This window comes from Rhinoraja longicauda, unplaced genomic scaffold (assembly GCF_053455715.1).
Source record: "Rhinoraja longicauda isolate Sanriku21f unplaced genomic scaffold, sRhiLon1.1 Scf000517, whole genome shotgun sequence".
Classification (NCBI taxonomy): domain Eukaryota; kingdom Metazoa; phylum Chordata; class Chondrichthyes; order Rajiformes; family Arhynchobatidae; genus Rhinoraja; species Rhinoraja longicauda.
The window spans coordinates 3,119-75,207 of NW_027601734.1; the positions used below are offsets into that span (position 1 = coordinate 3,119).

Consider the following 72,089-nt stretch of genomic DNA (forward strand, 5'->3'; position numbering starts at 1 on the left):
ATAATGGAAAGGATAACTTTTGCTTTAAGATTGCAACAGGGAATATTTTTGAAAAGGTGGGAAAAATGGATGTTGTACATTATGCCCGTACGGCCATCATTTGTTTAAAGCGGATCTTTGTATCCTACTTCCGTGTCCTATCTCATTTTCCTTGATTTCATACCGCTCCAGAAGTAGTGATGAAATATTATAGAGGTATACCCCAAATGTTGGTTTTAGTTGTTTTTGTTTTTGTTTGTATATGTAGTTAAGTTTTGGATATGATCAAATGTCCAGTAAGTCATTACCCATCCTTGTAGTGCTTCCAATACCTGTGGTATGATTTATTTTGGGATATGCAGTATTTGTTAACTACGGAGGGTTTAAGGTGAATGAGAATGTGTATCATTGTGGAATGTATGGAACTGGAAAATCAAAATCAAAATAGAATTATAAAAAAAATAAAAAAATAAAAATAAAAATGTAAACCTCCAGATTCAGGGGCAGTTTCTTCCCCACTGTTATCAAGCAACTGAACCATTCTCTCACCAGCTAGAGAGCGGTCCTGACCTCCCATCCACCTCATTGGAGACCTTCGAATTACCTTTAATCGGACTTTATGAGACTTTATCTTGCATTAAACGTTATTCGATTTACCCTGTATCTGTATACTGTGAAGGGCTTGATGGTAATCATGTATAGTCTTTCCATTGACTGAATAGCACGCAACAAAACCCTTTTCACTGTACCGCATTACACGTAAAAATAATTAAAATAAACTAAAGGACAGGGAGTATGGGGAGAAGGCAGGAACGGGGTACTGATTGAGAATGATCAGCCATGATCACATTGAATGGCGGTGTTGTATCGAAGGGCCGAATGGCCTTCTCCTGCACCTATTTTCTATTGTCTATTATCTATAAACTTAGAAAAAAAGCTTGCAAAACACAATCGGAAAAAACCCAGGTCCAAGTTAGTGCAAGAGGCAGTCATGGTGACCTATTGTCGAGGGGAGGATTAGGATTGTGTGGGTTGGTTCAAGAATGACAGTTGTTGGAAAGTAGCTGTTCGTGAAGCTGGTGGTGTGGTCTGCCAAGTTTCTGTATCTCCTGCCCGGTGGTAGCCGTGAGATGAAGCCATGGCCCAGATGATGGGGATCCTTGATGATAGTTCATGTTCATAAATTCATAAGTGATAGGAGCAGAATTAGGCCATTCGGCCCATGAAAGTCTACCCCGCCATTCAATCATGGCTGAACTATCTCTCCTTCCTAACCCCATTCTCCCGCCTTCTCCCCATAACCCCTGACACCCGCACTAATCAGGAATCTATGTATCTCTGCCTTAAAAGTAACCATTAGCTTGGCCTCCACAGCCGTCTGTGCCAATGAATTCCACAGATTGACCACCCTCTGACTTAGATAAATTCCTCCTCATCTCCTTCCTAGAGGAACGTCCTTTAATTCTGAGGCTTTGACCACTCTCCCACTAGTGGAAACATCCTCTCCACATGATGGATGCCACCTTCTAGAGAGAGCGCCTCATGTCGATGCCTTAGATAGTGGGGAGGGCCGTTGGGGAGTGCTGTGCTGGTGATGGACATGGAGCAATCTCTGACCAGTGACTGCCCCATAGCAACAGCTGCCGTTGTGGCTATTTTATCTTGTATCAGAGATTGTGATCAGCTGATGGAATCACTCGGTTCCTACACTGCACATCAATCTTGGCTGAAACATCACCAGCATTTATTGCATCGTATGGAAGTCACATTCCCAATCTCGTACCCCCGTACAATGACAATAAAGATATATTGTATATTGTATTGTATTGTATTGTATAAATCAATGGACACCCATTGCATCGGGTCCCTGCCTCCAGACAACAGTGAGATTGTAGTAATGACCAGCAATAACAAGTATTGTCTTAACACCAGTGATCCATCGGATTCTGTGCAGGACTATTTCCTGTGCATTCACGTGGTCAGTCTAATAATGTTAAAACATTAGATTTCAATGGTTCAAAGTTGTTTTGTTCCACCTGCACATCTGCACCTGCACAATGAAATTATTTTTGCATATTTACGCGTGTTGGTGCCGTCATCTTTCGGCGGCATTTCCCGGTCCGTTTTCCAAAGTCCGGTTTCCCGCACGCTTGATTTATTGGAGTGGCTCCCGATCCCCTCCGTTTCAGTTGTAGTTTATTGTATCGAGGTACAGTGAAAAGCCTTTGTTGCGTGCTAACCAGTCCGTCGCCCTCGAATGGCTCTGCCGGCAAACCCACGTCCCTCCTCTCCTCGTCCGGCCAACTTGGTGTCGTGGGGTGCCGACCTTGAAGGCACTGGAGGCATTACCCCGGTTCACCCTCCAACCGGCCCTTGTTCTTGATATCCGATGTCTCCAGTGGCTCCCTCCCGGTAACGCTGACTAAAGAGCCTCTGGGCAGGGTCAGCCATTGAACTCTGAACTCCATGCATTCTAACAAATAGTTTTGACATCACCCTCAGCGTAACCAATTGGGGACGGGGAGATAGGTTTTTACAAATGGCTGCTTTCACAGAGATTCTCTAGAACAATGTAAATAGACAATAGACAATAGGTGCAGGAGGAGGCCTTTCAGCCCTTCGAGCCAGCACCGCCATTCAATGTGATCATGGCTGATCATTCTCAATCAGTACCCCGTTCCTGTCTTCTCCCCATAACCCCTGACTCCGCTATCCTTAAGAGCTCTATCTAGCTCTCTCTTGAATGCATTCAGAGAATTGGCCTCCACTGCCTTCTGAGGCAGAGAATTCCACAGATTCACAACTCTCTGACTGAAAAAGGTTTTCCTCATCTCAGTTCTAAATGGCCTACCCCTTATTCTTAAACTGTGGCCTCTTGTTCTGGACTTCCCCCAACATTGGGAACATGTTTCTTGCCTCTAACGTGTCCAACCCCTTAATAATCTTAAACGTTTCGATAAGATCTCCTCTCATCCTTCTAAATTCCAGTGTATACAAGCAAATCCACTCAGGTGACCGAGAAATTGTCTGAAATTGTGTATACAATCATGGGAGGAATAGACCGGGTAGCTACACAGAGTCTCTTGCCCAGAGGAGGTGAACCGAGGACCAGAGGACATATGTTTAAGTTGAAAGGGGAAAGATTTAATTGAAATCTGAGGGGTAACCTTTTCACACAAAGGGTGGTGGGTGTATGGATCGAGCTGCAAGAAGAGGTAGTAGAGGCAGGGACTATCGCAACGTTTAAGAAACAGTTAGACAGGTACATGGACAGGACAGGTTTGGAGGAATATGGGCCAAACGCAGGTAGGTGGGACTTGTCTAGATGGGACGTGTGGACAAGATGGGCCGAAGGGTCTATTTCCACGCAGTAGGACTCTAAATTATGTTTGCAACACAATGATCCCAGTAAGTTACCTTCTCCCCCCTTAGGATCCCAGAGATTTAACTCTTGAGTCAAGAAAGTTCTTCTCATTGCAGTCCTGAATAGCTGACCGTTTAGTTCACTGTGACCCCTTCAGTCCACAATGCCTTTGCCAACCCCAGCACCAATTTAAACTGATCCCAGCTGCCTGTCTATAATCTCCTCACCCTATCTGTTCAATGGTCTGTCCAAATGCTTCTTAAACTTTGCTAATTTAATTTAATTTAGTTTATCGTCATATGTACCAAGGTAGAGCAAAAAGCTTTTGCTGTGTGCTAACCAGTCAGCAGAAAGACAATACATGATTCCAATCGAACCATTTACAGTGTACAGATACACGATAAGGGAATAACATTTAATGCAAGGTCAAGCCAGTAAAGTCCGATCAAGGATACACCCAGGGTCACCAAAGAGGTAGATAGGGGTTTATCAGTGCTCTCTGGTTGTGAAGTATATAACATTATGAGAGGCATAGGTAGGATAAATAGACAGAACATTTTTCCCAGCATGGAAATATCCAACACAGGAAGCCATCGCTATAGGCTGAGAGGAGGGGGGGGGGAATGATGAGGAAGAATTTATTTTGTCAGAGGGTGGTGCATCTGTGGAATTCATTGCCACAGACGGCTGTGGAGGCCAAGTCAATGGGTATTTTTAAGGTGGAGATTGACAGATACTTGATTAATACGGGTGTCAGGGGTTATGGGGAGAAGGCAGGAGAATCGTGTTGAGAAGGAAAGATAGATCAGCCATGATTGAATGGTGGAGTAGACTTGATGGGCCAAATGGCCCAATTCTGCTCCTAGAGCTCTGTGTAAGAAACCTGCCCTGTAATTCTACTTTAAAGTTTCCTCCGCTCAACTTAAATCCATGCACTCTAGCATTTGACCTTCCCATCCTGGGAAAAAGATTCTGACTATCTAACCAATCTATGCTTTTCATTATTGTACATATTTTTTATCCTCAGCCTTCAATGCTCCAGAGAAAACAATCCAAGCTTGTCCAACACGATACACTGTAAATGGATCGATTGTGACCATGTATAGTCTTTCTGCTGACTGGTTAGCACGCAACAAAAAGCTTTTCACTGTACCTCGGTACAGTGACAATAAACTGAACTGAACTGAACAACCTTTCTTTCTAAATAATACTCGGTAATCCAGGCAGCATCCTGGTGAACCTATTCGCACTGTCTCTCAAACCACCCCACCACCCTCCTTGAATGTGACAACCGGAACTGCACATGACTGCTAATTTGTTTTGTTCAGTCCGTGTAGTGTCCCTAGTGTGTACGATAGAACTAGCGTACAGGTGATTGTTGGTCCCGGCAATAGACAATAGACAATAAGTGCAGGAGTAGGCCATTCGGCCCTTCGAGCCAGCACCACCATTCAATGTGATCATGGCTGATCATTCTCAATCAGTACCCCGTTCCTGCTTTCTCCCCATACCCCCTGACTCCGCTTTCCTTAAGAGCTCTATCTAGCTCTCTCTTGAATGTATTCAGAGAATTGGCCTCCACTGCCCTCTGAGGCAGAGAATTCCACAGATTCACAACTCTCTGATTGAAAAAGTTTTTCCTCATCTCTGTTCTAAATGGCCTACCCCTTATTCTTAAATTGTGGCCCCTGGTTCTGGACTCCCCCAACATTGGGAACATGTTTCCTGCCTCTAACATGTCCAACCCCTTAATAATCTTATACGTTTCGATAAGATCCCCTCTCATCCTTCTAAATTCCAACGTATACAAACCTAGTAGCCCCAGTCTTTCAACATATGACAGTCCCGCCATTCAGTGAATTAACATAGTAAACCTACGCTGCACGCCCTCAATAGCAATGGACTTAGTGGGCCGAAGGGCATGTTTCCACACAGTAGCGGGGGAGGAGAAGGGGGGGGGGGGGGAAGAACAAAGGCTGACTTTGTCAGCGCCCTTTATGTGGTGACCATTTGCATACCTTAGGTAAACAAGCAAAGAATTTCACTGTGCCTTGTCGCATGTGACAATAAAGTAGTCTGTTCCATTCCATTCCATATCTCCTCTAAACTAAACTCTAAACTAAACCTTGCTCTTTCTATTTCACAGTCTAAACTTCCCCTCGCCAATGTTCTCACTTCGACTACTTAATGTAAAGCTAGCAAACAGTTCTTCATACAAAGGGTGGGAAAAGGTTGGAATTTTCGTTTGCAGCTGGCATTTTGTTTCTAGGGCGTTTTTCAATTTTATACCTGATATAAGAGTGTTTTTATGCTGCCAGCTGTGTTTTAGTGTAACCCATTGGTTGACACTCCTACGTTACATAATTTCTGAGTCGGCTGACAGCAACTTGTTTACCTGATGAGATAGGAGAACAATAGTCTAACTTGTTTCATCATATCATATCATATCATATATCTACAGCCGGAAACAGGCCTTTTCGGCCCTCCAAGTCCGTGCCGCCCAGTGATCCCCGTACATTAACACTATCCTACACCCACTAGGGACAATTTTTACATTTACCCAGCCAATTAACCTACATACCTGTACGTCTTTGGAGTGTGGGAGGAAACCGAAGATCTCGGAGAAAACCCACGCAGGTCACGGGGAGAACGTACAAACTCCTTACAGTGCAGCACCCGTAGTCAGGATCGAACCTGAGTCTCCGGCGCTGCATTCGCTGTAAAGCAGCAACTCTACCGCTGCGCTACCGTGATCATAAAACACATGACTTGTTTCGGCTTGCTTTCCGCAATGTCCATATGTCACAGGCACTGATACATGTAACTTACTGCTTCTCTCTTTTATGGTTGTTCCAGAAACTTATTCCCTGCCTGTAAATTCAACTTTAGTTGAACGAGATTGAGATTTCTTGATCATAAAACACATCATTTGTTCGTAAATGTTCATAAAACAGATTTATTTGGAGTATTACATGCAGTTCTGATCGCCCCATTACAGGAACGATTTTTGTTTAGTGTTTAGAGATACAGCGTGGAAACAGATCCTTCGGCCCACCTAGTCCGTGCGACCAACAATCACCCGTACACTAGTTCTATTGTTATCCCAGTTTCACATCCCACACACGATGGGCAATTTACAGAAGCCGATGAACCTACAAACTCGCCCGTCTTTGAAATGTGGGAGGAAACGAGCACCCGGAGAAAACCCACGCGGTCACAGGGAGAACGTGCAAACTCCGTTCAGACAGCACCCGTAGTCAGGATACCGCTGCACCACCATGCCACCCTAAGCATGTGGCTATAGCCCCAAGCTATGTCCTTAGGCTTGCTTCCATATCTCTTCAGCCATATCTCTTATAACCCTATTCTTTCGGTGTCTTGTTTTAATTGCTAACAGTGGGAGTGCATTACACGTTTGGAAAAATCTCTGTATAAATCCCACCTTTACATTTAAATGTGTTCACTTTGTGAACTTGAGAATACGTGCAGGCTGGAACGTGTGACACCTTATGATAGATTCATAACTTATCTGTTTAAGTTGTGAGACCAAGACTGAAGCTGGGGCAACTTTTAAACTTTATCTGAACTCAGATAAGTGAATTGATTTGAAATGTGATGTTACCTTTGCTGTCCGGTGCTGTTGAAGGACTGTTTTTCCAAGTTAACAAAAATAAATGCCTTGTGGTTCTTTTCCAATTGTAGCCAATGCTTTGCAGTTGCCCTGAGCTGCAACGATGTATAAGAAACGGGGACAAGAGTGGGTCATCAATTAAGATCATGCTTGATCCAGTCTTAGCTTTGGCACTACTTGACCTCTGCATACCATTTAATTGACCTGAAATTTAAATGCCCATCAATCTCCACATTGAACATAAAACAACTCCATTGCCTCAACTTTACAGTGGAGACTTGGTCACAACTCTCTTTTAGAGAAGAAATGTATTCTATTTTACATCTTGAATGGGTGACTACTTATTCTAAGACCATGCCCCCCAGTTTTAGATCCTGGCGAATTAGGAACACATCATTTCAGCATCTATTCTGTCAATCTCCTCAGAGTCATCGATTCTTCAATAACATCACCTCTTATTCTTCGATGTACCAAAGATACTGTAGAGAGCATCCTGTCCGGCAACATCACAGTCTGGTTTGGGAACAGCTCTGCCCAGGACAGGATGGCCCTGTAGAGAGTAGTTCGTTCGGCAGAACGCACCAAGGGAACTACACTCGTCCCCCTGCAGGACCTATACATCAGGAGGTGCAGATCCAGAGCAAGTAAGATTATGAGGGACCCCTGCCACCCCAGCAACGGACTGTTCCAGATGCTACGGTCAGGCAAGCGCCTCAGCTGTCACCTGTGCTGTCTTTGTGGAGTTTGCACGTTGTACCCTGTGGCCGCGTGGGTTTCCCCCGGGTGCTCCGGTTTCCTCCCACGTTTCAAAGATGTGCGGCTTTGTAGGTTAATTGGCCTCTGTGAATTGCTGTGACCTATATAAAAATCAGGAGGGTGAACGAATCCTGTGATTATGGTTTTTTGTGAAAAGAACAAATAAAGCTGAAGAGGGGATAGAGAGGATATTAGTTGAAGAATTCAATGCTGATACCTTTGGGTTAGATTCATAGAGTCATAGAGTGATACAGTTGTGGAAACAGGCCCTGCAGCCCAACTTGCCCACACCGGCCAACATGTCCCAGCTACACTAGTCCCATCCGCCCGCATTTGGCCCTTATCACTCCAAACCTGTGCTATCCATGTACCTGTGCCACTCTTTCTTATAGGTTGGGATAGTCCCAGTCTCAGCTACCTCCTCTGGCAGCTTGTTCCCCACACCCACCACACTTTGTGTGAAAAAGTTACCCCTCAGATTCCTATTAAATCTTTTCCCCTCACCTTAAACCTATGTCCTCTGGTCCTCGATTCACCTACTCTGGGCAAGATCTACCCGATCTAATCCTCTCATGATTTTATACACCTCTATGAAATCACCCCTCATCCTCCTGCACTCCAAGGATTTGAGTCCCAGCCCACTCAACCTCACCCTATAACTCAGACCCTCTAGTCCTGGCAACATCCTCGTAAATCTTCTCTGTAGCCTTTCCTGCTTGAGGTAAATCTTCTCTGTAGCCTTTCCAGCTTGACAGCTACCCAAGCAGCATATGAGTAATGTAAAGTCTATATTACTGTTAATGCCAGTGACCTGGTTACATTGTTCGATGGTTGCACCCAGGAACGAAGAAGATTGCAACAAAATGATGAACACTGCCCTGCCCGTCACAGATAATGACCTCCCCACCAAACAAGGGAACCTAGAGTAATCTAGAACAGTCGCTGCCTCAAAAAGCCAGCCACCACCATTTTACGCCTGCAATCAGGAAGAAGGTATATGTGCATGAAAACTGTAATGTCCAGGTTCAGGAGTAGCTTCTTCCCAGCAACCATCAGGCTATAGAACATTACAAACTCACAAGATCATAATTGATAGGAGTAGAATTAGGCCATTTGGCCCATCAAGTCTACTCCGCCATTCAATCATGGCTGATCTATCTCTCCCTCCTAACCCCATTCTCCTGCCTTCTCCCCATAATCTCTGTCACCTGTACTAATCAAGAATCTATCTATCTCTGCCTTTAAAATATCCACTTAAAATATCCACTTGCCTCCACAACCTTCTGTGGCCAAGAATTCCACAGATTCACCACCCTCTGATTAAACTCCAAACTACAAACTGCTTTGATTGCACTTGGGATTTGGAAGCATTACCTTTGTCTTTACACAATATTGTTTTTTTTTTGTTATTTATTGAACTTCTTTATGTTGTTTAGTATGGTGTCCATGGATTGCCATGTTTCATATCTGTTGTGCGTTTGCAAGGACTTCATTGTTCCATTTTGTGACATATTGGAATAAAACACTCTTGACTTGACTCCTTTGTTACTCAATCCTGAGTCTCCATTTCAGGGAAGCCTACACTAAAGTATTGGTTAATATCTCCTCCAATAATCCATTTGACCCTGGATCACACCCTATCTCCGACATCTCCTTCCTTGGTCCCACCATTCCTCCTGTCACATTCCCTGCCACTATTTATGTCTTTTTCCGAATTGTGATTCATTCTCTTGCATTTCAGGGTCTGAAGAAGGGTCTCGGCCCGAAACATCACCTATTCCTTTCCCCCAGAGATGCTGCCTGACCTGCAGATATACTCCAGTTTTTTGTGTCTATCTTCGGTTTTAGATTTTAGATTTTTTAGGTTTAGAGATACAGCGCGGAAACAGGCCCTTCGGCCCACCGAGTCCGCGCCGCCCAGCGATCCCCGTACATTAACACTATGCTACACACACTACGGACAATTTTTACATTTACCCAGTGAATTAACCTACAAACCTGTACGTCGTTGGAGTGTGGGAGGAAACCGAAGATCTCGGAGAAAACCCACGCAGGTCATGGGGAGAACGTACAAACTCCGTACAGACGGTTTAAACCGGCATCTGCTGGGCGGTGCAGCGGTAGAGTTGCTGCCTCACAGTGCCAGAGACCAGGGTTCAATCCTGACTATGGATGCTTGTCTGTACAGAGTTTGTACATTCTCCCCATGACCTGCGTGGGTTTTCTCCGAGATCTTCGGTTTCTTCCCACTCTCCAAAGATATACAGGTTTCTAGGTTAATTGGCTAGGTATGAATGTGAAAAAAAATTGCCCCTCGTGTGTGTAGAGTAGTGTGTCTGAAGAAGGCCCACATGAACTGCCGGTTGCTAAACACTTTAAATCCCTCTCCCATTCCCACACCGACCTTTCTGTCCTGGGTCTCCACCACTGTCAGTAGGGTTGCCAACTATCTCACTTCCCAAATGCGGGACAAGGTGATGTCACCACCCCACGCCCCACGTGACCTCACCCAGCCAGTGGCCACGTGCTCCCACTCCCCACCGCGGGCAGCTTCTCCTCCTTCAGCGGCTGTTTCCACCAATGGTGACGTCGCCGAAGGCCGCTGCCAACGACGGACGGTCGCGACTTCACAAAGATGGGGGCCTCCTCCCGCAGCGCCTCTCTCCTCTCTTCTCTCCCCTCCCCTTCTTCAAGAGTAGCCGCCGCCCGCCTCGAGTAGTCCCATCTCCGCTGCCCGACTGAGTATTCTGGAGCTCCCTCCTCCTCCCTGCACGCGCGGTAAGTGCCTTTCGCCGCCAACGGCTCCACGGAGGGGAGTGGACGTGGGGGCCGAGTGGGTGGAGGGAAGGGTGGGGGTAGGAGGGGGGTGAGGGTGGGGGAGGAGAGAGTGGGGGGGAGGGGGCGGTGGGGAAAGTGAGAGTGGGTGAGGAGAGAGTAGGGGGAGAGTGGGACTGGGGAGGGGGACAGCAGGGGTGGGGGGTGGTTGGGGGAAGAGAGAGGGGGTGGGGGGAAGGGGAACAGTGTGGGTCAGAGAAGAGGGGAGAGTGGGGTGGGGAGGGGAGGGGAGTGTGGGAGCAGAGAGGGTTGGAGGGAGAGTGGGACGGGAAGGGGGTGGTGGTGGGGGGAAGAGAGGGTGGGGGAAGGGGACTGGGGGTCAGGGAAGAGTGGGGGGGGAGGAAAGGGGGAGAAGGTGGGTGGGGGGAAGGGGACAGTGAGAGTGAAAGGGGGAGGAGAGAGGGGGTGTGGGGGGGAAGGTGGTGGGGGAAGGGGGACAGTGGGGGTGGGGAAGAGGGGCCGTGGGGGTGGGGAGGGGCAGTGAGAATGGGGGTGGGGCGAGTGTGTGGTGGGGAGGGTGGGGGTAGGAGGGGGGTGAGGGGAGGAGAGGAGTGGGAGAGAGTGGGGCTGGAGAGGGGAGAGTGGTGGAAAGGGGGATGGTGGGGAAAGGTGTGGGGGAGAGTGCGAGTGCAGGTGGGAGGGAGAGTGGGACTGGGGAGGAGGGCAGAGTGCAGGTGGGGAGGAGGAGGGGTGGGGGGAAGGGGACAGCAGGGGAGGGGGGGTGGTGGTGGGGGGTTGAGAGAGTGGAGGAGGGGGACAGTGGGGGTCAGGGGAGAGTGGCGGGAGGGAGGAAAAGGTGGGGGAAGGAGACAGTGAGAGTGAAAGGAGGGTGTGGGTGGGGGAGGAGAGGAAGTGTGGGGGGCAGGGGGGTGGTGGAGGGGGGAAGTTAGTGGGGGGGAGAGATACGGGGAGAATGCAGGTGGGTGGAGGAGAAGGTAGGGGTGGGAGGGGGGTGAGGGGAGGAGAGAGTGGGGGAGGCGGGGGTGGGTGAGGAGGGGTGGAGGAGAGTGTGGGGCTGGGTGAGAGTGGGGCTGGGGGAGAAGAGAATGTGGGGGATGGGGAGAGAGGGGGGGGGAAAAGGGGCCAGTTACAACCGGCCCTTTGAGGGCAACCATAATGCTGATGTGGCCCGGGGTGAAAATGAGTTTGACACCCCTGATGTACATGATTAGCACGGGTGTCAGGGAAATATAGAGAGTCATGAGTGATACAATGTGGAAACAGGCCCTATGGCCCAACTTGCCCACAAATGCCCCAGCCGCACTAGTCCCACTTGCCTGCGCTTGGTCTATATCCCTCCAAACCTGTCCTATCCATGTACCTGTCCAACTGTTTCTTAAACGTTGGGATAGTCCCAGCCTCCACTACCTCCTCTGGCAGCTCGTTCCATACACCCACCACCCTTTGTGTGAAAAAGATACCCCTCAGATTCCTATTAAATCTTTTCCCCTTCACCTTGAACCCGTGGCCTCTGGTCCTTGATTCCCCTGCTCTGGGCAAGAGATTCTGCGCATCTACCCGTTCTATTCCTCTCATGACCAGATCAGCCATAATTGAATGGCGGAGTAGACTTGATGGGCCGAATGGCTTAATTCTGCTCCTAGAACTTTTGAAGGACAAACCCGCACTGCACGTCTTTAAGACATGGGAGAAAGGCTGGAGCACCCGGAGGAAACCCACACTGTCACAGGGAGAAGGCTCAAACTCCACACAGACAGCACCCGAGGACAGGATTGAACCCTGGCTTCTAACGTTGCGAGGGGCCAACTCTACCAGTTGTTATTTAGAAAGTACAATATCAGATAGTCTAATAGTTAGCCATCTCTGCCGTCAGTAATGGAGATGGTTTCTCTTTTGTTTTCAAATCAGTTTATTGCCGGTGTGAAACACAAAGGCAGGTGAATTACGGGCGCAACCAATGGACTATAGGTGCAGGAGTAGGCCATTCGGCCCTTCGAGCCAGCACCACCATTCAATGTGATCATGGCTGATCATTCTCAGTCAGTACCCCGTTCCTGCCTTCTCCCTATACCCCCTGACTCCGCTATCCTTAAAAGCTCTATCTAGCTCTCTCTTGAATGCATTCAGAGAACTGGTCTCCACTGCCTTCTGAGGCAGAGAATTCCACAGATTTACAACTCTCTGACTGAAAAAGTTTTTCCTCATCTCCGTTCTCAATGGCCTACCCCTTATTCTTAAACTGTGGCCCCTTGTTCTGGACTCCCCCAACATTGGGAACATGTTTCCTGCCTCTAACGTGTCCAACCCCTTAATAATCTTATACGTTTCGATAAGGTCTCCTCTCATCCTTCTAAATTCCAGTGTATACAAGCCTAGTCGCTCCAGTCTTTCAACATATGACAGTCCCGCCATTCGGGGAATTAACCTAGTAAACCGTGGTGTCATCTATCTGCCTGTGGGTTGTTGCTGAAGCAACACGGATGGGAATCTAACGCAGGAGCAACAGTGATGACACTGCCCAATCCGACTGCCCTCAGTGTTTTCATCAGGGAGACTGTTTATGGCAACCATTAGTGAAACTCCTGCAGTTCAAACTCTCCACACATTGCACAACTGAAGATAGACACAAAATGCCGGAGTAACTCAGCGGGTCAGGCAGCATCTCTGGAGAGAAGGAATGGGTGACATTTCAGGCCGAGACCCTGCGTCAAACAATAGACAATAGGTGCAGGAGTAGGCCATTCGGCCCTTGGAGCCAGCACCACCATTCAATGTGATCATGGCTAATCATTCTCAATCAGTACCCCGTTCCTGCCTTCTCCCCATACCCTCTGATTCCGCTATCCTTAAGAGCTCTATCTAGCTCTCTTGAATGCATTCAGAGAACTGGCTTCCACTGTCTTCTGAGGCAGAGAATTCCACAGATTCACAACTCTCTGACTGAAAAAGTTTTTCCTCATCTCAGTTCTAAATGGCATCCCCCAACATTGGGAACATGTTTCCTGCCTCTAACGTGTCCAACCCCTTAATAATCTTATATGTGACCTAGAGTCAGTGGTTACAACTGAAAACAACTGAGTTAAAGACGACATAAATATTATAAAACAAGCAGTGGGGCAGCACGGTGGCGCAGTGGCAGTTATTGCCTTACAGCACCAGAGACCCGGGTTCAATCCTGACCACAGGTGCTTGTTTGTACGGAGTTTGTACATTCTCCCTGTGACCAGAGTGGGTTTCCTCAGGGTGCTCTGGTTTTCTCCCATGCTCCAAAGACGTAGGTTAATTGGCTTTGGTATAATTATCTTGAATTATATTTGAAGGCGCTCGACATCGATGCGGTGTCCTGGGAGAGCCTTGCAGCTGACCATACGAGGTGGAGAGGTACCCTGAACCAACATCTCAAAACGGGGGAAGAGAAACTGATGAAGACAGCGGCAGACAAGCGGGCACGCAGAAAGGAGTGCGGCAACTTAAACAGACCAGAGACCACATACAAATGTGACCTTTGCGACAGAGAATGTCGCTCCCGCATTGGTCTCTTCAGCCACAAGCGACGTTGCTCTAGCCGAGGTTTGGAGCCAGCAGCCAACTAGGATGCATCATCAGCCATGACCAAGGGGGCCTAAGAATGATCAATTGTCCCTACTGTGTGCGGGATACTGCTAATGTGTGGCGATCGCTGGTCGGCGCAGACTCGGTGTGTAGAAGGACGGGCCTGTTTCCACGCTGTATCTCTAAACTAAACTAAACAGCACAATTATAGAATTGATTTGGCCAAAGGTAGCTGTGATCCAGTGGAGAAATGTAGAAAAGGGGGAAGACGGCGGGTGAAGAGAAATGACATTCTGGCCTTCCATCACAGTGAGGAGGGGACTGGAGGGGACTCACTGTGATGGATGTTTCTTTTTTTTGTTTTTTTGTTTTGTGTTGGTTTGTGGTTGTGTAAATTGCTTATTTTATTGCTCTTACTGTTGGACTGTGGGTGACGAAACCTCGTCCAAAAGACTTGTTTTTTGGATAGTAGTCAATAGTCAATTTATTTGTCACATACACATAAATGTGCAGTGAAATGAAAAATTACCCGCAATTCAACAATAAGACCAATAAGAATAATCAATAAAAATGCAATAACACATACCATCATAACCAACACCAAACAAAAGAAACATCCATCACAGTGAGTCTCCTCCAGTCACCTCCTCACTGTGATGGAAGGCCAGAATGTCTTTATGATAATAAAGGTAATTCTGATTCTGAAGAGTACAAAATAATTTGATCGCAGTTAGCTAGGTCCCAGAGTTTTCTAGAATGCTGTTGTATTTAATAAGATCACCAGAACAAAAATCTTAGGATGTATTTAACATGATTGCAGCAGCAAGCAGCAGCAGTAGCAGCAGCAGCAGCAGCAGCAGCAGCAGCAGCAGCAGCAGCAGCAGCAGCAGCAGCAGCAAGCAGCACCAAGCTGTGTTGCTTGGGAAGTAGTGTGTGGGGATTGTGTGGGGATTGTGTGGGGATTGTGTGGGGATTGTAAGGAGTAAGACCTGTGTGATCTCCCGGACTAGTTTCGATCGCCTAGCTTGGGGTCGGAGAGGAATTTCCCGGATTTTTTCCCAAATTGGCCTGGGTTTTTTATCCGGTTTTTCGCCTCTCCCAGGAGATCACTCAGTTCTTTTGGGTGGGCGGTTGGAGCGGTTGGAGTAGCGGCCGGGCGGTAGGTTTAGTAACCGAGCGCGGGGCTTTGTTTGGAGAGTATGACTGCCAGGGCAGTTTTTTGTTCTGGGTGTCAGATGTGGGGAATCTGGGAGTCTGATAGTCTTCCAGACATCCACATCTGCGCCAGGTGTGACGAGATGGGGCTCCTAAGGGACCGTATTAGGAACCTGGAGCGGCAGATTGATGACCTCCGTCTGATCAGGGAGAGTGAGGAGGTTATAGATAGGAGTTACAGGGAGGTGGTCACTCCTAGACCACGGGAGGTAGACAAGTGGGTCACTGTTAGGGGGGGCAAGGAACAGAGGCAGGGACTAGGGAGTACCCCGGTGGCTGTACCCCTTGGAAATAAGTACTCCTGTTTAAGTACTGTAGATGGTTTATATGCAACCAATAACATAGTTACCTCAGTACCATTAACCCCGCCTAGTTAACATCAATCATAACGCCTTCCCTTCCTGGGTACAGTTCAGTAGAGGAACGTAGCCAGTGCTTGAAGATGTATGTAATACGCTGTGCTATCATTAAAAGATGTTGTACGCTTTAAGAGTTTGTGAAGTATTGATCGACATGGTGTCGGAAGTGGAAGACACTTGCGTCTCCTGTCTGTCGGGTTTTATTTCTTTCTTTTGATTTGTGCCTTTTTGTGCTTAATCTCTCTGACCATGGCGTCCTCTTGCAGAAAGCCCGCGCAGCTTGTCTTTGATGCTGACATTTCTGAGCGCTGGGACACGTTTGAGTTTGATTTCACCCACTTTGTCAACGTCGCACATCGCGCTGATCCTGACTCCCTTAAAGCCTCCCTCCTACTCAACCTTGTCGGACCTGATGCCATGAAGAGAGCCAGAACTTTCACCTATGCTCCAGCGGTCCTGGGCGACGACGACGTGGAGATTACCCCTGCAGAATCTGCCAGTGACCCCGCTTGCCTGCTACGTAAGTTCAGGGAGATTTGTGACCTGCCCTCGAACCGCATTCTGCAGAGGGCACGGTTCTTTACAAGAAAACAGTTGCCGGATGAACCTGTTGAATGTTTTATTGCTGATTTGCGTTATCTCGCCCAGCGGTGCCGTTTTGGTGACATGACGGAGCAGCTCACTAGAGACATTTTAGTAACTGGCATGCGTGACCAGCAGCTACGATGTGAGCTTCTAAGGGATCCGGATCTAACGTTGGAAAAAGCTATGCATGCCTGCAGATTGTCTGAGGTCGTTGTATTGCCAGATGACCACCGAGACTCGGCCAATAAGTCTATCAACCTGGCTGGGTGTAGGAGACCCCAGCCTCGGATGGTAAACAATGCTTTTCTGCCGCGTGCCAACCCAGGTCCTGGTGAAGTGCCCCAAAAAAGGTGCCCAAACTGTAACTACATGCACCATAGACTGTCTACCTGCCCTGCTTATGGCAAATTTTGTAACTTTTGTAAAAAGTTAAACCACTTCTCTGCGGCCTGTCGCTCGATCCGTTCCCGTGGGAGACAGGCACAGATTTCCAGACCCAGTCTAAACATGCTGAGGCAATCTGATGGCTGTTACGATTTACAGCCCAGCCTGGTCGACTCCTACGAGGCAGATCCAATTAATCCTCCTGAGAATTCGAATGTGTTTACCCTCCTACACACAACCGCCCAACGCTCTGATCCCTCTGTAGCTCTGACTGTCAATGGTGTGTCCTTCCTTGCAAAGCTGGATACAGGTGCGAAGGTCAACGTATTGTCAATAAATCTTTTCAATAAGATAAGGAATAATGAGCCCCTGGTTGTTGACAACGCTACGTTGCATGCCTATGGTGGAGAAATTCTAAGGCCTGTGGGGAGGGCTGCTTTAACTTGTGTGCTGCAAAAGGCAACGAGAAACCTCGTTTTCTATGTTTTGAACTCTGACTGTGTAACCCTGCTGGGCAACCGTGCGTGCCAAGATCTTGGCCTGGTGTCCTTCGACCGCACGGTCCACAAAGTGCAACTGTCGTTCAACCCTGTTGTGGAATACCAGGACCTGTTCAACGATGACCTGGGAAAGTTACCACTCACATATCGTATTTCCGTTGACCCAAACGTACAACCTGTAGCCCGCGCAGCTCACAGGGTGTCTCACGCCATGAAAGACAGGGTCGAGGCGATGCTGAATAACATGGTCGAAAAGGGGGTGCTAGAAGCGGTTAGCGATCCCACCGCTTGGGTCTCCACTATGGTTGCCACGATAAAGAAAGACAAGAATGAAATACGTGTGTGTATCAATCCGAAGGACTTGAACCTTGCAATCAGGCGACCACACCACCCCATGCGGTCTGTTGAGGACGTGGCGGCTCAGGTCGGGCAGGCCACCATCTTTTCGGTCCTAGACGCTAAGAACTCGTTTTGGCAGATCCCGTTGGACAAAGAGTCTTCTGACCTAACGACCTTCGCCACACCGTTTGGCAGATTCAAGTTCCTGCGAATGCCATTCGGCATTAATTCCGCTAGCGAGGTGTTCCAGCGAACTATGGAGCAGATATTCTCGGGCCTGCCATGTGCCATCATCGTGGATGATATCCTGGTTTATGGGAAAGACATTGCGGAGCACGACCTGAACCTCCGCAGCATCCTGGATCGGGCGCGGAAGGTCAATCTGAAGCTGAATCCCAAGAAATGCCGGTTCCGCGTCCCAGAAGTCACGTATGTGGGACACGTCTTCACCTCTAACGGACTAAAACCCGACCCCTTGAAGGCAGCTGCCATCTCCGAGATGGCAGCCCCCACCGACGTGCCAGGTCTACAACGATTCTTAGGCATGGTGAACTACCTGGGGAAGTTTATACAAAACCTCAGTGAGCTGAGTGCTCCCCTGCGGCAATTGACAAAAAAGGATATTGCCTGGGCCTGGCTCCAACATCACCAGCAGGCCTTTGACTGCCTCAAGTCGAAATTGATTGACACCCCGACGTTGCGGTACTTCGATGTAAGTCGCCCCATCACCGTCACCTGTGACGCTTCCAAGTTCGGTCTGGGTGCGGCTTGCCTTCAGTCTGTCGATGGATCGTTACATCCTGTCTCCTATGCCTCCCGCACCATGACGGACACCGAGCAGCGGTACGCTCAGATCGAGAAAGAGCTGCTCGCGGTGGTGTTCGCCTGCTCCAAGTTCAGAGATTTCCTGTTCGGCAGCAGATTTACGGTCGAAACCGACCACCAGCCACTGGTGACCATCCTAAACAAGCCAATTCACGCTGCCCCCGCCAGGCTGCAGCGTATGATGCTACAGCTCCAGCGTTTCGAATTCGACATCATCTACAAGAAGGGCACCGAGATGCACATTGCGGACACCCTATCGCGCGCCCCGCGGACCTCCTGTGATCGCCACCCCTACGAAACAGAGGACTTGCTTGTACTGGGCGTTAATTTCATTCCCACCAAGCAGCTACAGGTGTTGGCCGAGCACACCGCTGCCGATCCAGTTTTGCAGCGGCTTGCCACGGTGATTAAAGCAGGGTGGCCAACAAAGCGCTCCGCTGCGCCATCTGAAACACAGCCTTTCTTCCTGGTCCGCGACGAATTGGTGCTCCAGAATGGCGTCATCGTCAAGGGACATAAAGTTGTGGTCCCGTCCTCCCTGTTTGACTCTTACTATTGCGCAGCCCATAGCGGACACCCTGGGGTCGATGCAACACTCGCCCACGCTCAGTGCCAATTCTACTGGCCCGGAATGGCCAAATATATCCGAGACCGAGTTTCTGCCTGCTCCACGTGCAACAGTCTTGCTCCACACCAGCAGCGACAGCCCCTGCTGCAACAGCCTGCCCCTGCCTTGGCCTGGTCCTCGTTGGCTGCTGACATCTTCGAGTGGCGTGGTAACCACTACCTTGTCCTGGTCGACTCATACTCAAACTGGTTCGAGGTGGATTTACTGACATCCCTCACGTCGGAGATGGTGATCCGAAAGCTGCGGAAACACTTCTCCACTTTTGGGTCCCCTGTCAGGCTGCAGACTGACAACGGCAGGCAGTTTACCAGCCGAGAATTCAAAAGTTTTGCGGACAAGTGGAATTTTGTGCATTTCACCAGCAGCCCTGAGTACCCACAGAGCAACGGACTTGCAGAACGGGCCGTCCGCAGCGCCAAGCATCTGATGGAACAGGCGAGACTTTCCAACACTGATTTGTACTTGGATCTCCTAAACCTCAGGAATGTTTCCAGGGATCCGGCCATGGGGTCACCTGCTCAGCGTCTGATGTCAAGGAATACCAGATCTACTATCCCGATTGCCCAGCGCCAGCTGCAACCTCGGGTGCTGGAGCCTGCCTCCGTGCAGAGGCGTATTCAAGAGAAGCATGACAGCCAGCGGCGTTCCCACGATCGGTCGTGCAGACCACTCGATCCTCTTTTGCCTGGACAGGTTGTTCGGTTGCAGACCGCCGGCGGTCACTCCCGTCTGGCCACCGTGGTTGGGGTGGCCGACTCACCTCGTTCGTACCTGGTGGACCATGAGGGCACCATCTACCGAAGAAGCCGACAACACCTGCTTGCGGTTAATGAGCCAAAGCCGCAGCCCCCGGGACCCTATGCCCCGCCGCTCTCATACCAGCAGCCGGCTGCCGTCCCGGCCAGCGTTCCTTGTATGCTTCGGTCCCCATATCGCGCGCCCGGTTCCCCTCTGCGCGGGTCCCCTGTTGCCGGTTCCCACTCTCCCGGTTCTACCACCGCACCTCCCTTCCCTGGTTCCCCTGCTGCCTCGTGTCCTCCGGTTTCTTCTGCTCTTTCGGGGGGAGGGGGAGACATTCGTACGCGCTCGGGCCGGATTAGTAAGCCACCTGTGCGCTATGGCGATTTTGCTTAATTCTGTTATTAATCCTGTTGTTGTGACAACAATCTGTTTAATTTTCTAGGGGGAAGGATGTAGATGGTTTATATGCAACCAATAACATAGTTACCTCAGTACCATTAACCCCGCCTAGTTAACATCAATCATAACGCCTTCCCTTCCTGGGTACAGTTCAGTAGAGGAACGTAGCCAGTGCTTGAAGATGTATGTAATACGCTGTGCTATCATTAAAAGATGTTGTACGCTTTAAGAGTTTGTGAAGTATTGATCGACAAGTACTGTTGGGGGGGACAGCCTACCAGGGGGCAACGACGGTGCCCGGGCCTCTGGCAAGGAGTCCGGCCCTGTTGCTCAGAAGGGTAGGGAAAGGAAGAGGAGAGCAGTAGTAATAGGGGACTCTATAGTGAGGGGGTCAGATAGGCGTTTCTGTGGACGCAGTCGGGAGACCCGGATGGTGGTTTGCCTCCCTGGTGCCGGTGTCCGGGATGTGTCTGAGCGTGTCCAGGATATCCTGAAAGGGGAGGGAGAGGAGCCAGAGGTCGTGGTACATATAGGTACCAACAATATAGGTAGGATAAGGGAAGAGGTCCTGAAAGGAGAATTCAGGGGGCTAGGAAGAGAGTTAAAAAAAAGGACTTCCAAAGTAATAATCTCAGGCTTACTGCCTGTGCCACGCGATAGTGAGAATAGGAATGGAGTGAGGTGGAGGATAAATACGTGGCTGCGGAACTGGTGCAGGGATTCAAGTTTCTGGATCATTGGGACCTCTTCTGGGGGAAGTATGACCTGTACAAAAAGAACGGGTTGCATCTGAACCCGAGGGGAACCAATATCCTGGCGGGGAGATTTGCTAAAATAACTGCGGAGACTTTAAACTAGTAAGGTTGGGGGGAGGGACTCAAACACAGATAGCTAATAGGCAGTGTGTGAGGCAGGAGGCAGAAAAGGGAAACACTCAGACCCAATATGTAGGAGAGAAAGAAGGGAAAAGAAATAAACTGAGAATAAGAAATGATGGGTCCCTTAAATGTGTATATTTTAATGCTAGGAGCATTGTAAGAAAGGTGGATGAGCTTAGAGCCTGGATTGACATCTGGAAGTATGATGTTGTGGCGATCAGTGAAACATGGTTGCAGGAGGGTTGCGATTGGCAATTAAATATTCCAGGATTTCATTGTTTCAGATGTGATAGAATCGGAGGGGCAAGAGGTGGGGGTGTTGCATTGCTTGTCAGGGAGGATATCACAGCAGTGCTTTGGTAGGACAGACTAGAAGGCTCGATTAAGGAGGCTGTTTGGGTGGAACCCAGAAATGAGAAAGGTTTAGCAACACTTATAGGGGTGTATTATAGACCGCCAAATAGGGAACGAGAATTGGAAGAGCAAATATGTAAGGAGATAGCAGATATTAGTAGTAAGCACAGAGTGGTGATTGTGGGTGATTTCAATTTTCCGTATATAGACTGGGAATCACATTCTGTTAAAGGGCTGGATGGTTTGGAGTTTGTAAAATGTGTGCAGGATAGTTTTTTGCAGCAATACGTAGAGGTGCCTACCAGAGAAGGGGCAGTGTTGGACCTCCTGTTAGGAAATGAGATGGGTCAGGTGACGGAGGTATGTGTTGAGGAGCACTTTGGGTCTAGTGATCATAATGCCATTAGTTTCAATATCATTATGGAAAAGGTCAAATCTGGACCAAGGGTTGAGATTTTGGATTGGAGAAAGGCTAATTTTGAGGAGATGAGAAAGGATTTAAAAGGAGTGAAATGGAAATTGTTGTTTTATGAAAAGGATATAATAGAGAAATGGAGGATATTTAAAGGTGAAATTTTGAGAGTACAGAGTCTTTATGTCCCTGTTCGGTGGAAAGGAAAGAATAATAATTTGAAAGAGCCGTGGTTTTCCAGGGAAATTGGACACTTGGTTCGGAAAAAGAGGGAGATATACAATAAATATAAGCGGCAGGGAGTAAATGAGGTTCTTGAGGAATATAAAGAATGTAAAAGGAATCTTAAAACGGAAATTAGAAAAGCGAAAAAAAGATATGAGGCTGCTTTGGCAAGTAATGTAAAAGTAAACCCCAAGGGGTTCTACAGATATGTCAATAGCAAAAGGATAGTGAGGGATAAAATTGGTCCATTAGAGAGTCAGAGTGGACAGCTATGTGCTGAGCCGGAAGAAATGGGGGAGATATTAAACAATTTCTTTTCTTCGGTATTTATCGAGGAGAAGGATATTGAATTATGTGAGGTAAGCGAAACAAGTAGAGTAGTGATGGAAATTAGGAGGATTAAAGAAGAGGAGGTACGGACACTTTTGAAGAATATAAAAGTGGATAAGTCTCCAGGTCCTGATAGGATATTCCCTAGGACATTGAGGGAAGTTAGTGCAGAAATAGCAGGGGCTATGACGGAAATATTTCAAACGTCATTAGAAACAGGGATGGTGCCGGAAGATTGGCGCATTGCGCATGTTGTGCCTTTGTTTAAAAAAGGTTCTAAAAGTAAACCTAGCAATTATAGACCTATTAGTTTGACGTCTGTGGTGGGAAAATTAATGGAAAAGATACTTAGGGACAATATATATAATTATTTGGATAATCAAGGCCTGATTAGAAACAGTCAACATGGATTTGTGCCTGGAAGGTCATGTTTGACTAATCTTCTTGAATTTTTTGAAGAGGTTACCAGGGAAATTGATAAGGGCAAGGCTGTGGATGTTGTCTATATGGACTTCAGTAAGGCATTTGACAAGGTTCCACATGGAAGGTTGATTAAGAAGGTTAAATCGTTGGGTATTAATAGTGAGGTTGCAAGATGGATTCAACAATGGCTGAATGGGAGATACCAGAGGGTAACGGTTGACAATTGTATGTCAGGTTGGAGGCCAGTGTCTAGTGGAGTGCCCCAAGGATCTGTGTTGGGTCCACTGTTGTTTGTCATTTACATTAATGATCTGGATGATGGTGTGGCAAATTGGATTAGTAAATATGCAGATGATACTAAGATAGGTGGAGTAGTTGAAAGTGAGGTAGATTTTCAAAGTCTACAGAGAGACTTGGGCCTTTTGGAAGGGTGGGCTGAAAGATGGCAGATGGAGTTTAATGCTGATAAATGTGAGGTGCTGCATTTTGGTAGGACAAATCAAAATAGGACGTACAGGGTAAATGGTAGGGAATTGAGGAATGCAGTGGAACAGAGGGATCTGGGAATAACTGTGCATTGTTCCCTGAAGGTGGAATCTCATGTGGATAGGGTGGTGAAGAAGGCGTTTGGTATGCTTGCCTTTATAAATCAGAGCATCGAGTATAGAAGTTGGGATGTAATGTTGAAATTGTACAGGGCATTGGTGAGGCCGAATCTGGAGTATGGTGTGCAGTTCTGGTCGCCAAATTATAGGAAGGATGTCGACAAAATGGAGAGGGTACAGAGGAGATTTACTAGAATGTTGCCTGGGTTTCAGCACTTAGGCTACAGAGAGAGGTTGAACAGGTTGGGTCTTTATTCTTTGGAGCGTAGAAGGTTGAGGGGGGACTTGATAGAGGTTTTTAAAATTATGAGAGGGACGGACAGAGTTGACGTGGGTAGGCTTTTCCCTTTGAGAGTGGGGAAGATTCCAACAAGGGGACATAGCTTCAGAATTGAGGGACAAAGGTTTAGGGGTAACATGAGGGGGAACTTCTTTACTCAGAGGGTTGTGGCTGTATGGAATGGGCTTCCGGTGGAAATGGTGGAGGCTGGCTCGATTTTATTATTTAAGAGTAAATTGGATAGGTATATGGATAGGAGGGGATTGGAGGGTTATGGTCTGAGTGCAGGTAGATGAGACTAGGTCAGGGAGAATGGTCGGCGTGGACTGGTAGGGCCGGACAGGCCTGTTTCCATGCTGTAGTTGTTATATGTTATATGTTATATGTGATTGCCTCAACACCATTCTGCTGATTGCGCTGATGGGGGGTGGAAGTTCCCACTTTATTAATCCGTTCTTTTACCTGAATCATTTTGTTCTGCCCAGAACGCAGAAGGTGATGTAGCTGGTTTTGGAAGGAGGACGATGCGTAATAATAAATCAATGGATCAAGACAGCAGCTCACACTACCCAGGCACAGGGAGAGCTGGTAGGCAGAATAAAGTGAACTCCCTTTCCCGTGAATAAGATGCAGGATGTGTAACACCAAGATGATGTTAGTGGGTGTAAAACAGACAATGAACACACAGAGTACAATGATCGCCAGGACGATGGCATGTCTCTTCCCCTGCGGGTTGACCGCACTGGCCGAGTGCAGCGTTGAGATTATCTTCGCGTAGCAGACTGTGTTGACGACCAGGGGAACGAGAAAGCAAACGACCAAGAGGCAGGGTAGACAGTAGAAGATAAGGCCGTACGGGTCGTAGGAATACTGCGTGTCGTAGCAGATGGTGATGTCCAGGTAGGGGAAGTACACGGCCTGCTCTGTGAGTAAGAAGGGCAGAGTGCCGCAGATGGGGAGGAGCCAGGAGGCGAGGCAGAGACAGGCTGCTCGCCGGCGGCTCCGCCAGATGGTCCACCTGATAGGGTAGACCACGGCCAGGCAGCGGTCCACACTGAAGCAGGTCATCAGCAGCACAGAGCTGCACATGTAGGTGTAGAAGCTGCCCGTCACCAGGCGGCACAGGAACCAGCCGAGCCGCCAGTCGTTGCCGGAGAAGTGGTAGGAGATCTTGAGCGGCAGAAGCAGCGCGAACAGCAGGTCGGCAGCCGCCAGGTTGGTCATGTACATCACCGCCGTGTTGTTGGCTGCGCCCACCTTGAAGAGGAACACCAGGATCGCCAGCAGGTTGAGCGGCAGGCTGGCGGCAAACACCAAGGTGTAGAGGAGAGGAATGACCACCGTCGTGCCCGGGCCCGTCAGGCGTCTCCTCTCCGATCCCCACGCTGCGGGCATTTCATTTCCCCACGAGCCGAGGGAGTGACTCCCATTCAACACCCGTCTCAACGCCGGCACTGGCACCGGCACTGTTCCCCTCCTCTGGGAACCGCTGCTGTCAGAGATTTTGCGATACCGGCTCCCTCCAAAGGTTTTGGGAGAAAGGTTAATTCGGGAACTCGAGTTCCTCTCTGAAAATACAAGAGCAATAAAAAAATGATAATAATTTAAACACGTTTATAGACAATATTGCCCTTCGAGCCAGCACCGCCATTCAATGTGATCATGGCTGATCATTCTCAATCACTACCCCGTTCCTGCCTTCTCCCCATACCCCCTGACTCCGCTATCCTTAAGAGCTCTATCTAGCTCCCTCTTGAATGCATTCAGAGAATTGACCTCCACTGCCTTCTGAGGCAGAGAATTCCACAGATTTACAACTCTCTGACAAAACGTTTTTCCTCATCTCCGTTCTAAATGGCTTACCCCTCATTTTTAAACTGTGGCCCCTGGCATAGCCTATTTTCTAAATGGGAAGAATATTCTGAGATCGGAGGTGCAAAGGAACTTGGGAGTGCTGGTACAGGATTCCCAAAAAGTTAGTATGCAAGTCGAATCGTTAGTAAGGAAGGCAAATCCAATGCTTGGATTTATTTCGGTAGTTGATGTGGAAAGGATATTTTCACTAGTGGGAGACTCCAGGACCAGAGGCCATAGCCTCAGAATACAAGGACGTACCTTTAGAAAGGAGATGAGGAGGAATTCTTTTAGTCAGAGGGTGGTGAATCTGTGGAATTCATTGCCACTGACGGCTGTGGAGGCCAAGTCAATTGATATTTTTAAGGTGGTGATTGACAGATTCTTGATTAGTACAGGTGTCAGTGGTTATGGGGAGAAGGCAGGAAAATGGGGTTGAGAGGGAAAGAAAGATCAGCCATGATTGAATGGCGGAGTAGACTTGATGGACTGAATGGCCTAATTCTGCTCCTATAACTTATGAAATATCTCGTTATCTCAGTCCTACTTGCTGAACCCCAGTCCTGTGACCATGAGCTAGGTTACTGCCCAATTCACTTCGGCCCCACTGCGGACATTGGACTTTGTCTCTGGAACTGTGTGCTGCAATGCTGAGAACTATATTCTGCACTCTGTATCTTTCCATTTGCATTACCTATTGTTCTAGAGTTTGGCCTGATTGTATGATTTGTACACCATTGTCAAGTTTGCAGTCGACACAATGGTGATTGGGCTGATCACCAACGGTGATGAAACAAAATACAGAGCGGAGGTGCAGAACCTGGCGGACTGGTGCTCTAATAACAACCTGTCCCTAAATATCACCAAGACCAAGGAGCTGATCATCAACTTCCGTAGGTCACATAACGGGGAATACGCCCCGATCTTTATCAACGGGGACAGTGTGGAGAGAGTGGCCAGCTTCAAGTTTCTGGGCACTCACATTTCGGAGGACCTCACATGGTTCAATAACACTGCTGCGCTGGTCAAGAAGGCACAGCAACGACTGTTCTACCTAAGAACACTGAAGAAGTCAGGTCTACCCCAACAGCTGCTGACGACCTTCTACCGCTGCACCATAGAGAGAATCCTAACACATGGCATCCCTTTGTGGTACCTCAGCTGCACGGTGACAGAGAGGAAAGCTCTTCAGCGGGTAGTCCATAGAGCTTAGAGGACCATCGGAATACAGCTACCAGCCTTGGTGGGCATCTACAACACACGATGCCTCAGAAAGGCCACCAGCATCCACAAAGACGGTAGCGCAGCGGTAGAGTTGCTGCTTTACAGCGAATGCAGCGCCGGAGACTCAGGTTCGATCCTGACTACGGGTGCTGCACTGTAAGGAGTTTGTACGTTCTCCCCGTGACCTGCGTGGGTTTTCTCCGAGATCTTCGGTTTCCTCCCACACTCCAAAGACGTACAGGTATGTAGGTTAATTGGCTGGGTAAATGTAAAAATTGTCCCTAGTGGGTGTAGGATAATGTTAATGTGCGGGGATCGCTGGGCGGCACGGACTTGGAGGGCCGAAAAGGCCTGTTTCCGGCTGTATATATATGATATGATATGATATGATATGATATGAAAGACTCTTCACACCCCTGCAACAGTCTGTTTGAACTTCTACCATCGGGCAGATGATACAAGGCCTCCCCGTGACCTCGTGGATTTTCTCGTAGATTAATTGACTTGGTGTATGTGTAGGATAGTGTTAATGTGTTAAGCGCTGGTTGGTGCGGACTCTGTGGGCTGAAGGGCTTGTTACCACGCTGTATCTCTAAACTAAACTAAATCAATCCCATCCCTGGCCTGGCCTGAAGTTGATGGAGAGTGATAGAATCACAATGCAAGTGATTCTATGAATTATTCCAGCACAACAATGAAAATATATTTTCATGGATAATTAAGGGTTGGTTGGTGAAATTAACTCACTATGTTTGTTCTTCATATGGATTTAAAATAGCCCAAAATGACAAACTTCATTAAAAGTCTCCACTAGATTTTTCTCCATATCTTTAGACTTTAGAGATACAGTGTGGAAACAGCCCCTTCGACCCACCGAGTCAGTGCCGACCAGTGATCCCCGCACACTAATACTATCCTACACGCAAGGGACAATTTACAATGTTACTGAAGCCAAATTACCTACAAACCTGTACATTTTTGGAGTGTGGGTGGAAACCAGAGCACTCACAGAGAACCCACGCGGTCATAGGGAGAACATCGAAATTCTGTACAGACAGCACCCATAATCAGGATCAAACCAGGGTCTCTGGGGCTGCAAGGCAGCAACTCTACGACTGTGCCACTGCACCACCACCAGATAGATCTGTTTCTATCTATCACCCAGGAGCCTCGGCATCAACCCCCCCCCCCCCCCCCCCCCCACCTCCTCCTCACCCACCTAGTTTAGATTTTAGATTTAGAGATACAGCGCAGAAACAGGACCTTCGGCCCATCGGAGCCGCGCCGCCCAGCGATCCCCGCACACTAACATTCTCCTACACCCACTAGGGACAATTTCTTGCTTTGCTCTCATCTTTAGTATATGTTTGAAGCGCCTCACTCCGACCTCAACTACCACCCCTCCCTACCCTCTCTCCCCAGTTCACCAAACCGTTTCAGCTTATGCCACAAAATCTCTGAACAACAGCTGTCCAAAAAGCACTTTCCACTCTTCCCCCTCCCCCCCCTTCGCCTCCTCCCACTCCATGCCTTATCTTGACTTCAGCTTTCTATCCTTGTCTCAATAAATGCAGTGGTTTTTACCCCAATTATCCTTCACGTCACGTCAAAGCATTTCCTGCACTGATTATTCTTCACAGAAAACTATTTCTTCTAATCACCTTTTAAGTAATTGTGAGCAATGATAGCTCTTCATCATTGACATCCCAAGCAAATTCTTTCCCCAATTGCCTTCAAAGTTTTTCATTATCTATCTTCTGTTATTATATTACTAAAACTCTCATATATATTGCATTTAGTGCGTGCCCGAAATACAGCCAAAACGGTACACAATAGCGTGACAATTTTAGCAAGTTTCGTTACACTTTAAAAACAATTAACTTAATAAACTTTAATAAACGCTCCCCCCCCCCCCCCCCCCCCCCCCCACCAGGAGGACCGGTGCCCGTCCCGGCATGTCCTGCACCTGACCTTCCTCCCGTGGTGCAGCGCGTTGGCAGAGGGTCAAACAAGATGGCCGTCGCTGCCGCTGCAGGAGAGGTTTCCACCCAATGGGTCCACGGCTCTCTCTGGCTGACGCGATGGCTGCCCGGGGCGAATTGAGTGGCTCCCTCTCCTGTCCTCCCTCGCCCGCCCACAACCCCAGGGGACACTCCCCGGCTGCCAACGGGTCCACGGATCATCAGTTGGGGGGGGGGGGTAGCCAGGCCCGCGGGAGAGATTTAAAAATCACTTTTTAAACTTTAATACTTACGTAAGATGGCTGCAGCATCCGCTTGCACAGTTGGGGGAGGGTTGACGCTCGGAGGGGTGGGTGGGACAAGCTTGACACTTGTCGGTGTGGATAAGTTGGGCTGAAGGGCCTGTTTCTACGCTGTATGACTAATTTAATTAATACTAGACCAAGTGGACCCGTTGGGCCCATTCCTCGTGGGGGGGGGGGGGGGGGGTGGGGGGGCAGGGAAAGGGAGAGGGTATGATTGAGTGAGGCCTGGACCCAAAGCCTCTCTTGTATTGTAGCACCCTCAACCCCCCACTCATCCCCCCCTCCTCCCCCTACTAACCCACTCCATCCCCCCTAGCCACCCCCACTTGCTCCTCCCCTGCCCCCACCCGGGAACGCGGGGGGATGGAGTGGCTGAATGTTAGACCAATGCAGTAGAGGTTTGGGGGAGTTTCAAAGGGGGTTCAGGGGGGATTAATTGGGTGAATGGAGGGTGGAAGAGAGGGGGGGATAATGGGGCTGGGGATGGAGTGGGTGAGATGAGGATAAGGGGGTGGGTTGAGGAGGGGAAGATAAGGAGTTGAGGGGGGGTGGATGTGTGGTGCTCTTAAAAAAAAAAACCTGAAACCAATTTAAGTTAATGCAGCACAGGTTTGGAGGAGTTTTAAGGGGGATTAAGGGGGGAATGGAGTGCGTGAGTGGGGCTCTGAAGAAAAATGCTAAACACAATTTCAGTTAATGCAGGAAAGGTTTGGGTGAGTTTTAAGGGTGGGCGGGGTTGAGGTGGGAATGGAGTGCGTGAGTGAGGGGATGGGGTGGCTGAGTAAGGGGAGGGTGTTAGACCAATGCAGTCGAGGTTTGGGGGAGTTTTAAAGGGGGCTGAGGGGGGATGAATTGGGCGAATGGAGGGTGGGATAAGGGGGCTGAGGGGGATGGAGTGGATAAGGGGGGTTGAGGTGGGTTGTGGCGGGGGATGATAAGTGGGGTTGAGGGGGTGTGGATGGAGTGGGGCTTTTACAAAAACCTGAAACCAATTTAAGTTAATGCAGCACAGGTTCGGGGGGTTTTAAGGGGGATTGAGGGGGGAATGGAGTGCGTGAGCGGGGTTCTGAAAAAAATCCCAAACACAATTTAAGTTAATGCCGGAGAGGTTTGGGGGAGTTTTAACGGGGGGGTTGAGGTGGGAATGGAGTTCGCTCCCCCCCCTCCTCCCTCCTCCCCCTCTCCTCCCCCCCCTCCCCCTCACCCAGTCCATCACCCTCCCCCCCTTCACCCACCATCCCCCCTCAGCACTGCAGTCAGTCGGGCGGGTGCCCCATCTCGGCGTGGGAGAGGCGACTACACCTCCCGGCGGTCAGCGCGGCCCGATCTGAGGAGTGGCAGGCGCGAGGCATGCCGGGACGGGCGGCTGTGCTCCGAGGGGGGTGGCGGGGGCGCGCATTAGTGAAAGGTCCAGGGGTGGGCGGGGGAGCGCATTGGTGAAAGGTCCAGGGCGGGTTAGCGCATTAGTGAAAGGTCGGGGGGGGGGGGGGGGGAGGAGCTGATCTGTGGAAGACTTGCGGCTCGCATTGCATTGTGACGTCACAGGCTGAACACCGGCGGGGGGGTGGGGAGCGCGAGCTGATCTCATAGGTGCACGGGTGCCATTGTGACGTCACACGCTGAAGCCCTTCAGGAAATGGGTTAGAATTGAACATTTTAAACTTTAAAATCTCTCTAGCTTTAAAAATGTAGTTTCAATTTGAATGAAACCATCCACTGACACCATCCTTCCAGCGGCCATCTTCTTTCCCCTTCACTCTAAAATTCTTATGGGGTTGGACAGGCTAGATGCAGGAAGATTGTTCCTGATGTTGGGGAAGTCCAGAACAAAGGGTCACAGTTTAAGGATAAGGGGGAAATCTTTTAGGACCGAGATGAGAAAGTTTTTTTTCACACAGAGAGTGGTGAATCTGTGGAATTCTCTGCCACAGAGGGTAGTTGAGACCAGTTCATTGGCTATATTTAAGAGGGAGTTAGATGTGGCCCTTGTGGCTAAAGGGATCAAGGGGTATGGAGAGAAGGCAGGTACAGGATACTGAGTTGGATGATCAGCCATGATCATATTGAATGGCGGTGCTGGCTCGAAGGGCCGAATGGCCTCCTCCTGCACCTATTGTCTATTGTCTTATTGAGGCGTAAAAATATCAGGAGAGGAATACATCAGGTACATGGATAGGACAGGTTTTGGAGGGATATGGACCAAATCCTTGCAGGTGGGACTGGTGTAGCTGGAAGATGTTGGCCGGTGTGGGCAGGTTGGGCCGAAGGGCCTGTTTTCACACTGTATCACTTTATAACTCTCCATGACTATCACCCGCTGAGTTACTCCAGCGTTCTGCATCCCGAAACATCACCCACCCTTTTTCTTCAGAGATGCTGCCTGACCCGCTGAGTTATTCCATTTACTTCATGAATTTCTTGTTCAGGTGCCAGAGTGTGTGATTCAGTGTTGATCGCCTCCTCCCACTCTCCAGATCACTACTCTTTTCATGATATCGTTAACTTTCAGTGTCTTTCCACTTCCTTGAGCTCTCTGAGCCCGGCACTCCATCCACCAATGTTATGTTTCGCAGGTACTTGGCTCCTACCTCCCTCCGAGTTTTTGGCAAACCTGAAAGTCAGGATACAGCCCGGAATGTACGCAGTAATCTGGAAAGATTGGTTATTAGTAGGACGTTCCTTTAGGAAGGCGAATTTCTTTAGTCAGAGGGGTGGTGAATCTGTGGAATTCATTGCCACAGACGGCTGTGGAGGCCAAGTCAGTGGATATTTTTAAGGCAGAGATAGGTAGATTCTTGATTAGTACGGGTGTCAGGGGTTATGGGGAGAAGGCAGGAGAATGGAGGCAGCCATGATTGAATGGCGATGCAGACTCGATGGGCCGAATGGCCTAATTCTGCTTCTATCACTTATGAACTTATTAAAAGGATTTTGTTTTTGGATGACAATGAAGGCTATTCTAATCTATACAAGAGATTGCAGGTGTGTGGGGTCTTGAGGAAAGCACAAAGTGCTGGATTAACTCAGTGGCTCAGGTAGCATCAGTGGAGGGATTGAATAGGGAACATTTCGGGTCGGGACCCTTCTGAAGGGATTAGTCCAAAGAAGGGTCTCGTCCCGAAACGTTACCTGCCCATTCGCTCCCCCGCTGAGTTCCTCAGGTACTTTGTATTTTGCTTATCGTTAGAGGGCTGGCATTTAGTCTGCCCACTCTAATTACAGAGTTTTAGTCTTCGCAATCCCAACGAAACGGCCGTGCAATCTGTTTCCGATGACACGGGTAACCACGAACAAAAGAATGGCTTTGGATGTCAAGGTGCTAAACCCTCCTCTCTCACGCACGTTGGATAACGACTCATCGAGACAGACACAAACAACTTGAAGCGTGAAGAACTGTCCCGACCCAAAACATCACATATCTGTCCCGACCCAAAACATCACACCTTCCCTCTGAAGATGCTGCCTGACCCGCCGAGTTACTCCAGCAACTTTGTGCTTGCTCAGTACCCCACCATCCACTCACTGTCTCTTGCGTCTCCACTCGGGGAGACCGTTGCTACAACGCTCCCACATGCAACAGCTAAGCCAACCCGTCCTCAATTCCTTCAAGTGTGTCGGAAGGAACTGCGGGGGTTGCTTTACACTGAAGATGGACTCAACACTGAGCGAATAGGTGACGTTTCGGGTCGAGACCCTTCTTCGGGCGTCTGAAGTTCTTCCCGAAAGAACTTGAAGTGTGAAGATCTTCAGGCAAGACACAAAATGCTGGAGTAACTCAGCTCAGCGGCGGCATCTCTGGAGAGAAGGAACGGGTGACGTTTCGGGTCGAGACCCTTCTTCAGACTGATAAATATTATAAAACCAACAGCACAATTAAACAATTGATTTGGCCGAAAGAACTCTGGAGAACTTCAGCCGTCTGAAGGAGATGCTGCCTGTCCCGCTGAGTTACTCCAGCTTTTTGTGCCTATCTTCGGTTTCAACCAGCATCTGCAGTTCCTTCTTACACAACTGTATTAGACACATAGAAAATAGGTGCAGGAGGAGGCCATTTGGCCCTTCGAGCCAGCACCGCCATTCATTGTGACCATGGCTGATCATCCACAATCAGTAACACATCCTTTAACGAAAATGTCCAGTTACGCCAGTATTTTGTGTCTATCTCTCTCTCTCTCACACACACACACACACACATACATATATATATATATGTGTGTGTGTGTGTGTGTGTGTATATACACACACACATATATATATATATCAGTCTGAAGAAGGGTCTCGAACCGAAACGTCGCCCATTCCTTCTCTCCTGAGATGCTGCCTGACCTGCTGAGTTACTCCAGCTTTTTGTGAATAAATACCTTTGATTTGTACCAGCATCTGCAGTTATTTTCTTACACTATATATATATACACACACATACATATACACACACACATACACACACATATATACATACATATATATACACACACATACATACATATATATACACACACATATATATACACATATATACACACACACATATACATACATATATATACACACACACCCGCACACATACATATATATATACACACACACATATATACATACATATATACACACACACATATACATACATACATATATATATATACACACACACACATATACATACATATATACACACACACACACACATGTATATATATATATATATATAAAATCATCTTTCCTTCTTCTTCCCCTCCCCCTTCCCTTTACCCCTTACTCCACCCTCCCTGCCCCCTGCTCACCGGACTGTAGAGCAGAGCCCACGGCAGCCAGAACCATCCATATCACCAGCAACTCTGTCCGGGACATCCCGTGTGTGAGAGGATTCTCCCCACTCTTCACAAGTGAAGACCAGTCCGCTAACTGCCTCTCTCCTTCCCCCCCCCCGCTGTTTTCTCTTTTGGTTCTCTAGCCTCAGAAGCTGATACGTCGACTTCAGCTTGCACTTTTCATTTTATTATCCAGTTGAACGCTTCCTGGACAAAACTCCCTGTCTGCGTGTTTGGGGAGTGTTCTTAAAGTGGTCACACCTCTCCCGGTTAACCATAGCCTCACGATGGATGTCTCACTTGACAACTATCACTATGCCTTCAAGCACTAAGCGCTGAAATACCTTTAAAAATATATATATTGGTGTAAAATAGTGCAGCTGTCGCCTCCATCTCCATAGCAACGGTGTAAACCCAACCAGGCACATACCTCCAGTAAGGTTCAGTTTAGTTTATTGGTGTCAGTGTACCGAGGTACAGTGAAAATCTTTTGTTGCATGCTAACCAGTCAGCGGAAATACAATACATGATTACAATCTATCCATTTACAGTGTACAGATACATGATAATAGAATAATGTTTAGTGCAAGGTAGAGCCAGCAAAGTCCGATCAAGGATAGTCCGAGGGTCGCCATCTTATCTGATTCCAGCACCAGCTTCAGACTCAATACTTTTGTCATCACCAAAATTCTTTGTTCCCACTCCATTACATTTCCGCACTTTGGACCCACAATTTCTCTTTAACCTGAAGGGCAGGGATTTGTCATCAAGAACGAACATAGAACAGTGCAGCAACGAGAACAGGCCCATCGGCCCTCAATGTCTGTGCCAAACATGATGCCAAGACGGTCTCATATCTAAAACCAACCTGCCATACATTGTCTCCATCTACACTTCATGCTGTCTCAGCAAGGCCACCAGCTTAATCAAGGTCCAGCCATCTCCCTTCTCCCCTCAGACTGGAGGTACAGAGGTTTGAAAATGTAAACCTCCAGATTCAGGGACAGTTTCTTCCCTACTGTTATCAAGCAACTGAACCGTTCTCTCACCAGCTAGAGAGCAGTCCTGACCTCCCATCCACCTCATTGGAGACCTTCGAATTACCTTTAATCGGACTTTATGAGACTTTATCTTGCATTAAACGTTATTCGATTAACCCTGTATCTGTATACTGTGAAGGGCTTGATAATAATAATATTCATTTATTGTCATTGCAACGAGTACAACGAAATTAAAAAATAGCCAATCCTGACGGTGCGTACAAACATATATGCAATAAATGCAAAAACAAATAAATACATAAATACAATTATGTTAAGTACAAAGATTTTTTAGTGTTGCCTAGTGCAAAGGTAGTGTTCAGTTCTCGTATGGCCCTGGGGTAAAAACTGTTCTTAAGTCTGTTTGTTCGGGATTTTATCGACCTGAAACGTCGACCAGAGGGCAGATGAACAAACAGACGGTGGCCGGGGTGGGATGGATCTTTTATTATTTTGCCTGCTCTACTGAGGCAGCGTAGGCTGAACAGGTGCTCCAGGGAGGGCAGTGAGCAGCCGATGATTTTCTGGGCCGTCGTGATGACCCTCTGAAGGGCCTTCCTGTCCTTTTCTGAGCAGCTGGCATACCATGTGGTTATACAGTATGCCAGCACACTCTCGATGGAGCAGCGATAGAAGGACAACATGAGCTTCTCCTGCAGGTTGGTTTTCCTGAGGATCCTCAGGAAGTGGAGTCTCTGCTGTGCCTTCTTTACTGTGGTGATGGTGTTGGTAGACCAGGTGAGATCCTCTGCGATGTGCGTACCCAGGAACCTGAAAGCTGGTACCCTTTCCACACAGACCCCATTGATGTAGAGTGGGTCGTAATCTCCACTGGTTTTCCTAAAGTCAATTATAAGTTCCTTTGTTTTGGAGGAGTTCAGGACCAGATTGTTCACTGAACACCATGCTGCCAGCCTTTGGATTTCATCCCTATAGGCTGTCTCATCTCCTTCTGAGATGAGTCCAACCACAGTCGTGTCATCCGCGAACTTGATGATGGTGTTGGTGGGATGGGTGGGGGCGCAGTCGTGAGTGTAGAGGGAGTAAAGGATGGGGCTCAACACACAGCCCTGTGGTGAGCCGGTGCTCAGTGTAATGGTGGAGGAGAGGTGAGGGCCTATTTTGACTGTCTGGGGGCGGTTGGTCAGAAAGTCCTTGATCCATTTGCAGATGGTTTGGGAAAATCCAAGGTCGGAAAGTTTGGTGACCAGTCTGCTCGGGATGACCGTGTTAAAGGCAGAGCTGAAGTCGAGGAAGAGCATCCTCACATAGCTCCCCTGGTGTTCAAGGTGGGTCAGTGCAGTGTGAAGAGCAGTGTCGATGGCATCCCCTGTAGACCTATTTGCTCTGTAGGCAAACTGGTGTGGGTCGAAGGTGGGTGGGAGGCTGGCTTTGATGTGCTGCAGGACCAGTCTCTCGAAGCACTTTGTGATGACCGGTGTGAGTGCTACCGGACGGTAGTCGTTAAGACTGCTGATGACAGACTTTTTCGGCAGTGGGATGATTATGGCGGACTTCAGGCAGGGAGGGATGGTGGATTTTAAAAGGGACAGGTTGAAGATTTTTGTGAAGACCTCAGATAATTGGTCTGCACATTCCCTCAGCACTCTGCCCGTCACACCATCGGGGCCTGCAGCTTTCCTGGGATTCACTGCTCTGAGCACGCGCTTAACATCATACTCCTGCACAGTGAAGGTGTTGCTGTCAGGTGCTGGAGAGGGTGTAATGTCTGCCACTGTAGCTTTCACCTCGAAACGAGCAAAGAAACAGTTAAGTTCCTCAGCCAGCGAGGCGTCGCCGTCGGCAGTCGTGCGGTTGCTGGTCTTGTAGTTGGTGATGTGCTGGATGCCTTGCCATACCCGCCGTGGGTCATTGTTGGAGAAGTGGTCTTCAATCTTCCTCTTGTAGGACGCTTTGGCATCCTTGATGCCTCTCTTCAGGTTGGTTCTAGCAGCACTGTATAGAGCTCTATCACTAGACCTGAAGGCGGTGTTACGGTCCTTGAGGAGAGACCTGACATCCTTTGTCATCCAGGGTTTTTGATTTGGGTACAACCGGATGCGTTTGTCGACGGTGACATTGTCAACACAGTTTTGGATGTAGCAAAGTACAGTTGATGTGTACTCCTCCAAGTCCTGATCCTCAAAAATATCCCAGTTGGTCCTTTCGAAGCAATCCTGCAGCTGCGAGGAAGCTCCTTCAGGCCATGTCTTAACAGTCTTTATGGTGACTGGAGCTTTCCTCCTGAGTGGGGTGTATGCTGGGGTTAGGAATATGGACAGGTGATCTGACTGCCCCAGGTGTGGTAGTGGTGCTGACCTGAACCCCTTCTTAATATTTGAGTAAACCTTGTCTAGTGTGTTTTTCCCCCTGGTAGCACATCTTATGTGTTGTTCAAGTTTCGGGAGAACTGACTTTAGGTCTGCATGGTTGAAGTCCCCGGCTATGATGTGGGCTGCTTCTGGATATGTGCTCTGTTGTGAGTTTATTGCACCGAGCAGGTAGCCTAAAGCTGTGCTAGCGTTAGCATTCGGTGGGATGTAGACTGCTGTTACTATAACCCCTGTAAATTCGCGAGGAAGGTAAAAAGGCCTGCATTTAACTGTTAGGGACTCCAGATCAGGAGAACAGTGGCTATCTATGATTTGGATGTTAGTGCACCAGTTGTTGTGCAAATAAATGCATAACCCCCCCCCCTTGCTCTTACCGGAGTCGATGTTTCTGTCCCAACGAAACGCTGTACGCCCGGCTAGCTCAATGGCTCCGTCTGGGATAAGTGGATGAAGCCATGTCTCTGTTACTAAGAGAATGCAACAGTCCTCCACGAGTTTGTTTGCTGATATCAGCAGTTTTAGTTCGTCCATTTTGTTGATGGTAATCATGTATAGACTTTCCATTGACTGAATAGCACGCAACAAAACCCTTTTCACTGTACCTCATTACACGTAAAAATAATTAAAATAAACTAAAGGACAGGGAGTATGGGGAGAAGGCAGGAACGGGGTACTGATTGAGAATGATCAGCCATGATCACATTGAATGGCGGTGCTGGCTCGAAGGGCTGAATGGCCTCCTCCTGCACTATTGTCTATTGTCTATAGAACAATGGACTAGAAAGTTCAAGCGCTGTAACGATATCTCCCAAACCAATTTCACCACAAGAAACGCGCAATTTCATCACATTGAAATTCTCTAGAACAATGTAAATAAGCAAATCCACTCAGGTGACCGAGAAATTGTCTGAAATTGTGTATAAAGTCATGGGAGGAATAGTCCGGGTAGATACACAGAGTCTCTTGCCCAGAGGAGGTGAACCGAGGACCAGAGGACATATGTTTAAGCTGAAAGGGAAAAGATTTAATTGGAATCTGAGGGGTAACTTTTTCACACAAAGGGTGGTGGGTGTATGGATCGAGCTGCAAGAAGAGGTAGTAGAGGCAGGGACTATCGCAACGGTTAAGAAACAGTTAGACAGGTACATGGACAGGACAGGTTTGGAGGAATATGGGCCAAACACTGGTAGGTGGGACTGGTCTAGATGGGACGTGTGGACAAGATGGGCCGAAGGGTCTATTTCCACGCAGTAGGACTCTAAATTATGTTTGCAACACAATGATCCCAGTAAGTTACCTTCTCCCCCCTTAGGATCCCAGAGATTTAACTCTTGAGTCAAGCAAGTTCTTCTCATTGCAGTCCTGAATGGCTGACCGTTTAGTTCACTGTGACCCCATCAGTCCAGAATGCCTTTGCCAACCCCAGCACCAATTTAAACTAATCTCAGCTGCCTGTCTATAATCTCCTAACCCTATCTGTTCAATGGTCTTTCCAAATGCTTCTTAAACTTTGCTAATTTAATTTAATTTAGTTTATTGTCATATGTACCAAGGTAGAGCAAAAAGCTTTCGCTGTGTGCTAACCAGTCAGCAGAAAGACAATACATGATTCCAATCGAACCATTTACAGTGTACGGATACACAATGTGGAATACTCTGCCTCAGAAGGCAGTGGAGGCCAATTCTCTGAATGAATTCAAGAGAGAGCTCGATAGAGCTCTTAAGGATAGCGGAGTCAGGGGGTATGGGGAGAAGGCAGGAACGGGGTACTGATTAAGAATGATCAGCCATGATCACATTGAATGGCGGTGCTGGCTCGAAGGGCCGAATGGCCTCCTCCTGCACCTATTGTCTATTGTCTATTGTCTATTGATAAGGGAATAACATTTAATGCAAGGTAAAGCCAGTAAAGTCCGATCAAGGATAGACCCAGGGTCACCAAAGAGGTAGATAGGGGTTCATCAGTGCTCTCTGGTTGTGAAGGGCCGAATGGCCTACTCCTGCACCTATTGTCTATTGAAGTATATAAAATTATGAGAGGCATAGATAGGTAGGATAAATAGACAGCCAGAACATTTTTCCCAGCATGGAAATATCCAACAGAGGAAGCCATCGCTATCAGCTGAGAGGGGGGGGGGGGGGGGGGGGAATATAATGGAGATTTGTGGGGCAAGTCTTTTACACAGAGGGTGGTGGGGGCCTGGAATTCATTGCTGGGGGTGGTGTTGGAGGCAGATATGATAGCGGCATTTAAGAAACTTTCAGATAGGCACGCGGATTTGCAGGGAATGGAGGAATCCGGGTCACTTGCAGGGAGATGAGATCAGTTCAGCTAGACATGTTCGACACAAATGTTGTGAGCCGAGGGCCCCGTTCCTGTGTTGTAATGTTCAGTGTATTTGCCAGACATCTACCGTACAAAAGAAGATGAGGAAGAATTTATTTCGTCAGAGGGTGGTGCATCTGTGGAATTCATTGCCACAGACGGCTGTGGAGGCCAAGTCAATGGGTATTTTTAAGGTGGATATTGACAGATACTTGATTAGTACGGGTGTCAGGGGTTATGGGGAGAAGGCAGGAGAATGGTGTTGAGAAGGAAAGATAGATCAGCCATGATTGAATGGTGGAGTAGACTTGATGGGCCAAATGGCCCAATTCTGCTCCTAGAGCTCTGTGTAAGAAACCTGCCCTGTAATTCTACTTTAAATTTTCCTCCGCTCAACTTAAATCCATGCCCTCTAGCATTTGACCTTCCCATCCTGGGAAAAAGATTCTGACTATCTAACCAATCTATGCTTTTCATTATTGTACAGATTTTTTATCCTCAGCCATCAATGCTCCAGAGAAAACAATCCAAGCTTGTCCAACACGATACACTGTAAATGGATCGATTGTGACCATGTATAGTCTTTCTGCTGACTGGTGAGCACGCAACAAAAAGCTTTTCACTGTACCTCGGTACACGTGGCAATAAACTGAACTGAACCGAACAACCTTTCTTTCTAAATAATACTCGGTAATCCAGGCAGCATCCTGGTGAACCTATTCGCACTGTCTCTCAAACCACCCCACCACCCTCCTTGAATGTGACAACCGGAACTGCACATGACCGCTAATTTGTTTTGCTCAGTCCATGTAGTGTCCCTAGTGTGTACGATAGAACTAGCGTACAGGTGATTGTTGGTCCCGGCATGGACTTAGTGGGCCGAAGGGCATGTTTCCACACAGTAGCGGGGGAGGAGAAGGGGGGGGGAAGAACAAAGGAGGGGCCGGCGGGGGTAACTTTGTAACTATGTCAGCGCCCTTTATGTGGTGACTATTTGCATACCTTAGGTAAACAAGCAAAGAATTTCACTGTGCCTTGTCACATGTGACAATAAAGTATTCTGTTCCATTCCATTCCATATCAATGAACTAAACTCTAAACTAAAACTTGCTCGTTCTATTTCACAGTCTAAATTTCCCCTCGCCAATGTTCTCACTTTGACTACTTAATGTAAAGCTAGCAAACAGTTCTTCATACATAGGGTGGGAAAAGGTTGGAATTTTCGTTTGCAGCTGACTTTTGTTTTTTAGGGCGTTTTTCAATTTTATACCTGATATAAGAGTGTTTTTATGCTGCCAGCTGTGTTTTAGTGTAACCCATTGGTTGACACTCCTACGTTACATAATTTCTGAGTCGGCTGACAGCAACTTGTTTACCTGATGAGATAGGAGAGCAATAGTCTAACTTGTTTCTGACTTGTTTCTGACTTCTAACCTGCTTCCAACCCGTCACTCTATCCTCCCTTGCAAAGCTTGCCTCCGCTATGAAACCTGCAACCTGCCCCCTTGATCCTGCCCCCACTGCCCTTCTGAAGGATGTCATTGCAATAGCCGGTCCCAGCATCCTCTCTATTATCAACAGTTCTCTGGCCACTGGCACTGTTCCAACCAGTTTCAAGCACGCGGTGGTCCAGCCCCTACTGAAAAAACCTAACCCAGACCCCACCTTGCCTAGCAACTACAGACCCATTTCCAAACTGCCATTCCTGTCAAAAGTCCTTGAAAAGGCAATTCTAAACCAATTAGTGCCCTACCTGCACCAAAACACCATCCTGGAAAGGTTCCAGTCAGGTTTCAGAGCCCACCACAGCACAGAGTCTGCCTTGTTGAAGGTACACAACGAACTGCTTCTCGCCATCGACACCGGCGTCTGTGCAATCCTGCTCCTTCTCGACCTCAGCGCAGCGTTCGATACAGTGGACCACACCATCCTTATTGACCATCTCCGGTACGCGGTTGGCATTGATGGCACTGCCCTGAGCTGGTTCGCTTCGTACCTCAAAGATAGGAGTTTCGCCATCAACAGGTATAACTTAACAGGTATAACATAGCAGTCATAGAAAAAAAAAAGAACACAAGACACATAACCCCAACACAAACGTCCATCACAGTGACTCCAAACACCCCCTCACTGTGATGGAGGCAACAAAACTTCCCCTCTCTTCCCCACGCCCACGGACAGACAGCTCGTCCCCGACCGACCCGCACAGTCCCCGCACCGGGCGCTGAAACGTCTCGCGGCCGAACCGGGCGATGAAAGGCCCGCGACCAAGCCTTGCGCAGCTAAGTCCCGCAGCCGAGCCGCACCAGCGGTGAAAAGTCCCGCAGCCGATCCGCACCGGGCGGTGTTAAGTCCCGCAGCCGAGCCGCACCAGCGGTGAAAAGTCCCGCAGCCGAGCCGCACCGGGCGGTGTTAAGTCCCGCAGCCGAGTTGCACCGGGCGATGTTAAGTCCCGCAGCCGAGTTGCACCGGGCGGTGTTAAGTCCCGCAGCCGAGCCGCACCGGGCGGTGTTAAGTCCCGCAGCCGAGTTGCACCGGGCGGTGTTAAGCCCCGCAGCCGAGCTGCACCGGGCGGTGTTAAGCCCCGCAGCCGAGCTGCACCGGGCGATGTAAAGTCCCGCAGCCGAGTTGCACCGGGCGGTGTTAAGCCCCGCAGCCGAGCTGCACCGGGTGATGTAAGTCCAGCGGCCAAGCCGCACCGGGATGTAAAGTCCAGCGGCCAAGCCGCACCGGGATGTAAAGTCCAGCGGCCGAGCCGCACCGGGGGATGTTAGGCCCCGCAGCCGAGCCGCACCTCGCGCCGTGAGGAAGAGAAAAGTTCCCCACACCCACCCCCCACACACCACCACCCCCTCCCACACACACACAACCAAAAAAATATATATAAAAATCATCCCAACACCGACACTCAACAAAAAAAAGACGGACAGACTGCTAGTCAGCCGCTGCCGTTAGGCGCCGCCATCTTATTCCTCTGCTCCAGCTAGCCTCTCCTGCGGAGTTCCACAAGGCTCCATCCTAGGCCCCATTCTCTTCTCTCTATACATGCTCCCCCTTGGCCAAATCATTCAAAGGCACGGCATTTCTTTCCACTGCTATGCCGATGACACTCAGCTTTACCTCCCCCTGAAACCCAACAACCAGTCAAATTTAAACAGCCTCTTACACTGCCTTGAGGACATAAAATGTTGGATGGCACAGAACTTCCTCCAATTAAATGAGAGCAAGTCTGATGTCATCCTATTCGGCCCCCCCGACTCCATCAAATCGATAACAGGCAGTCTTGGAAGTCTATCCTGCCTAGTCAAACCGCATGTCAAAAACCTCGGCATGATATTTGACTCTGCATTAAAATTTGATAAGCATGTCAATGCTGTGGTAAATGCCAGCTTCTTCCAACTTCGAACCATAGCTAAAATCAAACCTTTCCTCCAATTCGACGACACAGAAAAAATCATTCATGCTTTCATTTCCTCCCGCCTAGACTACTGCAACTCCCTATACACTGGGATCAGCCAATCTTCCCTGTCCCACCAGCAACTGGTCCAAAATGCCGCAGCGAGACTCCTGACGGGTACCCGTAAAAGGGACCACATCACCCCGATTCTGGCCTCTCTCCACTGGCGCCCTGTACGGTACAGAATCAACTTCAAGCTCCTCCTATAAAGCCCTAAATGGACATTCCCCCCCCTACATCAAAAATCTTCTAACCCCCCACTCTAACTCCAGGTCCCTCAGGTCGGCCGACTTGGGGCTACTCACTATCCCGCGGTCTAGGCTTAAGCTCAGGGGTGACCGCGCTTTTGCGGTTGCAGCTCCTAGACTGTGGAACAGCATCCATCTCCCCATCAGAACTGCCCCTCCATCGACTCCTTTAAGTCCAGGCTCAAAACCTATTTCTACTCCCTAGCGTTTGAGGCTCATTGAGGAGGCGCTGTGAACTGTTTGCCTGCTACTGTATGTTTCTTTTTTTATTTCCTTTTTTTTCTTCCTTTTTTTTCCCCTTAGTACCTAATCAGATGTACAGCACTTTGGTCAATGTGGGTTCTTTTTAAATGTGCTATACAAATAAAAATGGACTTGACTCGACTTGACTTGTTTCGGCTTGCTTTCCGCAATGTCCATATGTCACAGGCACTGATACATGTAATTTACTACTTCTCTCTTTTATGGTTGTTCCAGAAACTTATTCCCTGTCTGTAAGTTCAACTTTAGTTGAACGAGATTGAGGTTTCTTGATCATAAAACACATCATTTGTACGTAAATGTTCATAAAACAGATTTATTTGGAGTATTGCATGCAGTTCTGATCGCCCCATTACAGGAAAGATATTTTGTTTAGTGTTTAGAGATACAGCGTGGAAACAGATCCTTCGGCCCACCTAGTCCGCGCGGCCAACAATCACCCGTACACTAGTTCTATTGTTATCCCAGTTTCACATCCGACACACGATGGGCAATTTACAGAAGCCGATGAACCTACAAGCTCGCTCGTCTTTGGAATGTGGGAGGAAACTGGAGCACCCGGAGAAAGCCCAGGGAGAACGTGCAAACTCTGTTCAGACAGCACCCGTAGTCAGGATACCGCTGCACCACCATGCCACCCTAAGCATGTGGCTATAGCCCCAAGCTATGTCCTTAGCTTTTTTCCATATCTCTTCAGCCATATCTCTGATCCCCCTCCCATTCCCAGTCTGACCTTTCTGTCATGGGCCTCCTCCAGTGCCATAGTGAGGCCCACCGGAAATTGGAGGAACAGCACCACATATTTCGCCTGGGCAGTTTGCAGCCCAGTGGTATGAACATCGACTTCTCGAACTTTAGATAGTTCCTCTGTCCCTCCCGTCCCCTCCTCCTTCCCAGATCTCCCTCTATCTTCCTGTCTCCACCTATATCCTTCCTTTATCCCGCCCCCCTGACATCAGTCTGAAGAAGGGTCTCGACCCGAAACGTCACCCATTCCTTCTCTCACAAGATGCTGCCTGACCTGCTGAATTACTCCAGCATTTTGTGAATAATAACCCTATTCTTTCGGGGTCTTGTTTTAATTGCTAACAGTGGGAGTGTATTACACGTTTGGAGAAATCTCTGTATAAATCCCACCCTTACATTGAAATGTGTTCACATTGTGAACGAGAATATGTGCAGGCTGGAGCGTGTGACACCTTATGATAGATTCATAGCTTATCTGTTTAAGTTGTGAGACCAAGACTGAAGCTTTGCAGTTGCCCTGAGCTGCAACGATGTATAAGAAACGGGGACAAGAGTGGGTCATCAATTAAGATCATGCTTGATCCAGTCTTAGCTTTGGCACTACTTGACCTCTGCATACCATTTAATTGACCTGTAATTTAAATGCCCATCAATCTCCACATTGAACATAAAACAACAACTCCATTGCCTCAGCTCTAGAGTGGAGACTAGATCACAACTCTCTTTTAGAGAAGAAATGTATTCTATTTTACATCTTGAATGGGTGACTACTTATTCTAAGACCATGCCCCCCAGTTTTAGATCCCGGCGAATTAGGAACACATCATTTCAGCATCTATTCTGTCAATCTCCTCAGAGTCATCGATTCTTCAATAACATCACCTCTTATTCTTCGATGTACCAAAGATACTGTAGAGAGCATCCTGTCCGGCAACATCACAGTCTGGTTTGGGAACAGCTCTGCCCAGGACAGGATGGCCCTGCAGAGAGTAGTGCGTTCGGCAGAACGCACCATGGGAACTACACTCGTCCCCCTGCAGGACCTATACATCGGGAGGTGCAGATCCAGAGCAAGTAAGATTATGAGGGACCCCTGCCACCCCAGTAACGGACTGTTTCAGATGCTACGGTCAGGCAAACGCCTCCGCTGTCACGCTGTGAAAACGGAGAGGATGAGACGGAGTTTCTTCCCACAGGCCATCAGGACTGTCAACTTTTATAACTCCAGAGACTAAATTTTGTCTACACTATAGTAACTTTATTAACTTTATTTATATACTGTAACTGTAATTCTTTTTTTGTGCACAATCCGCAGGCATTGCCACTTTCATTTCACTGCACGTCGTGTATGTGTATGTGACAAATAAACTTGACTTGACTTGACTTGATTATTGACCAAAACATCTTAAACATTTGACATGTATTGACTCCAGGAATCAACATGACTTGGAAGCATACAAGCATAGAAACATTGAAAATAGGTGCAGGAGGAGGCCAGCACTCCCGCCATTCAATGTGATCATGGTTGATCATCCACAATCAGTAACCCGTGCCTGCCTTCTCCCCATATTCCTTGATTCCACTAGCCCCCTAGAGCTCTATCTAACTCTTTTTTAAATTCATCCAGTGAATTGGCCTCCACTGCCCTCTGTAGCAGAGAAATCCACAAATTCACAACTCTCTGGGTGAAAAAGTTTTTTCTCACCTCGGTTTTAAATGGCCTCCCCCTTTATTATTAGACTGTGGACTCTAGTTCTGGACTCCCCCAACGTTGGCAAAATGCGCTAAATTCCAGAGGAGTACCTAAAGGTTAGAAAACAGACCACCTTGTTTAAAAAGGGAGGAAGGTATAAACTACAGACTGGGGGGGGGGGGGGGGGGGTGAGGTGGAAAAGAGATGTGAGTGGGACAAAGCCTGGCAACTGATAGGTTGTTTATGTTTAGGTTTAGATTTATTATTACCACGGTTAGAAGAGCTCATATTGAAGATTTGTTTTGATTTCTCATACATATTTTCCATGTACGTATTTCTCTTGATTCTGAACACACTGCACTGTGGCATAGTTGGTAGAACAGCTGCCTCACATTGTCAGCCCAAGTTTGATCCTGACCTGTGCTGTCTATGTGGAGTTTGCACGTTATACCCTGTGGCCGCGTGGGTTTCCTCCGGGTGCTCCGGTTTCCTCCCACATTTCAAAGATGTGCGGCTTTGTAGGTTAATTGGCCTCTGTGAATTGCTCTGACCTATATAAAAATCAGGAGGGTGAACGAATCCTGTGATTATGGGTTTTTGTGAAAAGAACAAATAAAGCTGAAGAGGGGATAGAGAGGATATTAGTTGAAGAATTCAATGCTGATACCTTTGGGTTAGAGTCATAGAGTCATAGAGTGATACAGTTGTGGAAACAGGCCCTGCAGCCCAACTTGCCCACACCGGCCAACATGTCCCAGCTACACTAGTCCCATCCGCCCGCATTTAACATAACATAACATAACATAACAACACTTTATTGTCACTCGGCACAACACCGAGCGAAATTTCAGCAGTCACACAAAATACAGCAAAAAGAAAAGAACACAGGACACCCGACCCCAACACAAACATCCATCACAGTGACTCCAAACACCCCCTCACTGTGATGGAGGCAACAAAACTTCCCCTCTCTTCCCCCCGCACCCACGGACAGGCAGCTCGACCCCTACCGAGGCAAACGACACGCACAGCCCCCGCAAGGGGATGGAAGGCCCCCCGGCCGAGCCGCCCCGGGCACCGAAACGTCCCGCGGCCACACCGGGCGATGTTAAGTCCAACGGCCGAGCCGCACCGGGCACTGAAACGTCCCGCGGCCGAACAGCGCTGACGATGTTAAGTCCAGCGGCCAAGCCGCACCGGGCACTGAAACGTCCCGCGGCCACACCGGGCGATGTTAAGTCCAGCGGCCGAGCCGCACCGGGCACTGAAACGTCCCGCGGCCGCACCGGGCACTGAAACGTCCCGCGGCCACACCAGGCGATGTTAAGTCCAGCGGCCGAGCCGCACCGGGCACTGAAACGTCCCGCGGCCGAGCTGCGCCGGCAATGTTAAGGCCCGCAGCCGAGCCGCACCGGGCACTGAAACGTCCCGCAGCCGAGCTGCGCCGGCAATGTTAAGGCCCGCAGCCGAGCCGCGCCCCGGGGAAGAGACCTAATAAAATAAAGGTTTCCCCCCGCCCCCACCACACACCCCCACCACACATACACAGCCAAAAACAGAAACAAAAACCATCCCAACACCGACACAAACAAAAAAAAAGAAAAAAAGACAACAGACTGCCAGAGAGCCGCAGCCGTTAGGCGCAGCCAACTCCTCCCTTATCACTCCAAACCTGTGCTATCCATGTACCTGTGCCACTCTTTCTTATAGGTTGGGATAGTCCCAGTCTCAACTACCTCCTCTGGCAGCTTGTTCCCCACACCCACCACACTTTGTGTGAAAAAGTTACCCCTCAGATTCCTATTAAATCTTTTCCCCTCACCTTAAACCTATGTCCTCTGGTCCTCGATTCACCTACTCTGGGCAAGATCTACCCGATCTAATCCTCTCATGATTTTATACACCTCTATGAGATCACCCCTCATCCTCCTGCACTCCAAGGATTAGAGTCCCAGCCCACTCAACCTCACCCTATAACTCAGACCCTCTAGTCCTGGCAACATCCTCGTAAATCTTCTCTGTAGCCTTTCCAGCTTGAGGTAAATCTTCTCTGTAGCCTTTCCAGCTTGACAGCTACCCAAGCAGCATATGAGTAATGTAAAGTCTATATTACTGTTAATGCCAGTGACCTGGTTCCATTGTTCGATGGTTGCACCCAGGAACGAAGAAAATTGCAACAAAATGATGAACACTGCCCATTCCGTCACAGATAATGACCTCCCCACCAAACAAGGGAATCTAGAGGAATCTAGAACAGTCGCTGCCACAAAATGGCAACCACCACCATTTTACTCCTGCAATCAGGAAGAAGGTATATGTGCATGAAAACTGTAATGTCCAGGTTCAGGAGCAGCTTCTTCCCAGCAACCATCAGGCTATAGAACATTACAAACTCACAAGATCATAAGATCATAATTGATAGGAGTAGAATTAGGCCATTTGGCCCATCAAGTGTATTCCGCCATTCAATCATGGCTGATCTATCTCTCCCTCCTAACCCCATTCTCCTGCCTTCTCCCAATAACCTCTGACACCTGTACTAATCAAGAATCTATCTATCTCTGCCTTTAAAATATCCACTTAAAATATCCACTTGCCTCCACAACCTTCTGTGGCAAAGAATTCCACAGATTCACCACCCTCTGATTAAACTCCAAACTACAAACTGCTTTGATTGCACTTGGGATTTGGTAGCATTGCCTTTGTCTTTACACAATATTGTTTTTTGTTGTTGTTATTTATTGAACTTCTTTATGTTGTTTAGTATGGTGTCCATGGAGTGCCATGTTTCATATCTGTTGTGCGTTTGCAAGGACTTCATTGTTCCATTTTGTGACATATTGGAATAAAACACTCTTGACTTGACTCCTTTGTTACTCAATCCTGAGTCTCCATTTCAGGGAAGCCTACACTAAAGTATTGGTTCTTGATCTTGCACTGACTCATTGAATTAATTCTGCTGCCTGATTCATGGTCCCATTATGTACATACCACTGTCTGCCTTTATAGCTACATATCATCAGATCCGTTATCTTTCTGATGTGCTATCATGCTCCTGATTTATTTGTTCTTTTCTCAAAAATGCATAGTCACAAGGTTAATATCTCCTCCAATAATCCATTTGACCCTGGGTCACACCCTATCTCCGACATCTCCTTCCTTGGCCCCACCATTCCTCCTGTCACATTCCCTGCCACTATTTATGTCTTTTTCCGAATTGTGATTCATTCTCTTGCATTTCAGGGTCTGCAGAAGGGTCTCGGCCCGAAACATCACCTATTCCTTTCCCCCAGAGATGCTGCCTGACCTGCAGATATACTCCAGTTTTTTGTGTCTATCTTCGGTTTTAGATTTTAGATTTTTTAAGTTTAGAGATACAGCGCGGAAACAGGCCCTTCGGCCCACCGAGTCCGCGCCGCCCAGCGATCCCCGTACATTAACACTATCCTACACACACTGCGGACAATTTTTACATTTACCCAGTGAATTAACCTAGAAACCTGTACGTCGTTGGAGTGTGGGAGGTAACCGAAGATCTCGGAGAAAACCCACGCAGGTCACGGGGAGAACGTACAAACTCCGTACAGACGGTTTAAACCGGCATCTACTGGGCGGTGCAGCGGTAGAGCTGCTGCCTCACAGCGCCAGAGACCAGGGTTCAATCCTGACTATGGATGCTTGTCTGTACAGAGTTTGTACATTCCCCCCATGACTTGCGTGGGTTTTCTCCGAGATCTTCGGTTTCTTCCCACACTCCAAAGATGTACAGGTTTCTAGGTTAATTGGCTAGGTATGAATGTGAAAAAAAATTGCCCCTCGTGTGTGTAGAGTAGTGTGTCTGAAGAAGGCCCACATGAACGGGGGAAAGGGGGTGGTGGGGAAAGTGAGAGTGGGTGAGGAGAGAGTAGGGGGAGAGTGGGACTGGGGAGGGGGACAGCAGGGGTGGGGGTGGTTGGGGGAAGAGAGAGGGGGTGGGGGGAAGGGGAACTGTGGGTCAGAGAAGAGGGGAGAGTGGGTGGGAGGAGGGGAGGGTGGGAGGAGCAGAGAGGGTGGGAGGGAGAGTGGGACTGGGGAAGGGGGTGATGGTGGGGGGAAGAGAGGGTGGGGGAAGGAGACTGGGGGTCAGGGAAGAGTGGGGGGGAGGAAAGGGGAGAAGGTGGGTGGGGGGAAGGGGACAGTGAGAGTGAAAGAGGGAGGAGGGGGTGGGGGAGGAGAGGGAGTGTTGGGGGGAAGGATGGTGGGGGAAGGGGGACAGTGGGGGTGGGGAAGAGGGGACAGTGGGGGTGGGGAGGGGCAGTGAGAATGGGGGTGGGGCGAGTGTGTGGTGGGGCGAGTGTGTGGTGGGGAGGGTGGGTTAGGAGGGGGGTGAGGGGAGGAGAGGAGTGGGAGAGAGTGGGGCTGGGGAGGAGAGAGTGGTGGAAAGGGGGATGGTGGGGAAAGGGGTGGGGGAGAGTGCGAGTGGGAGGGAGAGTGGGACTGGGGAGGAGGGCAGTGCGGGTGGGGAGGAGGAGTGGTGGGGGGAAGGGGACAGGAGGGGAGGGGGGGTGGTGGTGGGGGGTTGAGAGAATGGAGGAGGGGGAAGGGGGACAGTGGGGGTCAGGGAAGATGGGAGAGTGGGGAAAAGGTGGGGGAAGGAGACAGTGAGAGTGAAAGGAAGGTGAGGGTGGGGGGGAGGAGAGAAGTGTGGGGGGAAGTTAGTAGGGTGGAAGGGGGAGAGTGGGGGGGAGGGGGACGGTGAGAATGCAGGTGGGGCGGGTGGGTGGAGGAGAAGGTAGGGGTGGGAGGGGGGTGAGGGGAGGAGAGAGTGGGGGAGGCGGGGGTGGGTGAGGAGGGGTGGAGTAGAGTGGGGCTGGGGGAGAGTGAGAGGGGCTCGGGGAGAAGAGAATGTGGGGGGTGGGGAGAGAGGGGGGGAAAAGGGGGCCAGTTACAACCGGCCTTTTGAGGGCAACCTTAATGCTGATGTGGCCCGGGGTGAAAATGAGTTTGACACCCCTGATGTACATGATTAGCACGGGTGTCAGGGGTTATTGGGGGAGGGGGGCAAAAGGCAGAAGAATGGGGTTGAGGGGGAAATATAGAGAGAGTCATGAGTGATACAGTGTGGAAACAGGCCCTATGGCCCAACTTGCCCACAAATGCCCCAGCTGCACTAGTCCCATTTGCCTGCACTAGTCCCTCCAAACCTGTCCTATCCATGTACCTGTCCAACTGTTTCTTAAACGTTGGGATAGTCCCAGCCTCAACTACCTCCTCTGGCAGCTCGTTCCATACACCCACCACCCTTTGTGTGAAAAAGATACCCCTCAGATTCCTATTAAATCTTTTCCCCTTCACCTTGAACCCGTGGCCTCTGGTCCTTGATTCCCCTGCTCTGGGCAAGAGATTCTGCGCATCTACCCGTTCTATTCCTCTCATGACCAGATCAGCCATAATTGAATGGCGGAGTAGACTTGATGGGCCGAATGGCTTAATTCTGCTCCTAGAACTTTTGAAGGACAAACCCGCACTGCACGTCTTTAAGACATGGGAGAAAGGCTGGAGCACCCGGAGGAAACCCACACTGTCACAGGGAGAAAGCTCAAACCCCACACAGACAGCACCCGAGGACAGGATTGAACCCTGGCCTCTAACGTTGCGAGGGGCCAACTCCACCAGTTGTTATTTAGAAAGTACAATATCAGATAGTCTAATAGTTAGCCATCTCTGCCGTCAGTAATGGAGAGGGTTTCTCTTTTGTTTTCAAATCAGTTTATTGCCGGTGTGAAACACGAAGGCAGGTGAATTACGGGCGCAACCAATGGACTATAGGTGCAGGAGTAGGCCATTCGGCCCTTCGAGCCAGCACCACCATTCAATGTGATCATGGCTGATCATTCTCAGTCAGTACCCCATTCCTGCCTTCTCCCTATACCCCCTGACTCCGCTATCCTTAAAAGCTCTATCTAGCTCTCTCTTGAATGCATTCAGAGAACTGGTCTCCACTGCCTTCTGAGGCAGAGAATTCCACAGATTTACAACTCTCTGACTGAAAAAGTTTTTCCTCATCTCCGTTCTCAATGGCCTACCCCTTATTCTTAAACTGTGGCCCCTTGTTCTGGACTCCCCCAACATTGGGAACATGTTTCCTGCCTCTAACGTGTCCAACCCCTTAATAATCTTATACGTTTCGATAAGGTCTCCTCTCATCCTTCTAAATTCCAGTGTATACAAGCCTAGTCGCTCCAGTCTTTCAACATATGACAGTCCCGCCATTCGGGGAATTAACCTAGTAAACCGTGGTGTCATCTATCTGCCTGTGGGTTGTTGCTGAAGCAACACGGATGGGAATCTAACGCAGGAGCAACAGTGATGACACTGCCCAATCCGACTGCCCTCAGTGTTTTCATCAGGGAGACTGTTTATGGCAACCATTAGTGAAACTCCTGCAGTTCAAACTCTCCACACATTGCACAACTGAAGATAGACACAAAATGCCGGAGTAACTCAGCGGGTCAGGCAGCATCTCTGGAGAGAAGGAATGGGTGACATTTCAGGCCGAGACCCTGCGTCAAACAATAGACAATAGGTGCAGGAGTAGGCCATTCGGCCCTTGGAGCCAGCACCACCATTCAATGTGATCATGGCTGATCATTCTCAATCAGTACCCCGTTCCTGCCTTCTCCCCATACCCTCTGATTCCGCTATCCTTAAGAGCTCTATCTAGCTCTCTTGAATGCATTCAGAGAACTGGCTTCCACTGTCTTCTGAGGCAGAGAATTCCACAGATTCACAACTCTCTGACTGAAAAAGTTTTTCCTCATCTCAGTTCTAAATGGCATCCCCCAACATTGGGAACATGTTTCCTGCCTCTAAAGTGTCCAACCCCTTAATAATCTTATATGTGACCTAGAGTCAGTGGTTACAACTGAAAACAACTGAGTTAAAGACGACATAAATATTATAAAACAAGCAGTGGGGCAGCACGGTGGCGCAGTGGCAGTTATTGCCTTACAGCACCAGAGACCCGGGTTCAATCCTGACCACAGGTGCTTGTTTGTACGGAGTTTGTACATTCTCCCTGTGACCAGAGTGGGTTTCCTCAGGGTGCTCTGGTTTTCTCCCATGCTCCAAAGACGTAGGTTAATTGGCTTTGGTATAATTATCTTGAATTATATTTGAAGGCGCTCGACATCGATGCGGAGTCCTGGGAGAGCCTTGCAGCTGACCGTACAAGGTGGCGAGGTACCCTGAACCAACATCTCAAAACGGGGGAAGAGAAACTGATGAAGACAGCGGCAGACAAGCGGGCACGCAGAAAGGAGTGCGGCAACTTCAACAGACCAGAGACCACATACAAACGTGACCTTTGCGACAGAGAATGTCGCTCCCGCATTGGTCTCTTCAGCCACAAGCGACGTTGCTCTAGCCGAGGTTTGGAGCCAGCAGCCAACTAGGATGCATCATCAGCCATGACCAAGGGGGCCTAAGAATGATCAATTGTCCCTACTGTGTGCGGGATACTGCTAATGTGTGGCGATCGCTGGTCGGCGCAGACTCGGTGTGTAGAAGGACGGGCCTGTTTCCACGCTGTATCTCTAAACTAAACTAAACAGCACAATTATAGAATTGATTTGGCCAAAAGTAGCTGTGATCCAGTGGAGAAATGTAGAAAAGGGGGAAGACGGCGGGTGAAGAGAAATGACATTCTGGCCTTCCATCACAGTGAGGAGGGGACTGGAGGGGACTCACTGTGATGGATGTTTCTTTTTTTTGTTTTTTTGTTTTGTGTTGGTTTGTGGTTGTGTAAATTGCTTATTTTATTGCTCTTACTGTTGGACTGTGGGTGACGAAACCTCGTCCAAAAGACTTGTTTTTTGGAAAGTAGTCAATAGTCAATTTATTTGTCACATACACATAAATGTGCAGTGAAATGAAAAATTACCCGCAATTCAACAATAAGACCAATAAGAATAATCAATAAAAATGCAATAACACATACCATCATAACCAACACCAAACAAAAGAAACATCCATCACAGTGAGTCTCCTCCAGTCACCTCCTCACTGTGATGGAAGGCCAGAATGTCTTTATGATAATAAAGGTAATTCTGATTCTGAAGAGTACAAAATAATTTGATCGCAGTTAGCTAGGTCCCAGAGTTTTCTAGAATGCTGTTGTATTTAATAAGATCACCAGAACAAAAATCTTAGGATGTATTTAACATGATTGCAGCAGCAAGCAGCAGCAGTAGCAGCAGCAGCAGCAGCAGCAGCAGCAGCAGCAGCAAGCAGCACCAAGCTGTGTTGCTTGGGAAGTAGTGTGTGGGGATTGTGTGGGGATTGTGTGGGGATTGTGTGGGGATTGTGTGGGGATAGTAAGGAGTAAGACCTGTGTGATCTCCCGGACTAGTTTCGATCGCCTAGCTTGGGGTCGGAGAGGAATTTCCTGGATTTTTTCCCAAATTGGCCTGGGTTTTTTATCCGGTTTTTCGCCTCTCCCAGGAGATCACTCAGTTCTTTTGGGTGGGCGGTTGGAGCGGTTGGAGTAGCGGCCGGGCGGTAGGTTTAGTAACCGAGCGCGGGGCTTTGTTTGGAGAGTATGACTGCCAGGGCAGTTTTTTGTTCTGGGTGTCAGATGTGGGGAATCTGGGAGTCTGATAGTCTTCCAGACATCCACATCTGCGCCAGGTGTGACGAGATGGGGCTCCTAAGGGACCGTATTAGGAACCTGGAGCGGCAGATTGATGACCTCCGTCTGATCAGGGAGAGTGAGGAGGTTATAGATAGGAGTTACAGGGAGGTGGTCACTCCTAGACCACGGGAGGTAGACAAGTGGGTCACTGTTAGGGGGGGCAAGGAACAGAGGCAGGGACTAGGGAGTACCCCGGTGGCTGTACCCCTTGGAAATAAGTACTCCTGTTTAAGTACTGTTGGGGGGGGCAGCCTACCTGGGGGCAACGACGGTGCCCGGGCCTCTGGCAAGGAGTCCGGCCCTGTTGCTCAGAAGGGTAGGGAAAGGAAGAGGAGAGCAGTAGTAATAGGGGACTCTATAGTGAGGGGGTCAGATAGGCGTTTCTGTGGACGCAGTCGGGAGACCCGGATGGTGGTTTGCCTCCCTGGTGCCGGTGTCCGGGATGTGTCTGAGCGTGTCCAGGATATCCTGAAAGGGGAGGGAGAGGAGCCAGAGGTCGTGGTACATATAGGTACCAACAATATAGGTAGGATAAGGGAAGAGGTCCTGAAAGGAGAATTCAGGGGGCTAGGAAGAGAGTTAAAAAAAAGGACTTCCAAAGTAATAATCTCAGGCTTACTGCCTGTGCCACGCGATAGTGAGAATAGGAATGGAGTGAGGTGGAGGATAAATACGTGGCTGAGGAACTGGTGCAGGGATTCAAGTTTCTGGATCATTGGGACCTCTTCTGGGGGAAGTATGACCTGTACAAAAAGGACGGGTTGCATCTGAACCCGAGGGGAACCAATATCCTGGCGGGGAGATTTGCTAAAATAACTGCGGAGACTTTAAACTAGTAAGGTTGGGGGGAGGGACTCAAACACAGATAGCTAATAGGCAGTGTGTGAGGCAGGAGGCAGAAAAGGGAAACACTCAGACCCAATATGTAGGAGAGAAAGAAGGGAAAAGAAATAAACTGAGAATAAGAAATGATGGGTCCCTTAAATGTGTATATTTTAATGCTAGGAGCATTGTAAGAAAGGTGGATGAGCTTAGAGCCTGGATTGACATCTGGAAGTATGATGTTGTGGCGATCAGTGAAACATGGTTGCAGGAGGGTTGCGATTGGCAATTAAATATTCCAGGATTTCATTGTTTCAGATGTGATAGAATCGGAGGGGCAAGAGGTGGGGGTGTTGCATTGCTTGTCAGGGAGGATATCACAGCAGTGCTTTGGCAGGACAGACTAGAAGGCTCGATTAAGGAGGCTGTTTGGGTGGAACTCAGAAATGAGAAAGGTTTAGCAACACTTATAGGGGTGTATTATAGACCGCCAAATAGGGAACGAGAATTGGAAGAGCAAATATGTAAGGAGATAGCAGATATTAGTAGTAAGCACAGAGTGGTGATTGTGGGTGATTTCAATTTTCCGTATATAGACTGGGAATCACATTCTGTTAAAGGGCTGGATGGTTTGGAGTTTGTAAAATGTGTGCAGGATAGTTTTTTGCAGCAATACGTAGAGGTGCCTACCAGAGAAGGGGCAGTGTTGGACCTCCTGTTAGGAAATGAGATGGGTCAGGTGACGGAGGTATGTGTTGAGGAGCACTTTGGGTCTAGTGATCATAATGCCATTAGTTTCAATATCATTATGGAAAAGGTCAAATCTGGACCAAGGGTTGAGATTTTGGATTGGAGAAAGGCTAATTTTGAGGAGATGAGAAAGGATTTAAAAGGAGTGAAATGGAAATTGTTGTTTTATGAAAAGGATATAATAGAGAAATGGAGGATATTTAAAGGTGAAATTTTGAGAGTACAGAGTCTTTATGTCCCTGTTCGGTGGAAAGGAAAGAATAATAATTTGAAAGAGCCGTGGTTTTCTAGGGAAATTGGACACTTGGTTCGGAAAAAGAGGGAGATATACAATAAATATAAGCGGCAGGGAGTAAATGAGGTTCTTGAGGAATATAAAGAATGTAAAAGGAATCTTAAAAAGGAAATTAGAAAAGCGAAAAAAAGATATGAGGCTGCTTTGGCAAGTAATGTAAAAGTAAACCCCAAGGGGTTCTACAGATATGTCAATAGCAAAAGGATAGTGAGGGATAAAATTGGTCCATTAGAGAGTCAGAGTGGACAGCTATGTGCTGAGCCGGAAGAAATGGGGGAGATATTAAACAATTTCTTTTCTTCGGTATTTACCGAGGAGAAGGATATTGAATTATGTGAGGTAAGCGAAACAAGTAGAGTAGTGATGGAAATTAGGAGGATTAAAGAAGAGGAGGTACGGACACTTTTGAAGAATATAAAAGTGGATAAGTCTCCAGGTCCTGATAGGATATTCCCTAGGACATTGAGGGAAGTTAGTGCAGAAATAGCAGGGGCTATGACGGAAATATTTCAAACGTCATTAGAAACAGGGATGGTGCCGGAAGATTGGCGCATTGCGCATGTTGTGCCTTTGTTTAAAAAAGGTTCTAAAAGTAAACCTAGCAATTATAGACCTACTAGTTTGACGTCTGTGGTGGGAAAATTAATGGAAAAGATACTTAGGGACAATATATATAATTATTTGGATAATCAAGGCCTGATTAGAAACAGTCAACATGGATTTGTGCCTGGAAGGTCATGTTTGACTAATCTTCTTGAATTTTTTGAAGAGGTTACCAGGGAAATTGATAAGGGCAAGGCTGTGGATGTTGTCTATATGGACTTCAGTAAGGCATTTGACAAGGTTCCACATGGAAGGTTGATTAAGAAGGTTAAATCGTTGGGTATTAATAGTGAGGTTGCAAGATGGATTCAACAATGGCTGAATGGGAGATACCAGAGGGTAACGGTTGACAATTGTATGTCAGGTTGGAGGCCAGTGTCTAGTGGAGTGCCCCAAGGATCTGTGTTGGATCCACTGTTGTTTGTCATTTACATTAATGATCTGGATGATGGTGTGGCAAATTGGATTAGTAAATATGCAGATGATACTAAGATATGTGGAGTAGTTGATAGTGAGGTAGATTTTCAAAGTCTACAGAGAGACTTGGGCCTTTTGGAAGGGTGGGCTGAAAGATGGCAGATGGAGTTTAATGCTGATAAGTGTGAGGTGCTGCATTTTGGTAGGACAAATCAAAATAGGACGTACAGGGTAAATGGTAGGGAATTGAGGAATGCAGTGGAACAGAGGGATCTGGGAATAACTGTGCATTGTTCCCTGAAGGTGGAATCTCATGTGGATAGGGTGGTGAAGAAGGCGTTTGGTATGCTTGCCTTTATAAATCAGAGCATCGAGTATAGAAGTTGGGATGTAATGTTGAAATTATACAGGGCATTGGTGAGGCCGAATCTGGAGTATGGTGTGCAGTTCTGGTCGCCAAATTATAGGAAGGATGTCGACAAAATGGAGAGGGTACAGAGGAGATTTACTAGAATGTTGCCTGGGTTTCAGCACTTAGGCTACAGAGAGAGGTTGAACAGGTTGGGTCTTTATTCTTTGGAGCGTAGAAGGTTGAGGGGGGACTTGATAGAGGTTTTTAAAATTATGAGAGGGACGGACAGAGTTGACGTGGGTAGGCTTTTCCCTTTGAGAGTGGGGAAGATTCCAACAAGGGGACATAGCTTCAGAATTGAGGGACAAAGGTTTAGGGGTAACATGAGGGGGAACTTCTTTACTCAGAGGGTTGTGGCTGTATGGAATGGGCTTCCGGTGGAAGTGGTGGAGGCTGGCTCGATTTTATTATTTAAGAGTAAATTGGATAGGTATATGGATAGGAGGGGATTGGAGGGTTATGGTCTGAGTGCAGGTAGATGAGACTAGGTCAGGGAGAATGGTCGGCGTGGACTGGTAGGGCCGGACAGGCCTGTTTCCATGCTGTAGTTGTTATATGTTATTGTTATATGTTATTGCCTCAACACCATTCTGCTGATTGCGCTGATGGGGGGTGGAAGTTCCCACTTTATTAATCCGTTCTTTTACCTGAATCATTTTGTTCTGCCCAGAACGCAGAAGGTGATGTAGCTGGTTTTGGAAGGAGGACGATGCGTAATAATAAATCAATGGATCAAGACAACAGCTCACACTACCCAGGCACAGGGAGAGATGGTAGGCAAAATAAAGTGAATCCCCTTTCCCGTGAATAAGATTCAGGATGTGTAACACCAAGATGATGTTAGTGGGTATAAAACAGACAATGAACACACTGAGTACAATGATCGCCAGGACGATGGCATGTCTCTTCCCCTGCGGGTTGACCGCACTGGCCGAGTGCAGTGTTGAGATTATCTTCGCGTAGCAGACTGTGTTGACGACCAGGGGAACGAGAAAGAAAACGACCAAGAGGCAGGGTAGACAGTAGTGGATAAAGGTGTACGGGTCGTCGGAATAGTGCACGTCGTAGCAGGTGGTGATTTCCAGGTAGGGGTTGTACACGGCCTGCTCTGTGAGGAAGATGGGAAGAGTGCCGCAGATGGGGAGGAGCCAGGAGGCGAGGCAGAGACAGGCTGCTCGCCAGCGGCTCCGCCAGGAGGTGCACCTGATAGGGTAGACCACGGCCAGGCAGCGGTCCACACTGATGCAGGTCATCAGCAGCACCGAGCTCCACATGTAGGCGTAGAAGCCGCCCGTCACCAGGCGGCACAGGAACGAGCCGAGCCGCCAGTCGTTGCCGGAGAAGTGGTAGGAGATCTTGAGCGGCAGAAGCAGCGCGAACAGCAGGTCGGCAGCCGCCAGGTTGGTCATGTACATCACCGCCGAGTTGTTGGCTGCGCCCACCTTGAAGAGGAACACCAGGATCGCCAGCAGGTTGAGCGGCAGGCTGGCGGCAAGCACCAAGGTGTAGAGGACAGGAATGACCACCGTCGTGCCCGGGCCCGTCAATGTCCCCGTGCCCCACGCTGCGGGCATTTCATTTCCCTGCGAGCCGAGGGAGTGACTCCCATTCAACCCCCGTCTCAACGCCGGCACTGGCACCGGCACTGATCCCCTCCTCTGGGAACCGCTGCCGTCAGAGATTTTGCGATACCGGCTCCCTCCAAAGGTTTTGGGAGAAAGGTTAATTCGGGAACTCGAGTTCCTCTCTGAAAATACAAGAACAATAAAAAAATGATAATAATTTAAACACGTTTATAGACAATATTGCCCTTCGAGCCAGCACCGCCATTCAATGTGATCATGGCTGATCATTCTCAATCACTACCCCGTTCCTGCCTTCTCCCCATACCCCCTGACTCCGCTATCCTTAAGAGCTCTATCTAGTTCCCTCTTGAATGCATTCAGACAATTGACCTCCACTGCCTTCTGAGGCAGAGAATTCCACAGATTTACAACTCTCTGACAAAACGTTTTTCCTCATCTCCGTTCTAAATGGCTTACCCCTTATTTTTAAACTGTGGCCCCTGGCATAGACTATTTTCTAAATGGGAAGAATATTCTGAGATCGGAGGTGCAAAGGAACTTGGGAGTGCTGGTACAGGATTCCCAAAAAGTTAGTATGCAAGTCGAATCGTTAGTAAGGAAGGCAAATCCAATGCTTGGATTTATTTCGGTAGTTGATGTGGAAAGGATATTTTCACTAGTGGGAGACTCCAGGACCAGAGGCCATAGCCTCAGAATACAAGGACGTACCTTTAGAAAGGAGATGAGGAGGAATTCTTTTAGTCAGAGGGTGGTGAATCTGTGGAATTCATTACCACTGACGGCTGTGGAGGCCAAGTCAATTGATATTTTTAAGGTGGTGATTGACAGATTCTTGATTAGTACAGGTGTCAGGGGTTATGTGGAGAAGGCAGGAGAATGGGGTTGAGAGGGAAAGAAAGATCAGCCATGATTGAATGGCGGAGTAGACTTGATGGACTGAATGGCCTAATTCTGCTCCTATAACTTATGAAATATCTCGTTATCTCAGTCCTACTTGCTGAACCCCAGTCCTGTGACCATGAGCTAGGTTACTGCCCAATTCACTTCGGCCCCACTGCGGACATTGGACTTTGTCTCTGGAACTGTGTGCTGCAATGCTGAGAACTATATTCTGCACTCTGTATCTTTCCATTTGCATTACCTATTGTTCTAGAGTTTGGCCTGATTGTATGATTTGTACACCATTGTCAAGTTTGCAGTCGACACAATGGTGATTGGGCTGATTACCAACGGTGATGAAACAAAATACAGAGCGGAGGTGCAGAACCTGGCGGACTGGTGCTCTAATAACAACCTGTCCCTAAATATCACCAAGACCAAGGAGCTGATCATCAACTTCCGTAGGTCACATAACGGGGAATACGCCCCGATCTTTATCAACGGGGACAGTGTGGAGAGAGTGGCCAGCTTCAAGTTTCTGGGCACTCACATTTCGGAGGACCTCACATGGTTCAATAACACTGCTGCGCTGGTCAAGAAGGCACAGCAATGACTGTTCTACCTAAGAACACTGAAGAAGTCTGGTCTACCCCAACAGCTGCTGACGACCTTCTACCGCTGCACCATAGAGAGAATCCTAACACACGGCATCCCTTTGTGGTACCTCAGCTGCACGGTGACAGAGAGGAAAGCTCTTCAGCGGGTAGTCCATAGAGCTTAGAGGACCATCGGAATACAGCTACCAGCCTTGGAGGGCATCTACAACACACGATGCCTCAGAAAAGTCACCAGCATCCACAAAGACGGTAGCGCAGCGGTAGAGTTGCTGCTTTACAGCGAATGCAGCGCCGGAGACTCAGGTTCGATCCTGACTACGGGTGCTGCACTGTAAGGAGTTTGTACGTTCTCCCCGTGACCTGCGTGGGTTTTCTCCGAGATCTTCGGTTTCCTCCCACACTCCAAAGACGTACAGGTATGTAGGTTAATTGGCTGGGTAAATGTAAAAATTGTCCCTAGTGGGTGTAGGATAATGTTAATGTGCGGGGATCGCTGGGCGGCACGGACTTGGAGGGCCGAAAAGGCCTGTTTCCGGCTGTATATATATGATATGATATGATATGATATGAAAGACTCTTCACACCCCTGCAACAGTCTGTTTGAACTTCTACCATCGGGCAGATGATACAAGGCCTCCCCGTGACCTCGTGGATTTTCTCGTAGATTAATTGACTTGGTGTATGTGTAGGATAGTGTTAATGTGTTAAACGCTGGTTGGTGCGGACTCTGTGGGCTGAAGGGCTTGTTACCACGCTGTATCTCTAAACTAAACTAAATCAATCCCATCCCTGGCCTGGCCTGAAGTTGATGGAGAGTGATAGAATCACAATGCAAGTGATTCTATGAATTATTCCAGCACAACAATGAAAATATATTTTCATGGATAATTAAGGGTTGGTTGGTGAAATTAACTCACTATGTTTGTTCTTCATATGGATTTAAAATAGCCCAAAATGACAAACTTCATTAAAAGTCTCCACTAGATTTTTCTCCATATCTTTAGACTTTAGAGATACAGTGTGGAAACAGCCCCTTCGACCCACCGAGTCAGTGCCGACCAGTGATCCCCGCACACTAATACTATCCTACACGCAAGGGACAATTTACAATGTTACTGAAGCCAAATTACCTACAAACCTGTACATTTTTGGAGTGTGGGTGGAAACCAGAGCACTCACAGAGAACCCACGCGGTCATAGGGAGAACATCAAAATTCTGTACAGACAGCACCCATAATCAGAATCAAACCAGGGTCTCTGGGGCTGCAAGGCAGCAACTCTACGACTGTGCCACTGCACCACCACCAGATAGATCTGTTTCTATCTATCACCCAGGAGCCTCGGCATTAACCCCCCCCCCCCCCCCCCCCACCTCCTCCTCACCCACCTAGTTTAGATTTTAGATTTAGAGATACAGCGCAGAAACAGGACCTTCGGCCCACCGGAGCCGCGCCGCCCAGCGATCCCCGCACACTAACATTCTCCTACACCCACTAGGGACAATTTCTTGCTTTGCTCTCATCTTTAGTATATGTTTGAAGCGCCTCACTCCGACCTCAACTACCACCCCTCCCTACCCTCTCTCCCCAGTTCACCAAACTGTTTCAGCTTATGCCACAAAATCTCTGAACAACAGCTGTCCAAAAAGCTCTTTCCACTCTCCCCCCTCCCCCCCCTTCGCCTCCCCCCACTCCATGCCTTATCTTGTCTTCAGCTTTCTATCCTTGTCTCAATAAATGCAGTGGTTTTTACCCCAAATACCCTTCACGTCACGTCAAAGCATTTCCTGCACTGATTATTCTTCACAGAAAACTATTTCTTCTAATCACCTTTTAAGTAATTGTGAGCAATGATAGCTCTTCATCATTGACATCCCAAGCAAATTCTTTCCCCAATTGCCTTCAAAGTTTTTCATTATCTATCTTCTGTTATTATATTACTAAAACTCTCATATATATTGCATTTAGTGCGTGCCCGAAATACAGCCAAAACGGTACACAATAGCGTGACAATTTTAGCAAGTTTCGTTACACTTTAAAAACAATTAACGTAATAAACTTTAATAAACGTTCCCCCCCCCCCCCCCCCCCCCCACCCCCACCCACCAGGAGGTCCGGTGCCCGTCCCGGCATGTCCTGCACCTGACCTTCCTCCCGTGGTGCAGCGCGTTGGCAGAGGGTCAAACAAGATGGCCGCCGCTGCCGCTGCAGGAGAGGTTTCCACCCAATGGGTCCACGGCTCTCTCTGGCTGACGCGATGGCTGCCCGGGGCGAATTGAGTGGCTCCCTCTCCTGTCCTCCCTCGCCCGCCCACAACCCCAGGGGACACTCCCCGGCTGCCAACGGGTCCACGGATCATCAGTTAGGGGGGGGGGGGTAGCCAGGCCCGCGGGAGAGATTTAAAAATCACTTTTTAAACTTTAATACTTACGTAAGATGGCTGCAGCATCCGCTTGCACAGTTGGGGGAGGGTTGACGCTCGGAGGGGTGGGTGGGACAAGCTTGACACTTGTCGGTGTGGATAAGTTGGGCTGAAGGGCCTGTTTCTACGCTGTATGACTAATTTAATTAATACTAGACCAAGTGGACCCGTTGGGCCCATTCCTCGTAGAGGGGGGGGGGGGGGTGGGGGGGGGCAGGGAAAGGGAGAGGGTATGATTGAGTGAGGCCTGGACCCAAAGCCTCTCTTGTATTGCAGCACCCTCAACCCGCCACTCATCCCCCCCTCCTCCCCCTACTAACCCACTCCATCCCCCCTAGCCACCCCCACTTGCTCCTCCCCTGCCCCCACCCGGGAACGCGGGGGGATGGAGTGGCTGAATGTTAGACCAATGCAGTAGAGGTTTGGGGGAGTTTCAAAGGGGGTTCAGGGGGGATTAATTGGGTGAATGGAGGGTGGAAGAGAGGGGGGGATAATGGGGCTGGGGATGGAGTGGGTGAGATGAGGATAAGGGGGTGGGTTGAGGAGGGGAAGATAAGGAGTTGAGGGGGGGTGGATGTGTGGTGCTCTTAAAAAAAACAACCTGAAACCAATTTAAGTTAATGCAGCACAGGTTTGGAGGAGTTTTAAGGGGGATTAAGGGGGGAATGGAGTGCGTGAGTGGGGCTCTGAAGAAAAATGCTAAACACAATTTCAGTTAATGCAGGAAAGGTTTGGGTGAGTTTTAAGGGGGGGCGGGGTTGAGGTGGGAATGGAGTGCGTGAGTGAGGGGATGGGGTGGCTGAGTAAGGGGAGGGTGTTAGACCAATGCAGTCGAGGTTTGGGGGAGTTTTAAAGGGGGCTGAGGGGGGATGAATTGGGCGAATGGAGGGTGGGATAAGGGGGCTGAGGGGGATGGAGTGGATAAGGGGGGTTGAGGTGGGTTGTGGCGGGGGATGATAAGTGGGGTTGAGGGGGTGTGGATGGAGTGGGGCTTTTACAAAAACCTGAAACCAATTTAAGTTAATGCAGCACAGGTTCGGGGGGTTTTAAGGGGGATTGAGGGGGGAATGGAGTGCGTGAGCGGGGTTCTGAAAAAAATCCCAAACACAATTTAAGGTAATGCAGGAGAGGTTTGGGGGAGTTTTAACGGGGGGGTTGAGGTGGGAATGGAGTGCGCTCCCCCCCCTCCTCCCTCCTCCCCCTCTCCTCCCCCTCTCCTCCCCCCCTCCCCCTCACCCAGTCCATCACCCTCCCCCCCTTCACCCACCATCCCCCCTCAGCACTGCAGTCAGTCGGGCGGGTGCCCCATCTCGGCGTGGGAGAGGCGACTACACCTCCCGGCGGTCAGCGCGGCCCGATCTGAGGAGTGGCAGGCGCGAGGCATGCCGGGACGGGCGGCTGTGCTCCGAGGGGGGTGGCGGGGGCGCGCATTAGTGAAAGGTCCGGGGGTGGGCGGGGGAGCGCATTGGTGAAAGGTCCAGGGCGGGTTAGCGCATTAGTGAAAGGTCGGGGGGGGGGGGGGGAGGAGCTGATCTGTGGAAGACTTGCGGCTCGCATTGCATTGTGACGTCACAGGCTGAACACCGGCGGGGGGTTGCACGGGTGCCATTGTGACGTCACACGCTGAAGCCCTTCAGGAAATGGGTTAGAATTGAACATTTTAAACTTTAAAATCTCTCTAGCTTTAAAAATGTAGTTTCAATTTGAATGAAACCATCCACTGACACCATCCTTCCAGCGGCCATCTTCTTTCCCCTTCACTCTAAAATTCTTATGGGGTTGGACAGGCTAGATGCAGGAAGATTGTTCCTGATGTTGGGGAAGTCCAGAACAAAGGGTCACAGTTTAAGGATAAGGGGGAAATCTTTTAGGACCGAGATGAGAAAGTTTTTTTTCACACAGAGAGTGGTGAATCTGTGGAATTCTCTGCCACAGATGGTAGTTGAGACCAGTTCATTGGCTATATTTAAGAGGGAGTTAGATGTGGCCCTTGTGGCTAAAGGGATCAAGGGGTATGGAGAGAAGGCAGGTACAGGATACTGAGTTGGATGATCAGCCATGATCATATTGAATGGCGGTGCTGGCTCGAAAGGCCGAATGACCTCCTCCTGCACCTATTGTCTATTGTCTTATTGAGGCGTAAAAATATCAGGAGAGGAATACATCAGGTACATGGATAGGACAGGTTTTGGAGGGATATGGACCAAATCCTTGCAGGTGGGACTGGTGTAGCTGGAAGATGTTGGCCGGTGTGGGCAGGTTGGGCCGAAGGGCCTGTTTTCACACTGTATCACTTTATAACTCTCCATGACTATCACCCGCTGAGTTACTCCAGCGTTCTGCATCCCGAAACATCACCCACCCTTTTTCTTCAGAGATGCTGCCTGACCCGCTGAGTTATTCCATTTACTTCATGAATTTCTTGTTCAGGTGCCAGAGTGTATGATTCAGTGTTGATCGCCTCCTCCCACTCTCCAGATCACTACTCTTTTCATGATATCGTTAACTTTCAGTGTCTTTCCACTTCCTTGAGCTCTCTGAGCCCGGCACTCCATCCACCAATGTTATGTTTCGCAGGTACTTGGCTCCTACCTCCCTCCGAGTTTTTGGCAAACCTGAAAGTCAGGATACAGCCCGGAATGTACGCAGTAATCTGGAAAGATTGGGTATTAGTAGGACGTTCCTTTAGGAAGGCGAATTTCTTTAGTCAGAGGGGTGGTGAATCTGTGGAATTCATTGCCACAGACGGCTGTGGAGGCCAAGTCAGTGGATATTTTTAAGGCAGAGATAGGTAGATTCTTGATTAGTACGGGTGTCAGGGGTTATGGGGAGAAGGCAGGAGAATGGAGGCAGCCATGATTGAATGGCGATGCAGACTCAATGGGCCGAATGGCCTAATTCTGCTTCTATCACTTATGAACTTATTAAAAGGATTTTGTTTTTGGATGACAATGAAGGCTATTCTAATCTATACAAGAGATTGCAGGTGTGTGGGGTCTTGAGGAAAGCACAAAGTGCTGGATTAACTCAGTGGCTCAGGTAGCATCAGTGGAGGGATTGAATAGGGAACATTTCGGGTCGGGACCCTTCTGAAGGGATTAGTCCAAAGAAGGGTCTCGTCCCGAAACGTTACCTGCCCATTCGCTCCCCCGCTGAGTTCCTCAGGTACTTTGTATTTTGCTTATCGTTAGAGGGCTGGCATTTAGTCTGCCCACTCTAATTACAGAGTTTTAGTCTTCGCAATCCCAACGAAACGGCCGTGCAATCTGTTTCCGATGACACGGGTAACCACGAACAAAAGAATGGCTTTGGATGTCAAGGTGCTAAACCCTCCTCTCTCACGCACGTTGGATAACGACTCATCGAGACAGACACAAACAACTTGAAGCGTGAAGAACTGTCCCGACCCAAAACATCACATATCTGTCCCGACCCAAAACATCACACCTTCCCTCTGAAGATGCTGCCTGACCCGCCGAGTTACTCCAGCAACTTTGTGCTTGCTCAGTACCCCACCATCCACTCACTGTCTCTTGCGTCTCCACTCGGGGAGACCGTTGCTACAACGCTCCCACATGCAACAGCTAAGCCAATTCCATCCTCAATTCCTTCAAGTGTGTCGGAAGGAACTGCGGGGGTTGCTTTACAGTGAAGATGGACTCAACACTGAGCGAATAGGTGACGTTTCGGGTCGAGACCCTTCTTCGGGCGTCTGAAGTTCTTCCCGAAAGAACTTGAAGTGTGAAGATCTTCAGGCAAGACACAAAATGCTGGAGTAACTCAGCTCAGCGGCGGCATCTCTGGAGAGAAGGAACGGGTGACGTTTCGGGTCGAGACCCTTCTTCAGACTGATAAATATTATAAAACCAACAGCACAATTAAACAATTGATTTGGCCGAAAGAACTCTGGAGAACTTCAGCCGTCTGAAGGAACTGCTGCCTGTCCCGCTGAGTTACTCCAGCTTTTTGTGCCTATCTTCGGATTCAACCAGCATCTGCAGTTCCTTCTTACACAACTGTATTAGACACATAGAAAATAGGTGCAGGAGGAGGCCATTTGGCCCTTCGAGCCAGCACCGCCATTCATTGTGACCATGGCTGATCATCCACAATCAGTAACACATCCTTTAACGAAAATGTCCAGTTACGCCAGTATTTTGTGTCTATCTCTCTCTCTCACACACACATACATATATATATATATGTGTGTGTGTGTGTGTGTGTGTGTGTATATACACACACACATATATATATATATCAGTCTGAAGAAGGGTCTCGACCCGAAACGTCGCCCATTCCTTCTCTCCTGAGATGCTGCCTGACCTGCTGAGTTACTCCAGCTTTTTGTGAATAAATACCTTTGATTTGTACCAGCATCTGCAGTTATTTTCTTACACTATATATATATACACACACATACATATACACACACACATACACACACATATATACATACATATATATACACACACATACATACATATATATACACACACATATATATACACATATATACACACACACATATACATACATATATATACACACACACCCGCACACATACATATATATATACACACACACATATATACATACATATATACACACACACATATACATACATACATATATATATATACACACACACACATATACATACATATATATACACACACACACACACACATGTATGTATATATATATATATATAAAATCATCTTTCATTCTTCTTCCCCTCCCCCTTCCCTTTACCCCTTACTCCACCCTCCCTGCCCCCTGCTCACCGGACTGTAGAGCAGAGCCCACGGCAGCCAGAACCATCCATATCACCAGCAACTCTGTCCGGGACATCCCGTGTGTGAGAGGATTCTCCCCACTCTTCACAAGTGAAGACCAGTCCGCTAACTGCCTCTCTCCTTTCCCCCCCCGCTGTTTTCTCTTTTGGTTCTCTAGCCTCAGAAGCTTATACGTCGACTTCAGCTTGCACTTTTCATTTTATTATCCAGTTGAACGCTTCCTGGACAAACCTCCCCGTCTGCGAGTTTGGGGAGTGTTCTTAAAGTGGTCAGACCTCTCCCGGTTAACCATAGCCTCACGATGGATGTCTCACTTGACAACTATCACTATGCCTTCAAGCACTAAGCGCTGAAATACCTTTAAAAATATATATATTGGTGTAAAATAGTGCAGCTGTCGCCTCCATCTCCATAGCAACGGTGTAAACCCAACCAGGCACATACCTCCAGTAAGGTTCAGTTTAGTTTATTGGTGTCAGTGTACCGAGGTACAGTGAAAATCTTTTGTTGCATGCTAACCAGTCAGCGGAAAGACAATACATGATTACAATCTATCCATTTACAGTGTACAGATACATAAGAGAATAATGTTTAGTGCAAGGTAGAGCCAGCAAAGTCCGATCAAGGATAGTCCGAGGGTCGCCATCTTATCTGATTCCAGCACCAGCTTCAGACTCAATACCTTTGTCATCACCAAAATTCTTTGTTCCCACTCCATTACATTTCCTCACTTTGGCCCCACAATTTTTCTTTAACCTGAAGGACAGGGATTTGTCACCAAGAACGAACATAGAACAGTGCAGCAACGAGAACAGGCCCATCGGCCCTCAATGTCTGTGCCAAACATGATGCCAAGACGGTCTCATATCTAAAACCAACCTACCTTCCATTGTCTCCATCTACACTTCATGCTGTCTCAGCAAGGCCACCAGCTTAATCAAGGTCCAGCCATCTCCCTTCTCCCCTCAGACTGGAGGTACAGATGTTTGAAAATGTAAGGACATTGCACATAATTGACCACATAACAAAATTTAACTTAGAAGCAGTCCTAGTTGGGTTAGATGCTGAAAAAGCTTTTGATTGTGTAAATTGGTCTTTTTTGCTTAGAGTTTTAGATAGATTTGGATTTCACAATACTTTTATTAAAACAATACAGGCTCTTTATGATAGCCCAAGTGCAAGAATTAAAATTAACGGAGTAGTTTCAAAACCATTTTTGCTAGAAAGAGGAACAAGACAGGGATGTCCAATCAGCCCCCGTTTATTTGCGGTTTTTATCGAACCTTTGAGTCAGTGGATTATCCAGAATAATAATATCAAAGGAATAGTAATGAAAGGAGGGGAAGAAAAGATTTCTTTATTTGCCGATGACGTATTGGTGTATTTGTCAGACCCTGAACAGTCTTTGTTACAGTTATTTTATGTTTTGGAACGATATGGATCCTTCTCTGGCTATGTTAAATGTTATAAAAACACAAATTCTTAGTTTCAAATAGAGCCCCTCAGTAAAAGTAAGGGAAAAGTTTAATTTGAGGTGGGATGCTGAATCCATGAGATATCTGGGAATAAACATTCCAATAGATCTGACTAAACTGCACTTGCTTAACTACCTCCCATTGAACAATAAGATCAGGGAAGACATTAGGAGGTGGGACCTAATACCTTATCTTAATTTTGGATCTCGTATTGAATCGGTCAAAATGGTTATGTTACCGAGGCTGTTGTATCTCTTTCAATCACTTCCACTAGATATATCAGACCAACAATTTCAAGAATGGGATAAACAAATCTCGAGGTATATTTGGCAGGGACAAGACCAAGAATCAGATACCAGGGGTTACAACTGACCAAAAATAAAGGTGGGGTTGCACTCCCGTGCTTGAAAGACTATTATGCAGCTGCTCAGCTGAGAACATTAATTTATTGGTGCAACCCCAACTATTGTGCTAGATGGAAGGAGATTGAGATTGCTATAACAGAGGAATTTCCGATTCAGGCTGCAATCGGAGATAAGGAGTTAACAAATAAGTTAATTAATTTGGGAAACTCATGGATTCGATTATCACTTAAGGTATGGAATAAGGTCGTTACCCAAAATCATCTGAGGGATGCTGTGAAGATTTTGAGATGGTGCACGTTTGATCCAGATTTTGTACCAAAAAGACAGGACACTAGTTTTAAAAGATGGAGTTCTCAAGGTTTGACATCATATTGCACATTTTTACATAAGGGGTCTATGAACAGCTTTGAGAATCTGAAGAGGCAATTTGGTTTGAATAATGATGATTTCTATAGATACCTTCAAATTCGCCATTATATAGATCAAATACAAAAGGAATGTGCAGAAGTAAAATGGGATAATATTTTGTTAAATGTATTTATTGATGCTTACCATGGAGGCTCAAAACAGAAAACCATCTCAAAATTATACAAGGGTTTACGGCAGAGAAAAGGCAACTCACTGTATGTAAAACAGAAATGGGAAAGGGAAGGTAATCTGGTTCTAAAGGAAGAAACCTGGGAGAGCTTATGTGAGATACAATGGAAAACTTCAAGTTCAAATGTTTGGCGGGTGTTTTGCTGGAAAACCCTTATTAGGTTTTTTATTACACCAGTTCAAAAAAGGCATTACACAAATTCTTCTTCATGCTGGCGACAATGTGGGTGCCTTGAGGCAAACCATTTTCACATATTTTGGTCTTGTGTATCAGTGATCCCATTTTGGCAGGAGATTCATAAAGTTTTACAAAAAGTTTTTTATATGGATTTAAATTTGAGTTTTTATATTTTGGTGCTTTACCAGTACAAAATGCTTCTATTAAAGATAAGTATCTTTTCCAGATCTTAAGTGCTGCCAGCAGGAAAGCTATTACTAGGAAGTGGTTGAAACCTGGAAAACCTAATGTGGATGACTGGATTAACATTGTATATGATATTTTTATAATGGAAAGGATAACTTTTGCTTTAAGATTGCAACAGGGAATATTTTTGAAAAGGTGGGAAAAATGGATGTTGTACATTATGCCCGTACAGCAATCATTTGTTTAAAGCGGATCTTTGTATCCTACTTCCGTGTCCTATCTCATTTTCCTTGATTTCATACCGCTCCAGAAGTAGTGATGAAATATTATAGAGATATACCCCAAATGTTGGTTTTAGTTGTTTTTGTTTTTGTTTGTATATGTAGTTAAGTTTTGGATATGATCAAATGTCCAGTAAGTCATTACCCATCCTTGTAGTGCTTCCAATACCTGTGGTATGATTTATTTTGGGATATGCAGTATTTGTTAACTACGGAGGGTTAAAGGTGAATGAGAATGTGTATCATTGTGGAATGTATGGAACTGGAAAATCAAAATAAAAATAGAATTATAAAAAATAAAAAAATAATAAAAAAATGTAAACCTCCAGATTCAGGGGCAGTTTCTTCCCCACTGTTATCAAGCAACTGAACCATTCTCTCACCAGCTAGAGAGCAGTCCTGACCTCCCATCCACCTCATTGGAGACCTTCGAATTACCTTTAATCGGACTTTATGAGACTTTATCTTGCATTAAACGTTATTCGATTTACCCTGTATCTGTATACTGTGAAGGGCTTGATGGTAATCATGTATAGTCTTTCCATTGACTGAATAGCACGCAACAAAACCCTTTTCACTGTACCGCATTACACGTAAAAATAATTAAAATAAACTAAAGGACAGGGAGTATGGGGAGAAGGCAGGAACGGGGTACTGATTGAGAATGATCAGCCATGATCACATTGAATGGCGGTGTTGTATCGAAGGGCCGAATGGCCTTCTCCTGCACCTATTTTCTATTGTCTATTGTCTATAAACTTAGAAAAAAAGCTTGCAAAACACAATCGGAAAAAACCCAGGTCCAAGTTAGTGCAAGAGGCAGTCATGGTGACCTATTGTCGAGGGGAGGATTAGGATTGTGTGGGTTGGTTCAAGAATGACAGTTGTTGGAAAGTAGCTGTTCGTGAAGCTGGTGGTGTG

At 48.0% G+C, this 72,089-nt stretch overlaps 2 pseudogenes; both read right to left on the minus strand.

The window, feature by feature from the left end:
* Nucleotides 1–6,965: 6,965 nt before the first annotated feature.
* Nucleotides 6,966–33,752, minus strand: LOC144591035 (proteinase-activated receptor 1 pseudogene; annotated as a pseudogene).
* Nucleotides 33,753–58,338: 24,586 nt separating this feature from the next.
* Nucleotides 58,339–68,141, minus strand: LOC144591034 (proteinase-activated receptor 1 pseudogene; annotated as a pseudogene).
* Nucleotides 68,142–72,089: the final 3,948 nt, after the last annotated feature.